A 72,089-nucleotide genomic window follows, 5' to 3' on the forward strand; every position below is an offset into this window, starting at 1 on the left:
TTAAAAATAAAGCTGATTTTCAATAGGTTTCGAGGCACAAATATACAAAGGTTAAAAGGTCAATAATTGCATTTGAAATCGTTATATACTTTAAAATTTTGAAAATTACCATCTTGTCTCAATTATTTTCTAATACATCACAAAACATACATTTGCATTTCCATGAGTCTTGAAATCTATGCTTTGATCTCCCTCTTTAAATAATCTGTTCAATATTTTTAAACATTTAAATGTTCAAATTGGTGTGCCAAGCTTAGGAACAGTTATTCTCAAAAAATTACTTTTCTTGCAAGAAATATACTGAAAAATATTTTCCTTTATTAACTCTGTGATAGAAAAAATCCTTCCAAATATTTAAAAATATTTCGGATGATTTTTATTTTAAATTTGGGAACGTTCTTATAATTTGGAATGGTATACGAAATGAAAAAAAAGTTATCGCTTTATCAAATGGCTGTAAACTGAAGAAAGCAACAAACATGTTTTTGACTTTATGAAATAAAATTATGAAACTTTCTGAAAGAAAATACCACCAATGCATGAAATTTCATTAATCTTCTTAAAAAAAGATCAATTTTTTAGAACGTATTTTAAAATAAAAAATGTTTGTTAGGGATATACAAATAAAAGAAATTAAAAAAAAAAAGGAACTTACTACAAATTGAAAAACGTACTAAATTTTTCAGCAGCGTATTTTCATGAATAGAAGAATATTTGCTAAACTTTTTAAAGAATAAATAGATAGACAGCGAAATAATTCTTTCTATGAGAATGGTACGAATTATATACACTTATTATTTGCTTTTTTTTTCTTTTTGGGATACCATGACTCTAAGGAATAACGTTTAGTGCCCCGGTTTCACTTAGAACGATTTCCCTTTTCCATCCCTGGATTTTCATCATGTAAATTTTTTTATTCCACTGTTGCATCATCTCAAATAATGGAATAAAATGTTATTTCCGAGAAAGAAAAATAAAGATGAATCAATGAATGTCTGAAAAACCCCAGACATTTTATTTTTGAATGACTTTAAAAGTGGGAACGCTCATTCGTGTTTCAACAAAATTCAAGCGTTAAAATAGATCTTCAAATCAAAGGAAACTAGTCTGTTCCTTACATTTTTCTATAATGTGCAAATGGAAAACTGTAACTGTCTTCACGATAGAGTGTCATCAATCAAGACTGTTTAAAAAAAACCTCTATATTCGATTTATCGAATAATTTAAATGATATTCATATTATGTATCTGTATATTAATGCAATTATATTCATTCAAGGTGGACGAAGGTTTGAATTTGTGAAATGGACGTCTATTTAAATTAAAGAAATTACATCCATAAGTCTGTCATTCTTTGTCATAGCGCGATTTCGCTAAACGTATGCATTCCGTAAGAAAATAATTAAATTCCATTAGACATTTTACTTACCTACACTAAGATTCAAAAACTGTATCTAAAAGAATACATTTCTCTTTCTATTTGAGATCGGTAAGCCGTGAGAATATACTGCATTGCTTTCTTGACTGTTTGCTATAGTATTACATTGTAACTTTGACATTTTTCATTTGGCCAAAATGTACAGCGCAATGAATGCAAATACATTTTTAAAAGTCTGAAATTCTCAGGTGTGATGCTAATTTCACTTATTTAATCCACTGTACTCTGAAAGTCTACTTTCTTAGATTTTGTGGTTTTTTTTAATGTAAAGGATACAATAAGTTCAAAAATGAAGATTATTACATGGAATAATGGCTTTCCGTAATAAGAAAAAGTGAAGAACAAGTGAAAGCTGTTTGCTCCATGCTTTACAAACAACATTTAATTAAGTAAAATAATTTTCCAACCATTTCTGATTTCCCTCGTGCATAACAGAATGCAGGTTCTATAATTTTGCAAAGAATTATTAAATGAAATTTCATTGCCATTTGTTTTCCTAAGTATTTTTCGTAAGTACACAAAGTTTCCACAAACGAAAACAAATGAGGAAAGTGAAAAATGGCATTTAAGTGCAAGGGAAAGGAGAAAATATAAATATTCATAAATGTTATAAGCAAATGGAGAAAAAGCTTCAACCCGAGGGATTTAAAAATTCAGCACCGCATTTCATTGTCTGTAAAGAACGCGCCGCCGCGAACTTATGGATGCTCTTAATTTTACTTTATCCTTCACTTAAGGGGCTCTCTAAATTAGTTTTTCTTTGAAGCTGTTTTGTTTTCTTCTGCACTGAGTAATATCCCCAGTATTTTCCAAACTTAAACATCTGAAAGTGAAGAACTAAATAAATCGGTAGGTAAGAAGAAGGGGAGGGGGAAGCCAAAAAACGTTCTTTGCTACAAAAAGTAAATTGAAGCAGATACGGAAGAAATAGAATGAGTAAAAAGGGCAAAACAAACTTAAAACTAAGAATGTTTTCCTTTTTCTCCTTTGACCAACTGAGTGGATTCTTCGTAATTGTTTCGGATTCTGGCTCCCACCAGAGTAGTTTTTTAGCATACGCAATTCTACACAGCCCCGCTTGGCCCAGGGAAAGGAAATTGTTTACGTGCGTGTGTTGCCACATTAGCGAAAGTAAATAATGGTGGTATTTAGTAAAAAAATTCCACGAGCACCCAAACTTTGATGAAAAACAATTTTTTCAAGCTTTGTTGAATGCTTTTTATCATTTCTTATTGTTTGCGAGAGAGGTAGGGTGTTTCAAAAAAATTGCCCAATGTTTGTTTTTTTTATTTAATTTTTCCAAAAATGGATTTAATGATGGAATGATTTCATATATCCGAATCTTGTCAGAAAAATAGCCATTTGTTATGTTTAAACTGCTTGGCTTTTCATTCAGAAAAAAAGTTTGTTTTTGTTTCGCAATCTAAAACGCTTTAGCATGCATTTAAATTTCGAAAAAGTAGACATATTAAAACAATACAGATGGAAGCCATTTTTCTTACATATAAATTTTTCTCTTCAGACAAATACTGGGATGAGATAGTGATCTCTATTTTGCAAAAATAAATATCTGTAGTTTTATTTGGGAGAAACATTACCAAAAATCACGCATTAATTAGGAATAAAAATTGCAAAAATAATTCATAATGTAAATACTACGCAACGTATATGATTTGTATACCTTTTCTCCTTTTCTTTTCAGTTTTTTTTAGATGATTTGAGTTTGGATCAATATTTCAACCTAGACAAAATGATTGTTTATCCATGTAGAAGACTTAATTAGGAAGGCAGTGGACCTCTGACATCCGACAGATTATTTAATGAGTTCCAATGTGTTTCTCGTTCTTAATTTATTGTAGAGTCTAGATTCAGTCCTCTTAGCCGCTTATTTTAAAGCGTCATTTTCACTTTCAATTGATATTGAATAAGTTGATATTATTATGTACAAAAGTTCACTATCTAGAAAATTGAAGAAAAAACAAGAAATTAAAAAGCGTGGTATTGGTTAGACTGCAAGATTATTAAAATTAACATTTATTTTATTATTAAATTAACATTTTTATACTATAACATTTTAGTTTAATTATTTAAAAAGAACTAATTACCTTTTTCTATCGAACAATTTTTTATGAAGCGTTTGAAATGTGTGTGTGTGTGTGTGTGTGTGTGTGTGTGTGTGTGTGTGTGTGTGTGTGTGTGTGTGTGTGTGTGTGTGTGTGTGTGTGTGTGTGTGTGTGTGTGTGTGTGTGTGTGTGTGTGTGTGTGTGTGTGTGTTTCAAAGTTCTATTTTTTCCTTTATGACGTTTAAGGGAAGGATCAAAGAAATATTGTCCTTCATCTAAGATATTTTGAATTGATTCTCGAGTGTCATAAATGTTAATTTTCCCAACAATTCATTCTCCCGTTTAATGATGTGCTTTATATATTCAGGGAGTTTTGCGAAAAGCATTGCAATGGCTTGCAATATTGATTTCGACAATGAAGGAACCAATTAAATTGGGTCTCCAAGCAAACACGAAAAAAATGAATTAAGTCCATCTCTTTAAACATTTGAGGATTTTTAATGCCAATTTAGGAAATTTAGATGCGAATAATGTGTCTCTTTTTGATTCAAATATTATATAAAATTGCAAAAATATTCCTTTTTAAAAAGAAAATTTGAAATTTATGATATAGTTTTAAACCTCACTCCGAATGCTCATCAAAAGATGTCATAAGACAAGTTCTATTTAAGCATCAAGCTCAAAAGACAACTGAAATTTGTTGAATTACTTTGCTATTAGCAGCACAAAATACAGTTTGTTAATTTAATGTGGGACCAATAGCAAATACTTGAAAATAAACTTAACAACGTTTTTCTATTCATATTCAGTTGATGAAACGCATGAAAATAAGTAAGTGATGTGTGTAACTCCAGAGGTGAGTGAACGTAAATGTTATTCGTTATACTGCAACTGTGAGGATATACCAGCATAAAATGCGTTGCAGCTGCTACTTTATCTTCGTCTCTATCACTTATTAATCCTCTGTATATCTTTTCTTTGCCGCCGACTTAAATCTTTCCTTTCATTTGATACACTGAAGAACATCACAGCACTAACCACCATCGCTAGGACAGGTATCATCGTGTCCGTTATTTTTAAACTCTAAATCTTATTCTTCTTAGAATATCATCTTTTATTAATTTTAAAAGAATTTTCATTACTCGGTTTATTTTTATCAACGCTGTTGCCAACTGAAATTGTTAATAACACTGGTGATAATATTTTCATCTTTAATAGTTTTATTAAGAGGTTTTATTTTGTATTATAAGCTATATTGGACACATGTTGCCGAATAAATATCTATTTGTTCTATTCAAGAAATGTTTGTTTTTGAATGCAAATTTTTATTATTTTATTGAGGGACCAAGTTCAATTTGAAATGCTTCAACTACTAATATTTATCAGCAACCCTCTGTCACCATTGTATTTAAACACAGTAGAAATAATCAACACATGAATCGCTTTATCATAAACAATCACTATCATCATTTTTAAAAAAAAGCTGCCTGCTCTTTCTTTGGAAGATTAAATAGCTTTTTTTTAAATTCTCTATTATCACTTCGGAATAACTATGCAAAATTAAGCCAAACATTGTCATTCGCACATTTCCAAGAGCTTGAAGAGCTAGTTTCAAAGAGCTCGAAATACCGCGGTCCTTCCGCGTAATTATGGGAGAATTCAAAGAATGATCAAATATCTTCAGATTTGCTTTCGAATTACTTTAAAAAATATCTGTGACATAAATAATTTATCATAGAAAGAAATAAAATTTAAAATTAATAAAAGATGATATTCTAAGAATAATAAGATTTAGAGTTTAAAAATATGCAAGACAAATAGAAACAATAATGGAATTTACAAAACTAACAACATGCGTCTAGAATTTCTTAACAAATATTTTTATGTTCAGCTTAAATAATTCATTTCAGTGAAATAATTTTAATAGTACTGAAATGGTTTTTTTTAATGTAAGCTATAGATTCTGAGAATCAGAAGAACAACTATAACTATTTACAATTTTAAAGAAAATAATAATTGACAGAATTTATTTAATGATGTAAAACGAAATCAGTTTCTTTCCTAGAATGCATTCAAATTCGATACTAAATATAAAATAAATATAATATGAAATCATTCCATTCTAAGCTTATTTTTCTTTTTATGGCTCACATCATCAGACAAAAGTCGCGTCAGATTTCCAAGTTGCATTCTGATGTATGGTATTTTTATATTTTACCGTCATCACTATGTTAGTTTTATATTTATTTATTTTCATCAAGAGATCTTGAAGCGTTTTATCCTGTGTATAGTGTCTGGCGTATTTAGGTAAGACTGAGAAGATATGAAATGTCTGCTCCTTATTTGTGGCAGATTCCGAAAAGATTATAATACTTCATTCACAAGTGAGTTCTTGGTCACCTAGATAAGGAAACAAGTGCACAGTTTCCTGCTCGAATGACATTTTGCAGAAGGTGAAATCCGTCTTCAGAATTAATTCAGCGTATAGTTATTACGCGGTTTTAAATAATTGAATATAGAAGTGCGAGATATCTTAATCCGTTACACAATGCACTGGGATAATTTCGAGTAATTACTTGCAGAAAAATGGTAGGGAATGAAAGGTCTCTTCCTCCTTTAATAATTTTGGAAAGCAGAAGTAACTATTAATGCTTTTGATTAACTTGAATGAAAGGGAGAGAAAGTATTTCTAGAAATGTTGTGACAAAACTTTAAAAGGTAGAAATAAAAAGAGTTGTTTTAAAAAGCCTAAAAATATAAATATTTTAAAGGTTTTGATCGTAATTATAAGAATACTTGATATGCAAATGTGGTCGAATCTAATACTTTACACGATTATATAATTTTGAAAAAAAATATTATTAAAGATAATTATAAATCTCATTTTATATGCATGAAAATGATTACAAATATTTTTTTTAATTGTAGGCAAAAGTAAATATGCTGTTTAATATACCGAGATTCTTTAAAGATGTCGCCCAAAAGATTAAAAAATGCTCTGTTTTTAATTTTTCGTTCTTGAAAACGCACTATGAATTTATTAAATCTTTGAATTTTTTTTTTTTGGGGGGGGGATTGTTAAATATTTTTAACCAATTTTTTAGAAAGAATAAATGCTACATAAGTAATATTTTTTTATATATATTTGAGGTGAGGTACAATATTATCAATACTTTTTTTTATTTTAATCTCCTCGCGTAGCTATTTTAACTCATTTTTGTGTAGATACGTGTTTTTTCCTTGTTCTAGTATATCACTGCATATGTTATCGGTTAATTTAAAGGAAAAAATGTGAAGAGAGAGAAATCATGTGGCTTGAAAGCAGGAAAATTTTCTACAGTACCTTTCTCAAAATATTGAGTCTACCTGGAAGATTTCTCTTACTCTTTTTCATATTTTTCATTCAATGAATAATATGAATTGAATTTCCTGAGATAAACCAATAATATGTTATGCCTGCTCAAATAGACTCATTTTCTTAGTTTCGAATGAAAAATTACAGACATTTTTATCCAAATGGATGACATTGAAGTTATAAAAATATAAGTCAAAAATGTATTAAATGTATTGATGAATTCCAAACGCGTTTCAGTCATTCATAATAAGAAAATAATGATAATTATTTTTATGCTTTGACATTGTTTCATTTGTTTCTTTTATGGGAATAAAAAAAATAGGGTTTGTGAAAAAGAAAAATTGCTTAACACTTTGGAATCACACAAAATTGCACCAAGTAAAACATAAGAAATATAATTATACAAATACTTTTTCTTATTTAAAATAAAAGTTTAATTAAAACCAAGGTTTTTGAAATCTTTCTCACTTTTTGCAGACTAGATAAAAAGAAACAAAATAAAAAACTGATACGCAATCGCTTGAAGATGAAATACAATATAATTACTGTGTAAACTTTCCATTTCATTGCAATTTCGTTTCATTTCAGAAATGATAAATTACCAGTATCGTTAAAAAGATTTTTAATTAAATTAATATTTTACATATCATTAAAAAATAACGTGAGTGCATTCATTAAAGGAAAAGTACGGAAGTAAATTTAAGACTTTCTCTCAGGATTAATGTAGCACGTCATCTTATAAAACTACTCAGGATGATTGCAACATGAGGCTATTAATAATAAAGAGAGGCGAATAGGAACTAAATCTTCAAAGATTTTTCTACATTACGTAACTAAATAAAAGTGCTACAAAGGTTCTTTATAAAGACGGATAGATAGAAAGTGAGAGAGACTAAACTAATCTAAAAAAATATCTGATTTGATATATTGGCAACACTATTAAATATTGTGAGCTATATGCAAAAGCCCCTTTTTTAATTTTTTATAAGAAAAAATAATTCAAAATTGCAACTTATTTAAAAATAGGTGCAATTCGAAAGCAAAGGAGCTGACATCCTTTATAGTACAATGTTATGATTTTCTTAATATTTTAATATACTTTCGTGTTCATCCAAAGGCATGTGAAATATGCTCCACTTCATCCAATTTTATGCTGTTCTTTATGGCAAAATATCTGCTCATTCTGAATTTTTGATACGAAAGATATAACGAGATAAGTATTGTAATTATTTCAGTGATTATGATTGAAATTGATACTTCTCCCAAGTTGTTAAAAAAATCGTCCCTCTTCTAATCTAAAAGTTTCTGAAATTGGATAAATTATCCAACCATTTTTATAAATACCTGCTATTTGAATGAAATTAAAACCATAGACATTCAGGTATAAATAAATATCTTGCCGATAAAGTTTAAAATCCGGCATTCAATAAAATGCCGAAAATGGACAGCAACATATTAAGCTATTCATATTTCACTCATCACATAAGCATTTTATAAAATACTTAGTACAGACATGCGAAATAAGAAATTTTTTCTCGTTTTTTTTTTTTTTTTTTTTTTTTTTTTTCTCATAATAAAGATGAACGTTTGTGTGTATGCGTCTGTATGCTAGTGCTTTAAATGCAAAGTCGTACGACTTGGAGGTAGAAACTTCGGCTCATACATATTTTGGAGTATTGGCATAAACAATTCTGAAAGCTTTTTTGTGAAATTTTAATTATATTTGTAATTAACTAAAATGAATCCAAATTTTGGCTCTTTTCGGCTATTATTTTCGAAAATACATATTATAGCTCAAAAAATTCATATTATTTTAAAAATAAATTATCTTATCAAAGATGCTTATTATTTTGCTATATCATATTCTAAAACATTGAATGAATTCTTGAAAGATATTTTAATATTTTCCAACACCATTTTTTGACACAGAATAAAAGTAACATTTAACATGGTTGCATGCATAAAGAGTTATTTAAGCATCATAACGCCATTCATTGGCCAAATTTCAAATTATTTTTTGAAGAACCCATCTCTGAAATATGGACTTTTCTTACATGCTTATAATATATTATATTGTAACATCAATAGTATAAAATTTCTAAGTACATTCATTTGTGAACGGTTTCACCAGTTTTTTTTTTTTTTTTCATTGATGATCCGTCCGTTTGTAAATGAATTACAAACTCAATGAAAACTTTAGAAGCTCCGGTTTTTATAACAATCAAATGCAAGTTAGAATGAAAACAAATATTGCTATCATACCTTCATGATGACTACATGAGCATTTTTTTAAACATTTCAATGAATGTATGATCAGACCATTTTTAAAATTTTCTATAAAAGTTAATAAATACGTTATTAATTTTTAATTCTGTATTTTTAATAGTCTTTCTTGATTTGAATATTATCCATCACAGCGAGAGCTTCCTTCAAACACTAATCTGAGAAATGAAAAATGATTAATAAACTCAATAAATTATCACACCAAATCTTACAAATAGAAGCTTGAAACTTTGTCTCTTCGCAGAATAGTGAAAGGATAGCATTTATCAAAGGGCACTTTTTGATATGGGACCGTGCAAAAATTAAATTTTTGTCACTTTTTATTATCTTATTCCTGTCCTCCTGTCCCATTATTTAATTATTCTCTTTCTTATTTTGCTTATTACGCGTTTTAATTTAAATAGTTAAAAGATTCATAAAGCATCGGGAAAAAAATGTTTCCTTAATCAATATGCAAATCAATCCTGAAGTCTTCTTCAATGGACCTAGGGCACATTTTTGAAATTGGAATATATATATATATATATATATATATATATATATATATAAGCGTCAAGAAAAGACGATGATAGTGGTTGCATGACTCCAATTTACAGCTGATCGTCTGAAAACGGAATCTTCTGAAATTATTAGTAAATCTATTCATTTACGAAACGATAAATTTTCTATGGCAAAAAAAAAAAAAAAAAAAAAAAGTGAGAATGACAATAAATCGAAGTCTATAATACTATACTTTATCGAAAGGTATCATGAGAATCAAACGTTTGAGGATAGAAATTAAACAAGAAGACCTTTAAAAATGAGTTATTTCCAGAAAAAAAAAATGATGCGCGATGTTCGAAGTCTCAGCTGACATAGAAATTCAGTACAACATTGAGATGATACCTCAAATGATGAGAATGATATTGATAAAGCTGACTGAAATAGACTCTAAGAAGTCTTTTGTAAAGTCTCTGTAATAGAAAATAGCGTCTTGAATTTGCAAAGAAGTACATTAGCAAGTCTCTATCACTCTGACAATCACTGCATTTCAGTGATAAATTAAAATGGAATTTACATGATGCCCAGTTTAATAACCAGGTGGTTCAGTTGTAACTCGGAGGAAACCAAAAATGGATAATAAATAAGAATGCGTGTGCAAATGTTAAACACTGTGCCGGAAGTCACGTGATGCGGATGTGTATGAGTGCTGCTGATTTCGGCACTATAGACACACAGAAAAACATATGTGCCTTGATAAAAGCAAAATGTGTGTGAAGAAATGGTCCTTTGGAGCATCATTTAATCAAACAGAGCAATGTTCAGTAATACACTTTCGACCTATGACAAAAACGGTGGCTCTGTTATTAAGGAGTAGTAAAAATAGCTCATCCCATTCTCCCGATTTACACTTGATTGAACATTTATGAGAAGAAGTAGGCGGCGAATAAAAGAAAAACACATTAAGAATAATGTTCAGACAAAAAGTGTGATTCAAAGTATCTCAAGTAAAGTTTCATCTGAAATAACAGAATATGCCATATGAAAAAAAAAAAAAAGCTGTTCCCACCAATAAATAAGATATTGATAATATAAAAACAATTATTTCAAAAATTGTATAAATAACATACATAAATTTGTTTTGCCATTTTCAGGGTATATTTTTTTGTTTTTAAAATGTATTATTTAACTATCTCTATCTTTACTTATAATTTTAAAAATATTATTTTATACAATCGCATTGAACCAATCGACTGATTTCAGTTTTTTCACAAATATTAAGGTGGCTGAACAAACTTTTGCTTACAATAATAGTTGTGCACAAAAACTCTTTTACTTAATGCATATATATATATAATAAAAATCAAGTTAATAGGAAAATCAAATGAAACAAAATTAAAAAAAAAGAATTTTAGAAGTAGCTGCATTTGCTCTCTCTAAATACTATGATGTTTTTCCTGTTCTTTTTTTGGTTTTAATTTCAATAAGAAATAATTTTTAGTTGCGATTCCGAAACTATTTAGTTTCGTTTTCAAAATATTTCTTACTTTAGATTGGTCACTTATATATATATACAGTACATTCCCAAGTATCCAACCTAATATATCGAAAGGATAGGTCATATAACAAAAAAGCCGGATAAGCCGGAATTCAATGAACTCATCAATACCAGAAGATAAAGTATATATGCCAAACTCGCTGTTATAATACGTATTAAACCCTGTTGAGTATTAAACCCTTTATTTATCTCAAGCCAAGCAGAATGATTAAGCGGCCTCGACCAGGTGAATCAAAGAAACAGTTGTCGGTAACGTGTCGAGTTAAAATAAAAGGTTCTATACTGGTTGTTTATATATGTTTATATACTGCACTGCAAGAATTTATTAGAGAAAAATAAGTTAAAGGATATAAATGGCTCACAATTTAACATGAATTTTTTACACTTCATTGTGGTATACTTAAAAACGCATTATATATATATATATATATATATATATATATATATATATATATATATATATATATATATATATATATATATAGTCTCTCTCTATGTATATATATTGTAACGTTCCCCTTTTTCCTCACATTCTAATTAACATTCCGGCTAGATGTAATGTCACCCATCTCCGCACATAGTTAAGTGCCAACGTTCCGCCAGATGGGGATCTTCTTCACCAGTCGAGTCATTGTGTTTGGTCAAATGTTGTGTCCAAATAAAGGACCCCAGGTGTGCGTTTAGTCATTTCAAAGATATCCATCATATCTTCAAGGGAAAGGAACGCCAAAACATCCAGTTGTTGAAAATCTTTTCCACTATGAAGGGATTCCTCATATTTTCGAGAAACGATCAAACACCAGCAACCATTATTATTAAATGTCGATGTCAAGTGGCCTTTACCCGGTGTTAGTTGTGATTTGATTATAATTAACATGTGTTCGGGAAGGGTCAGCTACAAAGATGGATCATTAAAAGACATTCCCACGATCGACTGGGGACCATTGTGGAAGCATTGCTGAGCAGCTATTGGGTAATAAGGAACTGAAGTTTACCAGTGAGAAAGTCTGAGATGGAGATATGATGGGGAAAAAATGCGGGTTTTTTGTTTGGTGAAAAAAAGAGAAGAAAGGAGAACAGTGAGAGGCGTGGAAGGAGAAGTTCAGAGAGACGTCGGAATTCGAAGGTGATCTTGATTTTGTGAGAAGCTCCGTGTGATTCGGGTATCTGTGTTAGGATTCACCCGATAAAGATCGGAGGATTTCCGGAGCGGCACCTGAAGTTGCCGTTTGGGCTAACAGGCTATTAGCGTTTTCTCTCCCTCTCTCTCTCTTTTTTTTGTGTGTGTTTGTGTGTGTGTGTGTCTATTTTACGATTTTATCGAGAATCTACTTCCTGATTAAACTTTAAAATGTTACGTGAATTTAGCAAATAATATTAACCTAAATGAGAACAAATTGCTTTTGTGTACATATATAAGGCTGTAAATAAAAGAATTGTTTTGTTACGTTACTCTCATATTTGATCGGTTAGAGTTAAGATATTATATATATATATATATATATATATATATATATATATATATATATATATGATAACGATATATATATATATATATATATATATATATATATCGTTTTTATGGAAGCATTCATGGAAGTGCTTCCCTCATTCACTATCAACATCTCCAACTCGCATGGAGAGGTTACAGTGAACAAATAATTAGAGAGGAAACAATTTGTTCAGTGAGAAAATAATTCCGCATATCATTTTTTTTTTTTTTTTTTTTTGTACACAAAGAAGTAAAAATTCGACTAGTGTGTTTCATTTATGTCTTATTAGGAAAGTGTACGAAAGTGGTTAGAAATTTCATCTACCCATCTTAAACCCACTTTGCCTCCGAACTAAATAGTAAAGATTGTTCCAAAAACAATTCTAATGAAAGGTTCTGCAGCAGATATCTCAGATTTCACACATTTCGACAGCAAAACCTTTTTAGTATGTTTTTAGATTCTAGAATATTTTTGTGGAAAATATGCATAATATGTGAAGTGTTTTCATCATTGTATAAAATTAACCTTCTACTTCTCCTAATGTTCCTTGTATTTGTTTTATAAGTAGAATTAAACCTTTTATTTTATTAATGGACGCCTCTACATGTGCAACGTATTAATCAGCGGTATGGAAAAATAGAGCCATTTAGTTCTAATCAAAGGAGATGCGTTGTTTACAGCAGTCATTCATGAAATGAATAACGAAATTTTATCCAATTAAAAAATAAGTCCCTTTCCTACATACTATACAATTTTCAAACCAATTTATGAAATGAAAACGTCTCTGGTCAGTAAAATAATTGATCTTATTTTGCTTTAGATTACCATCTTTTTATTTCTTTGCGCAGTTTCGGAAATGTTGTGCATTTTGGTTGCGAATAATTATTTTGCGTCTTTCGCATCAGGACAGACGCATTTTTATATTTATCCACAACTTCGTGTAGCATTACGTTGAAGAAGAACAGTAAAAAATCACGAAGAAAGAGTATTTTTCTCCCTCCCATTTCCCTCCTGTGGATAAAATTTCAGACTTTATTTCTGGACGGTAATGGAACAAAGAAAGTCACATCATCAGGCGATAAGCGAATCCATCCCAGTTCGGAGGAGGAGACGAGGGAAGTGGGTGGAATGTCCAGGATGTAATGGACCGGCATTAAAAGAGAATCAGCGCTCAGTGCGAAATTGTTTCCCCAAAGTGCGGTTCGCCAGCAATGCGCAACACTGTGGATCTCCCATTTGTGACTTGTAATTTGAATCTGCCCCGGGGGACAATCCAAGGTTATTTATGCTCAGGAACGTCGATGGAACGAATGAAAACATGTTTTATGAATGGAAACACCGAAATGTATTTCATATCGATATTGACTCATTTTAGACAGACAATTGTAATACCGATTTCAGAATTACATTAATCAATAAAATGTTTTTAAACTAAATTTATTATTCTACTAAAACCTCCCATAAAAGGATGGTATTAAATGCTTTTATTTTTGCAGAATTTGTGTAAATTCCAATACTGCTTATATTATTCCACAATAAATGAAATTCATACTTTAAAATTTTTTTTAAAAGATTCAATAAAGATACATGGGAAAATAAAAGATGTCAATGAAATGATAATTTTTTGAATATGAAGATAATATAAAAATCTCTTTTATATAGTAATATTTACGATAATTATTCCGTACAAACATTAAAATTTAGCTCAATTTATAATTAATTAAAATAATTGGAAAATTTTTGAAAATCATTCAGGAAAAACGCTAAGATTTCTCTTAATTTTTAATGAATTAAAATTGGATTTAAAATTATTAAAAAGTCGCTTTGAGATGCTCATTCCAAAATACATGTGTGTCGTTTGGTCTAGATCTAGCGGTCTAGCCTGTAGACCCTAACATACAGATGACACGCATACTCACGCATAGATAACACTTACATATAATGGTTATTAGAAGTAGCGATTAACCTGCTTTAGAGACTAGCTGGTTCACAGGGATTATAAGTCGCCAAAATTTTCAGTTAATTATTTGATCTTATGGGTAAATTCAACAAAGTAATTTTTAAGCTTCAAGTTTCGATAATCACATAACTTATACTATCATAGAGGCTTTATAACATTCTATTCAGTATCCTATGTATTTATCTAATTTTCGGTCATCTCCTCTAATATATGAAATTTCATTTGAAGCAATTAAATTTGAAGCAAGAATTTGAAGCAAAAAAGCAAAGACAAAAACTGTTTTTCTGAAATCCAATAAAATTATTAAAAAAGAAAAAAATAAGTACAGAAAATAGAATTGTTCAGTACTGAAGTCTTCTGTGCATACAGAAAATATTTTAAAATTCATGTAAAATTTTTTCAATAAAATTTATTTGAATTAAATTATTACAATAAACAAGGAATTATAAAGTGATGAGAACTATAATATATTTTTATATGTCGAACTATGGAGAAAGTGTTAACATATTTCTAGAATGAATTTTGGGTCATTTAATTAATGTTTAAATTGTAAAGACTATTTTTTTAAAATTTCGATCTGATAGCTTTTTCCGAGAACGTGATCTGCATTGCGATTTCATGGCAGGAAAGCTCTTCCTGGAATCTGCAGAAATAATGATTTACATGTTATTTTACTACTTTCCAGGTTCGATTGTTCATGGTGGGGTGAGCTTAAAAAGAGTTATTTTCAACAAAATAAATTTACGTAAGTAAAATGTCAGGTGTCTATAGAAATTTGTTACAAATATTTGCAATATATGAATAAGTCTTCATTGTCTTCATTTTTTTCCTTCAAAAAATGCTGTGGGTTTTGTATTATTTTTTAAGCATAACTTGTAGATTTTTCTTCAAGAAGTTTCACTCTTTGAAATTCATTGGGATAAAGAAATGGAATTTCTTCTACGTATACGGGGAATAAAAATTTCTTTCGATAGCGCGTTGAGATTTACACATTTTTCCCCACTCTATTCAATTTTAATTTCCCATTAAGGAGATTTTTTCGACAAACATAAAGACCTCTACTACTTCTTTGCATGGACGTAAATAGGTTTGTGTATTTCTTTCTTTTCGATAGTAAATAGATTTAGTTTTGAGGTTGTCATTTAAGTAAACTAATGCTTCATTAAAGGTCACAATGAATTTGAATTTGTATTTGCCCTTCGCCAAGTAATTTTCACACCGCCAAATAATTTTCACACAATAATTTCTACTTATTGTTCTGCGTTCAGCCATATACCTCAGTAAAAGCTGACGAATATTATGTTTCATGGCCAGTAAACGCCCCTTTGGATTCAACCGCATTTCCGGCCAATGCTTTTGCGTCTTGGGTAGGGTCGGAGTAACCAATTGTGGATATGAAATATATTGCTTGAAAACTTGCTTTAAGCATACTTTAAAAATTGAAAAAAAATTACGCTACAAAACAATATGTCAATAAATTTTTTAATTTTAAGATGGTGTAAAAATTATTATATGGTGAAAAATGTTTTAAAGTTATCGCCAAAAAACGTCAAAATGTTTAATTTTTAAATTAATTAAGTACTTAATTAAAATCAAATTAAAATTTTAAAACAGTCACTTCGAGTTATGCTTTCCCATACATCCACATTATATGCTGGTGTGTAAAACTTCAGCATCAACGTAAATTTTATGCAGATGGCCATGAAATTGGAGAAAAGGGGTTATTGCGATCGGCACAGTGAACACGCAATTCAGTAGAAAGATGATGCGTATGCAAATGTCAGGAACAAAACATCATAATCGACGTGTGTGTACGGAAAACGCGTACAGCTCAAGGCTGCGAGGAAAGGAAGAAAGGAGGCGCAATTAATTCATTCGTTGCAAGTGCAACTGAGCTCTTTCGTGTAATTTGGCTATAAGAAATCACCTGAACGACTTCACACGTGGAAGAATGATCGAAAAACTGGAGGAGGTGCGCAGTTTGACCAGTGTATCTGAAGAGTTCGGAATCAACAAAAGTGTCGTTTCGCGCAATTGGAAAGTCTTTCACGCCATAGGCACAGTTGGTAGAAAGCCTGGTGTGACCGCCCTAGGAAAACAACTGCAGTGGATGACCGATATTTCGCCCTGCAGGCAAAAAGAGCCCTATATCAGTGAGCAAGCACCAATGTTCAGTAACTGTGTACAGCAACAGGGCGATAAGTGTCGCGGTTTACTGTGGTCAGACGTCTTCATAATTTGGCCAATGCGCCCACCGTCCTAAACGATGCATCCCTATGAAAGTTGGTCATCGGTGGCACCATTTAGAGTGGTGTAAGTAGCACATAAACTGGACATCTCTTCAATGGAGTCTGTCCTCTTTACGGATGAGAGTCGTTTCAGTGTCACAAGTGATTCTCAACGCTAGTTGATTTAGAGAGAGGTCGGGACACGGTTTCATCCCAGTAGCATCACGGAAAGAGACCGCTATTGTGGTCCTGGAGTTGTCGTCGGGGAGGCATTATGCTGAACGGATGGACTAAGCTCCACGTTTTCGACAAAGGTTCTGTAACTGGATATCGTTACTGTAAGAAGGTACTCCATTCCCATGCGCGTCTCTTCCGAGGTGCTAATGGGCCATACTTCGTTTTTATGACCGCACCGGAGTGCTGATGTTCAGCAGCTACTGAAAAGTGAAGATATCACTCGAATGGATTGGCCAGCATTCTTTCCTGATTTAAATTCCATAGAACATTTGTGGGATGCATTGGGTAGACGCCTTGCGGGACGATTACATCCTCCGGGGAAAATATACAACTGAAACAGATGCTGATTGAGGAATGGGCACTTATATCTCCAGGACTGTTAGACAATCTGGTGCTGAATATGGAGAGACGGTGCGAAGCAACTATTGCAGTAAGGGGAAGGCATATTCCATGCTAAGGAACATCTGTTTGTTGTTCTTCCTCTTCGAAAGATAATCACGTGTTGCGATATTAAGAGTTCAATAAAGCCTTTTTTTTTTTTGTTCGATTCCATACTGTATGCATTGTATTAATTATTGCGCAACAACGCTTTCGTCATCGTTTAAGTACAAAATGCTGTCCCTCATTTCTGAATTTCATGCCTCTCAGATGATTTCTCGTGGAGTTATGCGAAAAATGCACCTGCTGCTTAAGATTTGCACACCCGTGTATATGTCCCAAGTTTGAAAATTCTATGTTAAATTGCCAATTCTGTAGAACACCAATAGGCAAACGCGTGTACTTATAAAGTATTCATTGTTATTATAAGAAGAGAGAAAATAAAATTTAATCAGTATATGTTCTCTGCGCATTCAAGGGGGAAAAAAGCTATTATAAACACGTTGCAATGAAGTTAAGAGAAGCTCACATTAAAATTTTAAGTTAACTCTCACTGCAAACTAAAAATAGAAAACTATAATATTCAGCAAATATTTATATTAAGTTAAATAAATATGAGCTATGATATGAGATACGAGTACAAAAATTGTATATTTTTTGTAGCTTGAGACAATAGATATTCTGATGAATAACAAATCTTTCATTTTTATGAAGATCCTCGCACCCATAAGTCACATTCGATAAGATTTCCAACTCTTTCATTTAGATAACAGGAAATAAAAAATACTTTTGATGATTCAAAAGACATTCTCCTCTGTTTTTATCTCATAAAAATTTTGAAATTTAAGAAAAATGTAATTATATTTGTTTGAAAAATTCTCGTCTAATTTATTCTCTTTGAAAATATTTAAAGCTAAACGCAGTTTTTAAATGTTTTCAGGAAATGTTATTTTAGAAAAATACTTTATAGCTGATAAAATATTCACATCACTTAAATCAAATTCAAGATAATAATAATAATAAAAAAATCCCATCCCACAGAAGGAGATAAAAGTCGAAGCGTGGAGGCTCCGTTTCGACAGAACGCTAAAGCAATTAGAAAGCCGTCCTTGTCAGCAGCAGGTGTCACTGGAGTGCCTTTAAGATGGGAGAGCCTTTTCAGATCAGTCTTGCTATTATCCCCGCAGATTACCTTAAGATTCCGGACTTTTATTGAATTGCTTGCAATTGTTCTGCTGAGTCGCGCATTTAGCTTGCGGTTCTGCTGCAGGTGGAGAAACGAACTCCACTCATCATTTCATTTGTGAGAGGCGACGTTTTAAGGACATATTTTACGAGCTAATAGAAGAAAATGAAAATTTTTATCCAAGGCGATATAAAATTTTAATACTTTTTTTTTTCCTAAAGCTAAAATTTGTTAACAAGATTTGAAAAATTGCTAAATGTGTGCCGGGATTTTTGGTATTTCTTTGTAATATTTCAAGAGAAATAAAGAATAACCTTCGAAATTTTCTGTTTCGTTTCTTTCTATACTTCTTTAAAATTACTTACTTCTCTGGTTTAGAAACATTTATTTTATCTCAGATATTTAAACGCATTCCGCTTACAGAAGGATTTTGCTCAAACTTTATTTCTCATATTTTTACTTATAATAAGTATAGGCTCTGAGTGCTAAACGTTTAGACCTAACACTATCAAAATTATCCCGTATATATAGAGATGAACAGTGAAAATGCGTCATTTAAGCTTGTTATGAAATTTCAATAATAATTTGAATGAATTAAAAATTAAGAAAGTGTTGACGATTTTTTGCAATAGCGTCCGAAAATATTACAGCACAAAATTTTATTTTATATTATCTTAAAATTCAAATATTTGTATATATCTTTCCAAACATTTTTTGTTACATAATACATCTATTTGTGAACAGTTCTTAAAACATTTCAATCGTATTTACAATAACATATTTCATTTTTTTAATGAAACTCAAATCTTTTTTCATTGTTGCTAGATATAATTCATCCAGGCTTTTTCCCATTGCTGATGTACAAAATACGATAATTCTACTTATTTCTGGAGTTAGTTTTAAAGTAATATATACTTTTAATAAAATTATTGAAATTCATTGTTTTAAATTTAAATTCAAAATCAGGCAATTTTAACTAATTTTTAAAATGCACATATTTGTAAATATTTTTACCCATTCCTGTTCTATAAGTGAATAAATAAATATACTTTTTACAAACTTTCTGTCTGTATAACACATTAAACAAAACAGTCTGAATCTTCTAAAATATTCTAAATACTATAACCTATGAAGCGATTTAAAATTATTTTACTTATGAGGCCATTATTATACCGTTACACAAAATATAGGGTTAGTGTACAAGATTCATTCATTTTCAAACTCTATATTCAAAAGTGTTACAGTTACAAATATGAGAGGAACGTAAAAGTAACCGTTAACTCCTCAAGTCTTCTGGAGCCAAGGGCACAAAGTGAGGTCGTCGTAACAGACTAACTCAATCCAAACATTCAGAAATTCATTGCTCCTGTGTTGCAGAATAGGAATAGCTTAATGATCCGGTTGGAATTCCAGAATGCCTGAAATCATCCGGCAGTTATGGGAACAACCACAATGCATCCAGGTAATTGATTCAGCCATAATCTATTCACTGAAAAAGGAACCAGCCTGTATATTAACCAGCCTTAAATTGCACAAACTTCACAGTTGGTGAATTTCTTTCAACAGTCAGTTATACGCGAGTGTTCATTGCCACATATTCGAGCATTTCGTCGATTCGCGTTCCAGGATAAGTGGAATGCTACTTCATCGCTGAGTACAAAGGAGGTTTCCAGACCTTCTGTCATTCCGAAATCGTCCAGATTTTTCTGCATTTTACGATCAAAGGACATGATCCTTCGACGAAGTGTGGCTGGCGTTGCTGCTAACGGTACGTTCTCAAATGAGTGCAATTACAGCCTGGACGTAACTTGCGTGATCCAGGCGGAGCACATAAAACATTTGCTGAGTGTGTAGAAAATTTCATGAATCTGTGGTTATTTTTATGTGTCACTTATATTTGTACATGTAATGCTTTTGTCTATATAGTGTTCTGAAAATGAATGATAGCTTTGTATATTTATTTCATATTTTTAGTAGCCAGCAATTCCGGCGAACCAATTAAGGCGGCTTGTGCAGAAGAAATACAGCAAGGGAATTGTATACAAGTTTATGAGCATTGTTTTGTATAAGAAATATGAGAAAACAGTAAATGTCTATGGTAATAATTTAAAAAGAAAGATTAAGAAAAGTAAGAGAAAAAATTTAAAACATCTCACTTATAAAAAATTGTTAAAATTTTGAGATAATGTTTAATCAAGGTATTTGCCATTCATATTTCTTAAAAGATGAATAATTTATAATATTATATTTCGTTTTCATTCGGGTAAAATTCTGATTTTAATAAATGATAATGTGCTGAGAGTTGATTGTTTAAGTAAAGTGTTTTTTTTTAATATTCAAAGCAACTTTACATATTATTACTAAATCACAGATGCCTTAGAATAAGTTATTCGTCATATAATATTACAGCTTTAATAATCTGAATAACATAATAAATTAAGCTGTTGTTCATGATTCCTAATTTATTGAAACTCGAATGAGGTAATTAATTTCTATGTAAGCAAAGACAAATAGCGTATTTCTAAAATTCCATATACCTAATCGCAAAAAGTTAAAAAGATATCCATTTGTGGAAAATTCCTTGTCATTCACTTCTTTTAGAAAATGAATGAAAATCCGTTTGTTGCAATGATCATAACCATCTGAATCGTAACAATGCTCATCGATATTTCTATTTAAATATTTTAATTTAACTTCGGAATGCTGAAAGCAGAATTTTTATGAAGTTTCACACAGAGTTCGCTTGATGAGTTAAAATTTATTTGCTGCACATAATCATATTACCTCGAAAATTAGAATTATTTATTTTATTCTTCAATATATTAATTCTATACTTGTCTACTACCATGTAATCCATAGGTTTCTTAAAATTCGTTTGAAATTTCAGAAAATTATCATAAAAAAAATTTGAGATTTTATGTAAAAAAAACCCTTTATGTATTAATGAATATACGTACTATTTTTAAGAAAAAGCACGCATATTTTGCGCACGGCAAATAAAACTATTGATAAAATTTGCATCAGCTTTCTATGAAATGGGATGAGTCCAAATCATTGCTTCATCAAATTTTGGATATCCTAAAGGCTTTAATGACTGAATTTTTATTGAAATATATGAGTCCAAGCATCTTCTTTACACGTCTTTAGAAGAAATTTTAGAAAAAAATGTCTCAAAAGTATCGAGTCTTTTTCATCATATATGTATAGTCGGCCCATGATTTGAATTTTTCCCAAGTATCGGGGAGGGAGATTGGAATAAACCGTCCTATTCAAGAGTGGAAACTTTCGATTTTCATTTCTTTGAAATTTAACCGAGTATCTGACCAAATTTTAAAACGTTTTCAAACTTTTTATGCTGTTGTATTGAACTAAACAGATTTACTAAGCTTAATCTGTAACGTTATTCCGCAGAAGAATGAGATGAGGTCATCCTATATATATGAAAATGAGAACATGAAATAGATGTATAAATTAAAAAAAAGAGAGAGAAAATTTGAACGCAAAAATATTGAGTCACGAATATGAATATTTTAAATAAAATTGTTCTTATTAATTTTGCTTTTCAATATTATAAAGGTTTATTTTTGATAATAAAAATTGTTTTCTGTTGTTATAGTAACTGAAAAATTCTTTAAAAAAAATTCTTAATTTTTTAGTCGTAAGTAGATTACATAATTCGTTTCTGTTAGTAATATGGGACCTCATTCATTTTTATCAAAATTTGTACGAAAAGATTCTCCTTTATAAATAAAAATTTAATTAAGTTAAATCTATTGACTGATAATTAATTTTTGGAAACATTTAAATGTTGTAACGTCATCAGAGGAACACAGAGAACTATAGCATCAACACATTTAGAAGTGAATACAAGATCAGTTAAAAATATGTCATCTTTGAAACAAAGAATATATAAAAACGTATAAAGAAAAGAATTATAATAAAAGAAAAAAATATAACACAAAAATGCTTACAAGGGAAGAATGCAAATGCCTTTTGGTGCTTGGATTTTCTTCAGCTCTCTGTGTAGAAGAGAATTTTATACGCAAGAAGTATTCTGTATATTCAAATAACTTAGTAGATTGAAATAAATTAATGAAATAGTTTCAATAAAATTTCCGAAATCAGCATTTACAGCGAATTTGCACTGTGCCTGCAAATCACTGCTCTTATAAGAAGGAAAGAAATCTGAAGCTGTAGGCGGAATGTCGAGCGTGTGGCGAAATCACATCTGTAAGCATCTGAATGTCTAAAACTAGATATTAACCAGTGGCAAACCTGCCAGGTTGAGAAGCCGTATTCTTTTAAAAATCAAACTTCTGGTGCATCTCTCACTCTCTCTTTTGAGCTGATATATTTCTCTATAGGAATAAGATTTGATTTATTCCAATAGAAGTTAAAGTACTTTTCTAATTATCGATTGGCGTGAATAAGGGAATAGAAAATAATTTTTTTTAAAAAAAAGCTGTTTACGAAAGTTTATAATTTCTTTTCTGATCAGACCGAACTTTCTAACACCAAATAAACAAAACAAAACAAACAAACAAAATGTTGCTTTATTAAAACAAAGATCTTATGACAAGCATATTTATCTGGTCGCAAAATATCAAATAAATGAGAAAAAAAAACTTTTAGATTCCAAATTGCGGTACGTCATAAGAATTCAATATAAGGCAAAACCGTTCAATCTGGCATGCATTCACCTTTCAGTTAGTGGGGAGAGCACTTTTTCCCCTGTGGAAATAAAGAAATTTAAACCGAAATACAACGAAAAGAAGTTCCTTTTTTTCCAACGTTTTTCATTCGTTTTTCTTTTCTTTTGTGGTGAATTGTCTTGTTAAACAATCGAGCGTGAAGTGGTGGTGAGTGCGGATAGAAAAAAAAATGAAAGAGTGGGACTTATAGAACTAGCTTAAAAAATTCACTAAAAACAATGTTCCGACCCTACTTTTTAGTGCAATTTTGGAAAAACGTATGTTATAAGCGCGTCTTATTTTTAATACTTTTACGAACTGAATAGGCTTGATTTTTTCTTCATTGTTTTCTTTTCCGTTTACCACCCATTTTTTGACAAGATAGACATTACTCCACAAGAATTGTTTTGATTACTCAGTTAACAATATATATATATATATATATATATATATATATATATATAACCATTATGAAATAAAAACCTATTTCTGAAACAATCTAAAATTAAATTCATTTCAGAAACGAAACTAAAAAATATTTCGGAATCGACTCCAAACATTATTTTGGTATCAAACTAAAAATACTAAAAACTAAAACAAAGTTTAAAAAAAGTTGGAAAAGCACCATTGTATTTAGAGAGCGCAAATGCAGCTACTACTAAGACACAAATGAATCTAGACTAATCTATACTTATAATAAAGCTCAATGTGTGTGTGTGTTGGCGCTTTACAGGCCAGGTCATTTGACATACATCTATCAAATTTGGTACATGTATACCTTAGAGGTCGGGAATGTGCACCTGGGGTCCCTTTTTTGAAATTTTAATTAGAATTTTAATTATTAATTAAAAACTAACTTTCCCGCCAAAAAAATCTTCCATTTTCCCCACCGCCAACTTTTCCGCCAAAAAAAAAAAAAAAAAAAAATCTTCCATTTTCCCCACCGCCAAATGAGTGAGGCTTCAGTTTCTTTTTTCTCATAACAGTAATGAGGCTAGGGTTAATATTTTTCGGCGGATTATTTTAAACGATTCTGTTTATTTTCTTAATGTTTTATGCATTTAAAATTAAACATTGTTAATTAATCCATGTTTCAGATTCATTCTAAAGTACTTTTGAATTAAAATAACACAGAATGAAGGAAATTAAAAATGTATAATCTGCATAGTGTTACCCCAACTGGCGTAGAAAAATTCACGCATTTGCGTTACCTAACTGGCGAAGAAAATTCACGCATGCGCATTGTTCTGATTGTTGTCATGACAACCACTTTCAACTGATGATTTAAATTATTTTCAGGTTAGTTGCATGCTTTTGTAAGTAAATTGTATTTATGTTAGTTATACAGGGTGTTTATAAAGTCCCGGACCCATTTTGATGTTTAATAACTCATAAAATAATAAAGATATAAACAAACTTATGGCATTTATTGATGGAATAACTCATATATTTTCCTTTTCAGGTTTGAATATTTTTACTTTTGTAAATATCGTCTGCGCGTGCGGTTAATTTCAGATAATTTCATTTTCCAGTCTAAATATCTGTACTTTTCTAAATATTGTCTGCTTATTAATTGCATTTTTCTCTCTTTTGTTTTTGGCAACTATTGCAATGTTATGTTTACTTTTGATGTGTCTGTTCTATGTAGTACTTTTGTATGTGATGTTTTATTCGAGCGGATATTAAGGAGAATGCATACACCACAAGAGAAAGCACAGATTTTATGGTGGTTCATAGAAATGAAATTGATAGTGCAAGCACAAAGAAATTTCAGAAGAATTTACCAAAAAGATCCTCCATCCAAAAACAGCATCTTGCGGTGGAAAAAGAATTTTCTAGAAATTGGAAGTATCGAAGATCAGAAACGTCCCAGACGTCCTTGCACAAGTGATTTTGATGCTCAGCGTGTCAGACAGACATTTTTACACAATTCTAGAATATCTGTGAGATCAGCGGCAACAGAATTGGATATGCCAATTTCGACGGTGTACAAGGCTATTAAGAAAAAATTAAGACTGCATGCATACAAAGTTCAAATTGTTCAAGTTTTGGAACCGAACGATAGGCCTAGGAGGATGGCCTTTGCAACAGATATGCTAAGAAGGATAGAAGATGCTGCTGATTTTCTGAAGAGCATAATGTTCTCCGATGAAGCATCCTTTCATGTTTCTGGCATTTTTAATCGCCATAAAGTGCGCAAATGGCTCTGTGGATGCCGACATGCTTGTCGCTACCTGGCGTGAAATTGACTATCGACTTGATATTCTCCGTGCGACGAAGTGGGCATACGTGGAAGTTCATTGACAAGGGTCATGAAACTTTTTGAGTCTATTTAACCATTTATGTTATTAATTTAAATCTATCTTTATTATTTTATGAGTTATTAAACATCAAAATGGGTCCAGGACTTTATAAACACACTGTATATTTTTTGTATACGCTTATAGTTTTAAGTACATCGTTTTTTAAGTAGTTTTTTTAAACCTGTTTTAGACCGATTATTTTAAACGATTCATTTTATTTTCTTAGTGTTTAATGCATTTAAAATGAAACATTGTTCATTAATCGATCTGTTCATGATGAATTTGAGAAAATTTTGTTGACAAATTCTTGAGATATTACATAAATTAAGAAAGATATTCTTTAGTGCCCATAAAGTTTAAACGCTCAGTGACTCTATTATCAGTAATCATATTATTAAAAAAATGCTTTGTTTCAGTAAAAAATATTATTATATTAATTGCAGATTAATCATTTACACTTTAATTTAAAGCATAAATTCTACGACGGGTAACAGAAAATGAGAGAGATACATATCACGTTATGACTGAAGGCCTTTATAATATTATGAGTGAATTATATGACTATCAAAATTTGAAGTTTTAAAATATTTTGCTGAAGAATCTATTAAAGTTGGAATTGCATAAAATATTTAATTATTAAAATTTTAACGAACATTAAGATTGGCGAACCGGCTGGTCGCCAAAGGCGGCTAGTAATAAATAAATAACAATAAAGATGATAAATAAGATAAAACGCTTGGTTTTATTAAAAAATATCTTTAAATTAATTGCAATTTCATTATTTCCACTTTAAATTAAAGTTGAAGTTTTATCGGAAATGACAACAAATAGCAAAATATATATAGTAAATTGAACGAAACGATCTAAACAACAGTATAAGTTTGGTATGACTATCAACATTTGAAGATTAAAAATGTTTTGTTTGAGAATCTGTTAAGAGACCAGTTACTTAAAATATTTAATTGAAAATTGTAGCGAGCGGTAATACTGGCGAACCTGCTGGTAGCCAAAGGCGGCTAGTTATTAATAAAATCCGAGTTAAAAGGAAAAAAATATAATCAAAATTAAACTAAATAAAATAAGAATCCGACCTGAAGCTTTCTGAAGGGTCACCCTCAGGCAGGGATTCAAAATAAGGATTTTTTTCTATGAGGAATCGGACTTTAGTCCAACAGTATTGACTCCTCACGACCCGAAATTCCCCTGAAATTAATGCCTTAGAGATACACCATTTTATACAGAAATGGAAAAAAATATATAAAACAATACGACCACTTAAGCAAAAAATACAATAACATAAAATAAACTATATAAGAACTCTCATAACAAATTATTAAAACAAAAATGAAAGAACATTCCAGCAGCAGATAAAAAAAAATTTCAAAAAGTGTCCCATCTTGTTCATTTTTGTACTCCGCTTCTTATTTTCTTTCTGTTTACGCTATTCAAGGTAATAAATCATTGCAGGGGCTTAGCGCCATCTATTGAGTTAGTTAATATGCAACGGAAAGTCTATTTTTATTTTAGGCAAAGGATTAATACCAAATCATCTCTTTTTTTATTAAAATATCAATATTTGCAGTAGTTTCTGGGAAATTCATTATTAATTAAATTTTTAATTAGATTATTTGTTGCTTCAATATAGGAAATTTTGTTATTACAAACTCTTTTTATCCTGTTGAATTGTGAGAAAATTATTTTTGAAAATTTTAGAGCTTAGAATGGTAATTACAAATTTTCGTTATTTTAAAAATGAATTTATCCCTTTTATCGTAGATACCACCTATTGTTTTATCATTAGCCATTTCGATTTTTAAATCCAGAAAGGTAGCATCAAGTTAATTTTTATTTTTTCTGTTAGAATTGAATATTTTGGATAGCAATTAGTTACAATATTGGTATCATCTTAGTTTATCAAAAGTAAGTCATCATTATACCTCCAACCAATAATAATAATTTGTTATGATAGTTCTTTGTATAGTTTATTTTATGTTATTTCATTTTTTGCTTAATTAGTGGGCGTATTATTTTACAATTTGTTGTTTTGTTTTATTTCGGTATAAAATGGTGTATATTTTAGGCCTTCATTTCAGGGGATTTTCGGGTCACGAGAGATCAATACTGTTGGACTAAAGTCCGATTCCTCACAGAAAAAATCCCTTATTTTGAATCCCTGCCTGAGGGTGACCCTTGAGAAAGTCTTCATTCCGGATTCTTATTTTATTTTGTTTAATTTAGAATCTATTTTTTTCGTTTTAATTTGGTTTTTATTACTAATTAGACTCTCTCTCTCTCTCCCTATATATATATTCATTAGATTTTTTCGAATAACGATGATTGTATATACGGAAAGATTTGAAAACATGTTAAGCTAAGAGAAACCTTGAATAGTTACATCCAATATACTCGTTGCTCATACACTTAATTTTTAAGAGGAATTGAAGCACCAATATTTCTAATATTTAGTCAAGAAGCAATGCCATCGAAGAAAAGAATAGATTGGACACGTAGAAAGATAAGTGGGTGGTTCAGTGATTACATATGGCGTTCGAAAGTTTTGTTTACGATACCAGGAGACAAATTCAATAAAAACACAAAGCAGGAAATGGCTGAAAAAGGTAAACCACATCTGTTCATGACAAAAGAATAAAACTGCTATGTCTCCATGATCGAAGAATGTCATCAGTGGCCACCAGAAGTGAATTGAATGATGCTGCCATTTACGTCAGTTCAAGAACAATCAGAAGAAAATTATTAGATGTTAGACTAAAAGGTAGAATTTAACGAACAAATTTACAGCAGTGAATAAACAGATTACAGTGGGCAAAAGAACACATTAATTGGCCAGATGATCAGTGGTTAAAAGTTATACGGAGTGATGAAACAAAGATATTGTTATTTGGTAGCGTTGGCGAAAATAGGTAAGACATAGAATAGGCGAAGAGCTACATCCTGACTGCATTCAGGCAGCTATGAAGAACTCAGTTAGTGTAATTGTTTGTTCATGTATGTCAGCAGACGGTATTGGTCTTCTTCGTGTTTTCGATGGGACATTAAATGCAAGAAAATACATTGACACTATTCTAAAGCCAAAACTTACACCTTCCAACAGTGATCTCTTTCCCAACAATGCATCATTTTTTTTCAGCAGGATTCAGCTCCTGGCCATACAGCAAAAATATCGAAAGTGTGATTTAGTGCAAAGAGCGTTGAATTGTTATCATGGCCAGGAAACAGTCCTAAATTGAAAATTATTCAGAACTTATGGGACAGTTTGAAACTCTTATATATATGAAGCTTTCATCAGATAAAAGAGGATTCATTGAATATAATTTTTTCCTGGAATCAAGCAATAATGAAGGAAGAGTTTATAACTTGAGAAAAAAGCTCAATGAAACATCAGTGTGAAGCTGTAATAAAAAACAAAGGCTACCCTACTAAGTACTGATAACTCACTGCAGTCAACAGCATTTAATGCATCTCGATAATTATTGCTTCTCAACTTTTTTTGTATTGCAAACATTTGAATTTTGCTTTTGGTATTGAAATCATCATTAAATTCCCTTTAAAATGATGTGTAAGTGTTTCCATTTTGTGAAACGTTACATTTTCTATAAGCATACAAAGTTAGAAAACATTAAAATTTTAAAAAGTGTCCACAATTTTGGCCACCACTGTAAATATGTGTTTTTGATTTCAAAACATTGAATAAGCTTTCGTCTAATGAGAACAATAAACGAGTATAAACAAAAATCGAAAATACCGAACATAGCTGGAATAAATTTCGAGCTATTACGTATGAGGGTGAAATGTAGGGGTTGCGTGAAGAAATTCGTCGCTGTATTAGGTTCCACATGTAAGATAATCATTACTTATATCTAGGGATTGCAATACCGGACCAAAATTTCAATACCGGTATTCGGTATTTTTTAAATCTTAATACCGGGATACCGGTTTTAATACCGGTATTAGAAATTTTAGAAAAAGAAAGAAAACACAGGTGTTTCTTTGTTTTATTTGCCAGTTTTGTTAGAGAGTGTAAATATCACAAAAAATAATTTGTAACTTATAAATTATAACAGTATATAATCACAAAAAAGTAAAGGAACATCTTATTTATTTAAATCACAAAAAAATTGTAAATATCACTATTCAGTCTGTGGTACTATTACAAATTTTTGAAATGTGATCTTAAAAAAACATAATGCATCGATTGTACTGTCATTAAGCCTGAAAAGTAATTTTATGTAAAAATGACCAGCTGTCGAAAACGCTCTTTCGGCATCTACGCTATCTGGTGGTACTGTTAGCAATGCGCGATATTTTTTTTCAAGTATTTACCTCTAAATCCCTCATCTTCAAATAAATCGATTTCTCGTCGGATGGTTTTGGATATAGCTGATTTCGGTATTGTATTTTGGTTCGTTGAAATTTATTTTTTATTTATCGCTAATTCTAATTTTTGTCCAAGAGACCATTCCTTTTCACTATCGACAGTAGTGACATCATAATCTTCGATAATTAAACCGAATTCTTCTGAATGTGGATAGGTTTGTGGGTAAAAAGTTTTAAGAAAATTTACTCTAAACTTAATCAAATTTGAAATGGTTCTTTTCTTTTCTTCTTTTTCATTTTCGGTTTTAAAATCATTATAATTATGTAAATACCATAAGACATTTTCTATTCCGGTATGCCTTTCTTCTGTGCGATTTTTCAATGTAATTTATAATTCTTTAGATAGTGATGTGTGCTGTTCTTTTAGTGACTGCAACATGAAATTTATTGTTGCATTAGCTGTTATTAAATTAGAATCCCTCCGACATAATGCCTCAATAGTCAGTTTTATTGGAAGAAGAGCTGATATAGTTCTGGATATTAAGTGGAATTCACTATCTGAAAAAATAATTTACAGGTTTAAGCCGGTTATTGCTTTTTTGATTGGATTTCTCAGTTTCAAAAATCGTTCCATTATTAGGAGTAAACTGTTCCAACGTTCCTAATATTAACATATATTCTTTTTTTATTTTCAGTTAGTATATATTTTAGTAATAGGGCACTTTTTTATAGGGGAACGTTTAAATATCTTAATTTTTCGAACTTTATAAATTATAGGAAGCAATTATTGATAGATTAATATTTCATCGTCATTAGCAATATCTTCTTCAACAATTACATTGTCATTATCTTCATTGTCAATATCACTCTCACTCTCACTCTCTTCAAAGTTGGAATCCGAAGTTTCTATATCCACAGTATTGAATTCTTTTGTTCTTTATTTTTTTTTACATAATACATCTATTACTCCTAATTGAATTCCATGCGCATAGCACGATTGCTGATTTGCACCAATCAACTTTCCAACTTTTTTCATAACTGTTGCTCCATCAGCCGTTATGGATACAATATCTTCTTTCAGGGATAATACATATTTCGCTAATTTAGATTTAAGCAATTAATTAAGCCATTCATTAGCTAATTAATTTCGCCCGTTAGGGAGACATCAAAACAAAAAAGTATACTATTTTGCTATGTTCGCGATCCCTGAACATATAGTGGAGACCATTTTAAAAATTTCTAATAAATACCGAAAAACCGGTATTTAAACTTGTGAATACCGGTATTACAAAATTGCACAAATGGCTCAAAATACCGTTATTCGGTATCCCGGTATTGCAATCCCTACTTATATCCGTCTCATTTGTTTAGTTGAAATATTATAATCTACATGTATAACAACTAACCATCGTATTCCATTCCTATGTTTGGCTGCAATGTTAAGTTGTATTTGCAGCGAACGGATGAGTACTTTTCTTTGTTACAATATTTAATACACGTTTTTTTGCAACCAGCAGGTGCAGATTTTCCAGAAAGAAAATGCAGACAATTATGAGGAATTTTCATAAAATCATGCATTTATATATATTTACATAATTCTGTGAAATTTCCTATCAAGTGGTGATCACTCAATGACAGTTATAAAATATAAAAACTGACTTTTGCCATATATATATATATGTATGTATGTGTGTGTGTGTGTGTGTGTGTGTGTGTGTGTAACATATTTTAGTTGAAGTAGAATGCAGGTTCGAAGCAGTGAAGAGACTTGGTATTTTTAATTTCGTTTTATTCTATCCCGAGTGGCAGGCATGATTATATACAAGAAAACGTGACACAAAGCAGAAGTAAGAGCGGAAAAAGGGATGAAGAGATAATCACTAGCCATATATAACACAGGATTTTCGGCCACTCGCCAAGGGAATGATCTTTGGCACCTTTTGAAGGGTACCGAAGTATCCCTGTCGTTTGAAACGTAGTTCTGATGGCGCATTATTTTTACAAAGGGATTAATTAAATCGAAAGTGGAATTGGATTACGAAATAAGAGAATATTTTAGAATGTCGGAAGGGCTAAATTAAGATAAAGTTTTGGAAATTAATTTGGATAAAATTAAGAGTTTAAAATATCATTACATATATATATATATATATATATATATATATATATATATATATATATATATCTTTAAAGTTTTATATTTTCTTCCGAAATTTATATATATATATATATATATATATATATATATATATATATATATATATATATATATATAATCTTAAGAAAATATAAAACTTTTAAGAAACATTCGTTACTGTGCATTAGAATATTTCAACATTCAAAAAGGATTTTTGGATATAAATAAACACTTATTGTACGGTAAATATTTAAAACACAATTTTTCAATATGGATTTATGAAATTAATGCATTAAGTTGAAAGGTTTGACAAAAATTAGAAAAACAGGCTTCACGAAATACACTCATGTCCATAAATTAATGATAATGCAACTTTAGGAAAAGAAAGTGTCAGAAGCAAAACAAATGTGACTTATTTGTAAAGCCTCTTTATTAAACAAAAGGTAAAGAGCAAAAACGATGTTATATGTTTGATATCATTAATAAAACTTGCGATTTTTTTGCTCCCTTTGGCAAATTACAAAAACCAATATTGCATGGTTGGTGTGATGGTTAATACATAGTATGTCTCCCAGACGATGCAATACAGTGCGTACAATGCTTAAGCATGCTGAATATCAAATGATCGATCTGATCTTAGGGCATATTACACCACTCTTCAAGCAATGCTCTCCGAAGTTCCGGTAGACATGTAGGAGGTGGTTGACGGGCTGCAACTCGTTGGCCAAGCATGTCTCATACATGCTGTTGTGGATTCAAGTCAGGTGATAATACTGGCCAGTCCATACGTTCGTACCAGGCATTCATTTACGATGTTTGCACGGTGTGGACGGGCTTTGTCATCCATAAACACGCATTCTTCGCCCATGGAGCCTCAAAACAAACGTACATGTTATTCGAGAATGACATCCCGATAGATTTGTCCTGTCATTGTTACGATTTGAACATGCAGGTAAGTTCTGGAACCCAGAATAATTCCTCCCCAAACGAGCAATCTTGCACCACCGTAACGGTGTCGTTCAATGATGTTCCCTTGGTGAGAACGGATACCTGGCTCTCTCCATATGAAAGTCCGCCGAGAATCAGACTGCAAGCTAAACCTGGACTCGTTGGAAAACATCACACAAGCCCACTGTTGCGGTGTCCACAATGCATGCTTTCGACTCCAGGCTAACAGCAGGCGAAAGTGAGTTGCAGTAAGTGGAACACATCTGACAGGTCTACAAGCATATAGACCAATCTGCCCTAAGCGTCTGTACACGGTCTGCCTTGAAACTTTCGTATCAGTGGCTGAAGAGAGCTGATGAGACAGGTCTGATGCTGTGCTCCGTCTGTTTCTTTTGGCAGTAACTGCCAAATATCGGCCCTCATTCGGCGTTATAACTCGGGAGCGACCTGAGCTGTAACGTCTACTGACATTACCATCATATTGGAATCGTTGCCAAAGCCTGGAGATGACACTTTGGGCGATTCCAAGTTCCTCGGATACTTCCAGGTGGGTACGCCCACATTCCAGACGGCCGATCATTCTACCACGAAAAAAATCATCCAAATGCGCACTTTGTGTCATAACAATGCGATTATTGCACTGAAAGGCTTATAAAGCGCTTGTGAACAATTTTACGTCCTTGCCTGTATTCCTTATACATCACTCTCTTACACTCTCGTCATTGTGACATACTATTTGTGTCATCTGGTGGCTTCCTGCAGTTTGCATATGATTTTTGAAGATTTTGTGTAGTCATTTTTACGGGTGATATATGTATTTTAGAGTTCGATTTCCACGTGACTCTGAATTATCCTTAATTTATGGACATGAGTGTACAATGTCCATTTGAAAAACATCTAAAAGATGTCTATTCCTAATTTAGTAAATACTTCTTGGAAAATTATAGTTCTAATCAAATTATTTAAATTGACAATTTTCAAATATATCATTAGCTTGAAAATATTAAATAGCTTTCTTAACAAGTTTTGCTGACATTACGTATTTTCTACCCGAAGAACAGTATGTTATGCATGAATGTTAAGCTATTGCATTATTTTTAAATTTTACATATTTCGTAGTTTTTAGAGCGCGTTTCATAGTTTAAGAATTTTACATATTTTATAGTTATTGTATTTAAAATAGCATTTGCATTAAAACAAGTATCTTAACTCATAAGGAAATTACTTTCGTAATTTATTTTGCATGCAATAGTAAAACTGAACTGTATTCATCATTTATAAATAATATAAGGGAAAGATATTTATATTTACACTAGTTTATCTCAGAAAAATGGAATTTCGTATAAGTTGTCATCAGAAAAATAATTTTTTTAATGCAGCATTCAATACTAGCTTTAAATATTTTTGTTTTTGTTTTCCCGAGAAACATTATATAAATTTGTAAAATTTCATTTAAATACTTTTTAATTTAAAAAATTATTTAAAATTTAACTGTCATTAAATGTTGCGAACTAGTCATTTGCATCTCGGAATTTACAAAATGATGAAAGGTTTTATTTTGAGAAGGGAAAAAAAAACTTTAAATAAATTACTTCTACGATTAATGTAATATCCATTCTACTTATAATCGATATTTAATTTAATATCAGTTCCATTAAAATAGAATAATCCATTTTTCAAACAATAAAATGGGACGTCTATTTAAATAACAACTGATTCAATTCTTACCTTAACAATGCATCTTCAAAAGTTTTCATTTATTTTGCGGAAATCTCAAAGAGATTAAATAAACTCATCTATTCGGATACAGTTTTGACTAAAGTTTGAAACATAAGTAAATGACAGAAACTTATCTTAATTTCAAAGAGTGAATCACAAATGAATGCAAAAGTTTTTGGGAAAACCATATTTATTAGAATAGTGTAAAAAACATATTTTTCATTCCTGTGGTTTCAGCTCTGTATTAAATTCTTTGGAAACATTTTTTTGACAGCTTCTTTGTTTACTTCTGATTACAAATGATATTCGACATACTTAGAATTTCCAACTTCAACAAGAATCTCTCAATTTTTTTTTTTGTGCTTTTTAAGCTGCTTATCCCAAATAAAAATTTTCCTAGCTAATCTATAGTTATCCATATGGAATTATTAATTCTTTCAGTTATAAAACATTAAGAGATTTTCTGTCTATTACGTATATTTTTTAAAGAAATATAAAACTGAATATTAAAAAATATATAAATCGAGTTTTATTAAAATTAATGATACATTGTGAAAAAAAAACTAAATTGCTTTTATGCAAGAAAGATCAAATATCAGATAACACCGTAGTGTTTTCTATCTATTTTTAGTAGATTCATATTCTTATTGGACAAAACGATAAGTAAATGTTAATCATATTAGTACAAAAGATATGAAAAGCTATCTTGCTTCTTAAGAAAGTAACATACCTCTACTAATAATAAAAACAAATATTTTTAGTCAATTGGAGGTCTACAGGAAAGATATTTAACCAAGATTTAACAGAATATTTTTTTTTAAATATTATTTGGAGGGTGAGAATAGACTTCAGAGTGATTTTTTTTAGAAATTTCAATTTAAGTTTTGTTAAAAATAAATTTAACTACAAATTCCAATAAAAATTATCAAAACTTGGTCGTTTCCTTTAGCGAGAATTTTCAAATATTTTATATCTATTTGTCATATTTTATATCTATTTTTCAGTACATATCCATTTGTGCATTACTCAACAGTGAAAAAAAATTATTTATTTTTCAATGATGCCAATTTAATTGCTAATTTTTTTCCTACATTTCAACAAGTTTTTATAAATTGATGTGCATAATTTTCCATCCTACTTTCATTGATGTAATACAATTCAAGCGATTTTCATTGTTAAAGGGCTCTTTCGACATTGTTAAATATAATTGGATGATTCTATTCCTTTGTTTAAACTTAAAGAATAAAGATTTTTCTTCGCTTTAGATGAGTTTTACTTTCTTTTCCATTCCATCTTTTCTTGTGTGAGGTTCGAATTTGCAGATAACACCCTCTAAGAATGTTAGGAAATATATTTGGTAAACTGAGGGTTTACAGGTAAAATATTTAATTCTCTTATCATCCCACATTAATTCAGCTAATAGGACATTTTAATGCGGGAAGCAATTTTATAGTTTGCATAAGGAATAAAAAAAGGAAGTTGACACTCACTGCTCCGCGCCTTTCAATATTAGGTTACGCGGACAGTTACATCATGTGCACAGTGAGCAGAATAAGCTGCAAGTGCTATAACATCACGTCTTAAACGTCTAACCTAATTGGAAGTTTAAAAGTATATTGTCGAACGAATCATGAATACCAAATCATAGATGAAGCATTCAAATAAAATGAAACTTCGTCATTCATTTTAGTGAGCAATCAAATTGACAAAGGCAGCTAGTATATTTTATGAAAATTTTCTCTCTCTCTTTTTTTTATTAATATTCTGTATTTACACATTTTATAATCACGTACATTTAGATCACCCTCTGTTGGTTTCGCTTCTATTAAAACAGCGTTTCTCAACCTTTCAGTATTCCTGGACAGCTTTCATTCATAATTTTCTTCTCGCCTCCCCCCTCCCCGCTTACAATAAAATGTAAACAACAATAATGTATATTCATTATTTTGTATTCTGTTTTTAAATTATTTTTAACTAACTGCCAAAAAAAAAAAAAAAAAAGAGTAAAAGCGAGTAACATTGGCGAGACCACATCTGGAATTTTGCGAAGCGGGCAGTGAACACGTGAAGCGATTGAAAGCAAGGAAAATTTAAATATTATATTTGAAATGAAAGTCAAACTGGGAGATAACGTTAAAAGAATATGAATGTAGGAAAATTCGTTAATGAAAGTTAACCTAGACGGGGTGAGCTAAATTTAGAAACGGGGAATACATTTTTTCGAATAATAAAAGAAATAAAACAGAAGCATGAATAAACAAAATAGAAAAAAAATAAGTAATGTTTGTGGAAGAGAATCCACACGACAGATGCCGTCTCGAGCATGCGCAGATGTTTTCTCATAGGAAGAAGGAAACTATTCGATAACGCAAGTTTCAATTCCAGTCAGTCTCATTCGAGTTGATCCTTCTATCGCTATCGAATATATCGTGAATGCGTATGTTTTCGTGTTGCAATTCGTGTCCCATTGATATTCACCATATAAAATATTCACGGCAGCAGATTTATGCAGACTCATGGATAAATTTTTAAGCGAAAGTAAGCGAGCATTAGATGACAGTCAAGCATCAACAAGTGCACAGACGAGCATGGTTCCGAAAATAAAATCAAGAAAATATTCTCAAGAATACTTAAATTTTGGGTTTGCCAGTACTGAAGTAAATGAAGAAGAAAGGCCCCTGTAAATCAGTTGCTCCAAAATATTGGCCGCAGGTAGCATGAAACCTAATAAATTTAAACGACATTTTTAAACGCTTCATAATGAGACCGTCAACAAACCCAGAGAATTTTTCGAATTAAAATCATATGAAAAGCAAAAATCATTTTTTAAAGAAAATTTGTGTGAGAATAAAAAAGCTTTAATTGCATCTTACAAAGTTTCATATAAAATAACAAGATGTAGAAACCCTCACACCATTGGTGAAGAGCTTATTTTGCCAGCAACAATTGAGATTGTAGAAACTATGTTTGGAGATAATTTTTCAAAACAATTGCAGTCCGTACCTGTTTCAAATCATACTATTGCTTGTCGAATTGGTGATATATCTGAAGACATACAGTGTCAGCTTTTCTCGAAGTTGCGTGACAAATTGTTTTCAATATAGCTTGATGATACAACGGATAGTAATAAAGATGCTCATTTAATTGCCTATGTTCGATTTTGCAATAATATGTCAGTAGTAGAACTACTTTTCTGCAAACCAATAGAACTCAAAACAACGGCCCTCGCATTATTTGCTATTTTAAATCATTTTATGAGCGAGGCAAACATAAAATGGAAAAATTGCGCCGGAATATGCACCGAGAGTGCTCGTTCAATGTCCGTAAGATTCCAAGGTATACATGCACTTGTAGAGCAAAAATCGGCTCAGTGCGTCTGGACACATTGCATGATCCACAAAGAACCTTTGGCTTCGAAAGAAATGAGTCTTGGTCTAAATATTGTGTTAACTACGGTTGTAATCGTAGTAAATTATCAAAAATGTGACCCCTGAAATCGAGAATCTTTTCCGCACTTTGTAAAGACATGGGTTCAGTTCATTCAGCGTTACTATTTTATTGCGAGGCAAGATGGTTATCACAAAGGAAATTTTTGCAACGTGTTTATGAATTAAGAGAAGAAATCGCCATTTTCCTAGAAGAATAAAACAGACAAGAGGCCGAAAATTTTCGCAATGGTTTATTTGTGATGAAATTGAGGTACTTGGTCGACATATTCGAGAAATTAAATAACTTAAATCTTCAACACCAAGGAGCAAATACACGTATGTTGAATACGAGTGATGAAGTAAATGCTTTTTGTAGAAAATTGGAATTGTGGAGCAGAAATTTTAAGAAAAGCAATCTAACAATGTTTGCAAGTGTGGATGATTGTACCTAAACTTACAAGGCTGAAGAAGGACATGTAAAAGTTGTTTGTGTAACAACTGAAAATCATTTAACCATGCTGTCAAAGAATTTTAAAAAGTATTGTCTTGCTGACGACAAACTGATAGCAAGTTACTAGTGAGTTAGGGATCCATTTCATGAGACTCCTGAAGGACTCTCAATTGATGAGGAAGAAAAATTCATAGACTTCACAACAAGTGTCGAAACTGAAAGATAATTTAGTAATAAATCACTATTTGAATTTTGAGCAGGAGTAGAGGACGATTTTTCTGCACTAAAAACCAGGGCATTTCGCATTCTATTACCATTTTCAACATCCTACCTTTGTGAAACTGGATTTTCTGCTGTGGCTTCTTTGAAGACAAAATATAGATCTTGGCAGAACTGAGAGTGGCTATTTCTAATATTTAGCCTTCCTTCGAAAAACTTTGCTCTGCAAGGCAGGATCCAGGAAGTCACTAATAATTATTAAATTTGTTTTAATTTAGTATGTTTTGATTAAGTAAGTTTTGATTTAGTGAGATGTTTTACTTTAATAAGTTGTTAAATGTGTCGAAATGTATTTTGTTTTCTATGTGTATATGTGCTTTCCTTTCAGTCAGTTAATATTTTTTTAAATGCTATTTTCTATTGGATATTCTCGCACCCCCCTTTAGAATGCTCGCGCCCCCCTAGGGGGCGCGCCCCACAGGTTGAGAATCGCTGTAGTAAAGTAATTCCGTGTGTTTATATATTTGATACATGGACTATAACTTTCTGCAAAAGAAAAAAAAAACCCTATCTGTTGACTAACCTAATTTTCAATGCGAAACGTATGTTTCTTCAAAGAAACATTCTGGAAAATCATATTACGTATAAAAAAATATTATTTTCTTAATTAGCAAGATTAAGGGATTTTAAAACTTTATTATCCAAAATCTCTTTTAATTCAAAGTTAAGAAAATCAAATTTTAATTATTATTCACAAACTTTGACGCCGCTTTATTGACTTTTCCAATTTTGATTCAGTAATCTTCTGGATGCTTCTTAGATTTTTTTCTAGAATAAAGCGACATCTGTTTTAACACTTTGAATTCAAAGTTTTAAAAAAATTCTTTTAAAATATTGTTTTTGGTTCACACCTAAGATTTGTTTAGTGCAATCGAAATTATCGATTTTTGTCAATTTTAAGAGATAATTAAAAAAAATTCTGTTCGGCGCGTTGGAAAATCATTTTCTATTTTAAGAAGTCATCTTTATTAATGGAGAGATCAAAATAATAACTGTGAAGATACTATTCTATCTTCACCACTTTATTTATTTTAATGTGTGAGAGTTGGAGGTGAATTTTCCATAAACTTTTCTCTTTAAATTATCAAACTTTCAGAATCCGATGATTACAAAATTATGCATTTTCAATATCAAATTTCATATTATTTTGATAATCCCTTTTCAGACTTCTAAGAGAATCTTCAAGCAATATTTATTAACAAAATATCGATGATTAGATTTTTTACTTTTGCCTTTAGAGTCATATAATTTCCAAAAGTATATCGGTTATTTAGATTAACGATTTAAAAATTACGGTTTAAGAAAACTGCAAAGTTTGTTTACTTGTCGGAATGGATGGAATATGCCATTTTTCTGAATCTGCATTTCAAAATAACATATCATTCAAAAAGGAAAAGGGAGAATTCTTTTGTTGATTAGGTATTCATTCGAAATAAAAGCAAATAATTCGCGACCTCATCTATTGAAGAGGATTTTAATCTTATTATTTACTAACAAAGTAAAGCATTATTGCTATTGAATATACTTTAGTGGCCTACAGTGTAAGTAGTAACGAAGGATTTCATGTGGTCGGCTTTGACGAATCAATGTAAGAGTAAATACGGTAAGCTTCATCGCAATCCATATCTTTTCTTTCATAGTGGATGTATTACGCGAACAGATAAAAAATTTCCGTTCTTGCTGTAGTAACCAACTGTGAGGGATTACTTGACAACGTATATTTAAAGGAGTGGAAACAAGAAAATCTGTAATAATATAGCCAAAGAAGCAGGCTGTGTTTGGTTCGCAACGCATCTTACCATATTAGAAATTGGAAACAGGAACATTGGAAATAGCAGTGAGGAAAAAAAATATCAATGAATGTGGTAGTGGAAGTGAATTAAAAAAAAAACTGCAAGAAGAAAGTGAAAGAAATGAAGTAAAAGGATTAGACGATGACACTTAAGTGGAGGTTATCTTAATATAGAAGACAGTTTTAGGAAACTAAATGGACAAAATAATGTCTGCAGACACAATTATTTAATGAACCGCAAACAATCAAACAAGATCATTTCAATGAAAGCAAAGTGCTTTAGAAAAATTAGAAAAGCTAATTTAGAATGATGACGACTTAGAATCAAGTAATATTGAAGACTTCGATAGTGGTTTAAATATCACAGATACACTCCTATAGGCGAATATGACACAAATAATGATAAATGAAGTGTCCTCATACTGTTCTAATTCCAAGATGTCTACTAAAAAATATCTACGATAAACTGAGGCTTGGCATAACAGGAAAAACTGCAAAGAGCGACTTATTAAAAGAAGAATAAATTACGAAAAAAATCACTTTTAGGAACATTAGGATGAGATATCCTAGGCTAATTCATCTCCTACGCAACATCAATTACTATTACTGCAATCCTATTGTAGTGAACTCAATTTTATGTTAAACTAGAGAAATGTTTGTTGAAGAATAATCTGAGATATTGCATTCCTTATAAAACAATATTCCGTAAAACCCATAAGATTTAATTTTTGAACGATTCTATTTTTTGTAATATTCTTATAAAACCTTTAGTGAAGTAAAAAAAAAAGGTTTTTATTAGTTGAAATGTAATCCTTTCCGTTTCAAATTGAAGTTTGAGTTTTAGGAGTGCTAACAGAAAATTATAAAAATGCATAGTATACGAAAGGAGCAACTGCAAGGTTTCTGTTATTATATGAATCATATTACTATCAACATTTGACGATTAAAAATGATTCGCTGAGAAAGCCATGAAGGCTCGGTTAAATAAAATATGTCATTGAAAATGTTAGCAACCACTCATCCAAGCGAAGCAGCTGGTCACTAAAATGGCCAAGTCACTAATATTTAATGAAGCAAAAGGAAAGTTTGAAATTCCCTCTAAATATGAAAAATTTTGTTGAATACTGCAAAAAATATTTTTAAAATTATCAAGACTAAAAAAAAAAATTATAGCTACAAATTGATATCATTAAAAATATCATTTTTTCAAATTTAAAATGAATTAAAAATCAGTTTTGCTCAATAATGTTTTCGGATTTTTCGAATTATTTTTATGGTTTAAAATATATCTCTACCAAATGTGGTACCTATGATTTAAATGTTTTAGAATGTAGAGCGCCAATATACATAAACATATTCTTTTATTGCTTGTAGTGATGAATAGATATAATGATTTTTTAAAACACACAATGTTTTGAATTTGCATGTTTTGGCATCACTTGATAGGCTATTTAAAGATTATGGGCCCTTATATTATCTTTCTCAGTGAATTTGGTTTTGTGTTCAATTAAATCTATTTTAATTATTTACTTCTCAAAAAATGGAACTTTGTAACAGAAAACCATTTATATTTTACTTGTCTTGGATGATAAAGAATGAAAAATTTCTCTTTTGCTATTGTAATCAAATACCGAATCCTTCTTTAGCGAAACTGCAACATGCTAATACATCGAGCTCTTTCGACTCTACGGTTGCGGTGATACAAAATGATACGTGACGATTAATAAAGAAGAGTTTGAAGAAATCGATTTTACCATTTTTAATACAGCTACATAGTAAGAATCGAGTTGAAGCGCGTGCGAATGTTGGTGCTCTACAGGCCAGACCATTTGACTGAACTTCACGCTTACATATTTTGAAGGGAATGTCCTCTTAGGAGCGATTTTCTTGAAATTTAAATGAATTAAATATTAAGGTACATTTTGTCATTTTTCTGCGATTACTTCCGAAAATATAATTGCACAAAAATGTATTTTGCACCATTTAAAAGCTTAAGAAATTGTACCTTCCATAATACAAATTTAGCAGTCGCGCATTTGGTTTTTTTAATTTGGCAATTTTAAAAATTATTTCTTGCCTAATTTTAAACAACAGATTTCATTTTCGCCCTCATATTCAAATAATTTTCCTTATTTCATCAAATATTTAATAGCGTGATTTTTTTCCATTATTGAAAAAAAAGTAGGAGGATTCTGTATTATATTTTATAAGACAAATCTGTATAGGTATACAGATTTGTCTTATAAACTTGAAGACAGATTAGAAGAAGAATTTTTTAAAAATGGGTGTTACCATACCGCTACATTTAGAAGATATTTAAACCAGATTTAATAGCGCTATGATGTCATGGGAATGATTACTATTTAAAAGATCCATGCAGAAGAGAATGTATGTAAGCCAATTAAAATGACACAGCTTTACCATCTGATAATTTAGACAAGAAAATATATCTAACTGGGATTGAATACAATCAATATCCTCGGCGGAGCAGCTATTCGCCATTGACGACTAGTGGATCATTATAATCACAAGTTTATTTAAATCACCTGCGGGGTTACCTATTTTTTTTATCACAAATTTAAAATATTTTATTATAAAGCGTTTTTTACTATAAATATTTTCGTATCATCATTATTCCTGCCATCTCGAAGAGAAAACTTTACGGCTTACACATCAACACCTGCACATAAATAAGAATAGGTTTGCAGGTTTGTAGCAACATTTCGGTCCATGTTTTAAATCAGTTGCGTAAGTAGAAGCAAATATTTCATATTCATGTTAGAAACGCAGATCATAATTTAAGCGTTAAGGTTAAAAATTATGACTGTGCTATCGTCTTTTCATATGGCTGTTATTTTACTAAGGCGACTCGCATTACTTTTCCTCCAAACCACTCTCCTTGCTCAATCACTCTCGCCCTTCTCGCGATTTCCTTTTTGCAGATGTTTAAGATGGGATGATCCATGATTGAACATTTATCTTCGCTAACGGCTTCTTAGAGAGTATGGGGAACTACAAAAGTAATTTCTGTTCCTGCTACACTGGTGATGACATCTCTTTGTTTTTATCTTGATAGTTGATGCAATGTAACAATAAATTTAGTCAATGAGAAATAAAAATAACTTCTTTTTATGTAAAGATGTTTTTTGATGTATTAAAGAAAATAGCTTACTAGGTAACTAGATAAAAAATCTAGTTTGCAATGTTTCTTCCAAAGCAAGACATACAAGTTAAATTAACTAAATGCAAGAAATTTCTTATTGATGAAGAAATATAAAATGATACCTTAAAAATGTAATATTTGTTATTAAAATTTTTAAAAAATGCGAGAGGTTTTCAAAGATAATACAAAAGTTTTGATAATGTCTACTTAAATGGAAGAATTGAAAAGACTAGAAAGCAGTAGGATATTCAAAAAACGTGTTTTGACGTTTATGTTTCAGTATCCGTAATATTAGCACACTCTTTTAGAACTGCTTTTTCCCCCTTTCTTTACGTTGGCTGAACTGAAACCTATCACACATCTTACAAGTGAAACTTTTGTTTTATCTCGTTTGTGATAATGGAAGAGGCTAGATAGGTGTTAAATGATTGATTGCAACGCTTTTCATTCAAAGTCTGCATAGTTACATGACAAAATTACAGCAAAATTCTAGACAAATCGTTTTTCTTTAAGTCATAAGAGATCCTGTAATTATAAGATTAATTAGGTTTTGTGTAAGTGACATGAACCAGGTGAATTTAAAATAAAAACTATAAAGCCTCCACAAACAATTTATTAATTATTTTTTGTAGTAGTGCCATCGGCGATTTCAACGCCAAACACTCATCTTGGAGCACTCGCTATACCAACAGCAATGGCACCATTATTCATAACTTCATCGCATCTAATAATCTCGATCTCATTGTTCCTCAAGAATCCACCCACTTTCCAATAAATGCTCCTTGAATTGCCCCCTGAATTCGTGGGTGAACTCAAACTCGAAAATAGACTTCAAAAAGTTTGGCAAACAACTTTCCTTCTCCCGTACAAGAGATTATTCACGAGACTCCAAAATGAAATCAGGCATAGCATTCGTGTGTACGACGGCAGGGCACGGAAGGAGCTCCTGGAAGGCCTCAACTCGTTGTTTGAATTTAACAGAAAACTCACTAAGACATATTTTCCTTTCCCTCCCATTCTTACACCGATGGGCTAAAGTACGCTCCATTAGGAAAAGTCAATTCATTCCCCTACTCACTCGAAAACTCCATCGAGGTCAACCCCGAACCATACCGCAATAACCAAATCAAGAGTGTCAATTGCATTGTTAGTGATTTCTTTTTACACCTTCTTCCGCAAATGGATCCGAAACTCACCTCTCCTCAAGAATTCATTGTTCTCATCAAGAAAATAAATGTCAAAAAAAAGTCACTGGCTCTGACGGTATTCCGAACAAAGCGATCAAGATGCTAACCCTCAACGCAATAACCCATCTTACTAAAATAATCAATAGATGTTGGCAACTGAACTACGGAAAAAGGACGGATTGGAAAAAAGCCCAAAAGTTCTGATGTTCCCTAGACCAAAACATAACCCGAAGCTTCCGGGTTATATCGCCCAATTTAGCAAAATCGGCAAGATTTTTGAAAAAAATCATTCTCAACAGATTGACAGATTATTGAAACGAAAAGGCCATCATCCCGGACGAGCAATATGGGTTCAGGAAAAACCACAGCTGCCCGCCCCAAATTCTTAGAGTGACTAGCATTATTACAGAAGGCTTCAACGCAAAACTCATCACTGGCGGCGTCTTCCTCGATGTGAAGAAATCTTTCGACCGAATGTGGCACCAAGGTCTTACACTTAAATTGATAAATTTCACGTTCCCTTTTTCTCTCACAGCAATGATTACCAACTTCTTCTCTAATCGTAAATTCTAAACGAAAGTCCAACAAACTCTCTCTGTAGTTGGTGAGCGTGGTGGGATTCCGAAGTTAAGGACCTGAGCCTCATTCGTGACGCTAAACTAACATTCAGGAACTTTGTAAAATACCATTCGGACAAATTCGGGGCTAAGGTCCACGAAATCATTCCATTGATTGGTCGCCATAACCGCTTTTCCTCAGCAAGAAAGTCCGACTCTATAAATAATTTATCCGGTCCATCTTAACATATGCAGCTCAAATCTGGGGGCTTGCAGCAAAAACGCACAGAAACCGAGTACAAATACTCAAAATAATTACAAATGCACCTTGGTGTGTTCGAAACGACGTCATTCACAAGGATCTCAAAATTAAAGACATCGAAGCCTTCATTTCCAAACTTTCCAGGAACTTCTTTCTAAAAATTAAAGATCACTTCAATCCTACATTAGCTCAATAAACTTACACGCGCACTACAATAGCAAATACAAATTCCCCTGTGCCACCACCAAATGGTCTCTTCCACTCAAATTACCCTAACGCCTTTTTCACTAGGTTTCTACTCATTTTCCTGCTAATTCATTTCACTCGATAACAACTACTTTCGTCTTCACCTACGTGCCATTGTTTCCTCACTCGGTCCCATGACCAAATCTGAATCGCTGTTTTTTGCCCCTTTTTCCCAGGTCTTTCTAATCAGGTTCCACAATTTTTGAAGAAGTGCACTTGCACTGGCACTCAACAAAACGATCTAAATGCAGGCAGACACTTTTTGTATTTATAGTTTATGTCCTGTAAAAGTGGCAACACATTCATAGTATTTTGGATACAGTCAAAATATACTTAAATACAACATAATGTCGTAAATTGCAATAATTTGATAAAAAATCGAGAAAAGAAATTGCATGTGTATATCAATATCATAAAGAAGTAACAAAAGTTACACATTACAACTGGATTTGTTGAAGTGTATTCTTTTAACATAGCTGGTTAAGCATGATAAAAAGGAAACCATTTGAATATTTTTTTTTGGAATAAGGGCGGATTCTTTGCAAATAGACTATCACGAATTTTGCTCACTTAGGAAAAAAGTAAGAACTATTAGTTATTATATTGACATCGGAAATTATGATTAAATTAAAATTATTATCTTACGCTTATTAAAAATTATTTAATATGAATCCAAAGGAAGAAATATACCGAGTATGCATCTGATGTGCATGGTAGCCAAACAACGGAACCAATGCTTGAGTCAAATATCGTAAACAAATTAATAAATGAGTACATATTCACTAACCAAAAGGGGAAATTCTTCCCAAGCAGCAAAAGATCGTTGGCCAACCATTGGCCAAGCATCGCCCCACGGAACGAGCGAGATTGGGGCGAGATCGTAGGCGATCTCGCCCCGACATTGGTCATGTCCCCCGGCGGTTCGCCGCGCGATGGTCGCCCCGACTTGTTTTCGACGAATTTGCCGATCCTTTGGCGACTTGTTATTATTACGGGCGACGTTATACCACGCATTTCGCGACCTGTTTTATCAATGGGCGACCCAATACCAATCATTTCCCGATGTGTTTTAACAATCGGCGACCCAATACCAATCATTTCCCGATGTGTTTTAACAATCGGTGACCCAATACCAATCATTTCCCGATGTGTTTTAACAATCGGCGACCCACTACCAATCATTTCCCGATGTGTTTTAACTATCGGCGACCCAATACCAATCATTTCCCCATGTGTTTTAGCAATGGGCGACGCAATACCAATCATTTCGCGACCTGTTTTATCAATGGGCGACCCAATACCAATCATTTCCCGATGTGTTTTAACAATCGGCGACCCAATACCAATCATTTCCCCATGTGTTTTAACAATCGGCGACCCAATACCAATAATTTCCCCATGTGTTTTAGCAATGGGCGACCCAATACCAATCATTTCCCCATGTATTTTAGCAATGGGCAACCAAATGCCAATCAATAGGCAATTTATTTCTGAACACTTGCTGGTGTCAAATTGAAATATTAGTTTAATGATTATTCAAATTTCTCAAACTCTAGAAACTAGTGTCATAATATTTAAAACTATCATACTTTCAAAATTTTGTCAAAAGCCTGAAAATACGAGATATTTTGAATAGTTTACTTTTCTTTTTTACCTATTAATAATAGTGTTTGTTATTTATTTTGATAAATTTAAAATTCCATAAAATACTTGTTTTCGATAAAAATTCATGGAAAATGTCATTCTAACAATTCTTCCAACTTTTTTAAAACTATTATTATAGCATAGATTTTACCACAATTTTACCCTATAAAATGTTTAAATGACATTTTTTACTGCTCTTTAAAAAAATAAACAAATGTTAAAATTATCTGAAATAATTTTAAATTTGATCCCCTGAATATATCCCCTACATATAAGATTTATTTCCTTCATTGATATTTCCTATTTATTTTCATTGTTTAATGCATGGGAAGAAATGTTAACATAATCATAGTTTCAATTATATAATTAATCAGTATGATTTTAACTGATATTAGAAATTTAAAAGTAGATGTATTATATATATTGCCTATATCATTTGTTTTTAAAAGCTATTTTATAAAAATTCGAAACAGAAAAATATATAATTCCTATTAAATATATATATATATATATATATATATATATATATATATATATATATATATATTTTACTATACACACTTTTATATTGCTTAATGTGAGCAATAAACAAATAATTCCTAAAGAATAATGAATAAAACACAAATTCCTATTTTAACACCCTAAAATTTAATGCATTGGTTAAAAATAGTTTCAAACTCTAAGTTATATAATTCCTATTATATGTTTCTTCAATAGAAAATATTTTACAAGCACAAATTAATAAGTTACTTCAAATTTCTAATATTTTCATAATTTATGTTTAGTGAGGTTTAGATTCGTAGCAAAATAACAAAATTTGATCAATGTTAAACCCTGAATATTTCACAAATATGTTTCATAAAAATTCCATATACAAAAATGTAACGCTTCTTTCAATTTTACTGATTCTATTTACTATTGATTTTACAAAATTACTTCATGAAGAAATTTTATACCTCATTATAAATTTTAGTGTTAGCTAATGTCCAATAGATAACATTTTACAAGCACAAAATAATAATTTACTTCAAATTTCTAATATTTTTTTTTATTATCTATGATTAGTTTGGTTTTATGGCACAAGAATTAAATTTGATCTTTGATTAACACTGAATATTTCTCAAAAATTCCATACACAAAAATGCAGCACTTCTTTCAATTCTACAAAATTCCTTATATTTACTATTAACATGTAAAGTTTCTTCAAGTTGTAGAAATTTTACACCTCATTATAAATGTTAGTGTTAGCTAATATTCAATAAACAACAATTTACAAGCACAAACTTACTTCTTATTTAATAACTTACTTCAAATTTCTAATATTTTCATAATTTATGTTTAGTGAGGTTTAGATATGTGGCAAAATAACCAAATTTGATCTATGATTAACTCTGAATATTTGAAAAATATGTTTCACAAAAATTCCATGCACAAAAATACAACACTTCTTTCACTTATACGAAATCTTATTATTAACTTACAAAGTTACTTTATGGTGTAGAAATTTTATACCCTATTACAAATGTTAGTGTTAGCTAATGTCCAATTGATAACATTTTACAAGCACAAATTAACAATTTACTTCAAATTTCTAATTTTTTTTAAAATCTATGATTAGTTTGGTTTTGTTTCATGGCACAAGAACCAAATTTGATCTATGATTAACTCTGAATATTTTACAAAAACTCCATACCTAAAAATGTAAACACTACTTTCAATTATACAAAATTTCTTTAGACAAATATTTTTTTAATTATTATTTTCCCCTCTTTATTTTTAGGAGAAAAGAAAAACAACTATGCAAAACAATTTATTTACAAAGACCTTCATTAAATAATATTTTAGAAATACAAAGTAAAATAATAATTTACTTGAAATTTTTTACTGAATTTTCTGTAATGACTTATTCACCCAAGCAAAATCCTGAAACTATGACTTATAATTTAGAAGAATAAATAATATTGACACAAAGTAATTTATAAAAAATTTATTTAAACTTTATTTATTATGTATTACTTGAAGAGTTTGAAATTTCTAAAAATCCACACACATTTATATAAATATTCTATATATGTATAACTGAATCTTCAGCTACATATAAAAAATTATACATTTATTTATACATTTCATTTTTCCTTTTTGCTGAACCTAGAAAATAATTATAATAGTAATTGAGATTTCGTTTCATTTAAAAGTACAAATAAAACATTTGTTGACAAGTGGAGATGAGTAATTAACAAGCAAAAGTCTTATAGAACTTCATAAGCATAATATTTTTGTTCTGATACTGGACTGTGCAAGCAAACTTTATAATAATGTTTAGGATAATAAAGAAAAAAAAAACTCAAACTAATGGGAGTAAAATTTATGTTACTGTTATATGAAATGCAAAATACTTTGAAACTATTCATATAAGAGAACTCAAAAGTGCCTGCATAATCTCAAGTTTTAAAGATTTTTTTTTTTTTTGAAGTTTAAAATAAATACATTCTGCTAAACTTTTTTTTAGCCTCATGTCAAAATAAAAATAATTACACAAATGTTATTTCAATACCAAAATATAAAAATGTTATTTAATACTTTATTAAAATTCTTTCATAGAAAAATTGTAAATGAAAAGGAAAATTAACTAAGCTAAATAGGATTAAAATCACTTGAATTGTCAGTCTGAAAAAATAATGAGGTTGCCATTAAAAAAATTTATTCAAATTATATAGAAAAATAAAATTTGTACAAAACAAAATTTATGCTTTTCTAATAATGGCAAATAAGTTTTCAGATAAAAAAATCAGAAATTAAAATTTACCTACTTGTCATTCAAGCCTATCACATTGCAACATTTTGAAGTTTTACTACATTTTTCACGAAAAGACATTACATATTTTGGCACTTAAACACATACATCTGATAAATCCTTGATTGCTTCCACTGCTCTGAGTAATTGCAACTGACCAGAGAGAAATTTTGTGATTTGGAATATCTTCAATTCTAAACAAGTTCTTAGGATATAAAGTGAATTGGGACATATAATTGTTTTAAATTTCCTTCTGATGTTCCAAGTAGGTAGAAACCATACTCCATCACATTAATTATAACTTCCAATATTTTGCTCTTTCTTGAAGTCAGGAATAGAAACTTGCACAGTAGTTTCCAAAAAAATAGTGAGAAATTTTTTTTTTGTTTATATTTATAGATCAATTTTAAAATTTATTTTATCTTTAATTGCATTTTCAGTTTTGAAACAAAGGTTGCACAAAATTTTTATTTCATTGAATGAGAGATGTATTTCATACTTTGCCAGGTTGTCATTTGGCATTCTATAGAATGCTTAGAAAATGTATGAAATACAAATTGTTTCATACATTACTGGCTTGTTTTAGGCATTATATACAATGCTTGGCCATTCTATAGAATACTGGATTTCATATTTTGCTGGTAATACATATAAAGAATTATACATATACTTTTCTTCAAGTTCACTCTTCTTTTTCCAGATTTGATGAACCTAAAAAACATATTCCTTAATTTGAATAATGATTGAGCTTTCACTTCTTTTAAAAGTACAAATAAAATATTTGTTGACAATTGGAGATATGTAATTAAGGAGTAAAATAGATATATAGAACTTCATAAGCTTGATAATGTTTCCAATCTGATAATGAACTATATAGGTAAATATTATAATAATGTTTAGGACAATAGAGAAAAATAGTATAAACTAATGGGTGTAAAATTTATGTTACTATTTTATGAAAGGTGAAATAATTATAAACTATTCACATAACAGTATTCAAATATAACTACATAATTGCAAGTTTTAAAGATTTTTTTTTTTTTTGAAATTTACAATAAATATATTCTGCTAATCTATTTTTTTTAGCTTTATGTCGAAATAAAAATAATAACACAAATGTTATTGCAAAACCAAAACATAAGAACGTAATTTAATATTTTTTTAAAAACTTTTTTCATTAGAAATTGTTGTTAACAAAAGGAAAGGCATTGTAAATGAAATGGAAAAATATCGGCAATAATTTAAGAACAGACACACACAAAAAAAAGATAGGAAATAAAATCACTTGAAAAGAATACAAACAAGAAAAGAAATGATAATCGTAGCTTACGCCTAACGCTAATAATATCACGTGCAACTCCATGTTAAGCAACGAGTTCGAACGGCTTCAACAAAAATAATCTTTTTTATTCACTATTTAGAATAAATAATATATTATTTACAAATATATAATAATAAAAACTTTACACTTACCAAGTTTCTTGAAATGACAGTATGCGTTGCTGGTTGAATTTCAAAATCCAAAACACGCCAGGTGATTCATGGGAAATTTCTAAAATATGTTCGCATAGCGCCACCTAGGAAAAGCAATTTTCCCGACATCGAGGCGACTATGGGCCGATTGCTTTGAGCCGGTCTTTTTCACTAAGTCGCCGTAGGAGTTCGCCCCGAAGAAAAAGCGATCTTCAGAGGCGACAGAAAAAAATATGGTCAAAATCTGATGTCGCGCCAATGCAAAGGTCACATTGGCAAAATACGGGCGGCGTATATCAGATGGCTGCGATGCTTGGCCAATCGTTTAGCGACATCTCTTGCTGCTTGGGTTACGTCTGTTCTGAAAATTCTCGATTTTAAATAATGAAATGCGATTTTAATCATCATGGTTCATGTCATTCTCTATTTATTTTCTCAACCTTTGGCCCATTAAGTTTGTGGATGCCTTTACTGAACACTTTGCATTGTATTAATGCATATAAGAAAAACCTTTTGAAGCAAGACATCATTCGGTACGGTTGATATTCTGGCAACTGCATTATGTTCCGGTCATTGCATCGTTAATCCAAATTTGTAGTTTAATTAAATCAAATGAATAAAATATTGCGAAAAATGGACTGAAAGTAAAAATTTGACCATTAGAAAATTGTATAGAAATTGCTTGATTTTTAATATACATTTCATGATGAAATTTAACATTAAAAAGGATTAAAAATAAAATTTCTATGAGATCTAAAATTTATTGTTATATTCATTCGGTGCAATAAATTCAATCCTGATTCCATCACCGAAATCTTATCATGAAACACGAGCACAAATTCATTAGATATTCATGATATTCTAATCTATTTAAGTTGAAATATTTCTTATTTAGCGCACATGAATCGACTGCAAATAGCAGTTCAAAAATAATGAATGCTATCTCAAATAAAAGGTTGCACGCAAGCAATGAAATTGAATTAAGATTTCAAAGAAATATATAACAAAATAATGAAATTTTCATTTCTGCATTCCGCAGAAACAGATGGATAAAATATTTAAATATGATAAGGAGTATATTCAAAAACTTCTATGCTATGCGAATGAATAAAAGATAACTCAGGCATATCAGCACGATTGATTATGAATGTGTCCTTGCCTCCAATTATTTCAATTGATATTCATAAAATGTAATATTAATAAATGAATGTTCCCAAATATAATTAACGTTAAATATTTTTAAATTTTTATGAACAAATTTATTTAGTCTGAGCTCACAGTTAAAATTATCTAGTTTAAATTTAGAAGATATATTTAGTAAATGATTTAATAAATAAATATGAATACGACTGCATAAAATTGTTCAACGACATTTATATTAATTGAGACACATTTGAAAGAACTGGGTTGTTTTTTTCATTCATATTTTTGAATGTTGCATTGTATTCATGTTGCAAAATTGCTTTAAAACTGCTTGAACCATTTTGGAAAATCCTATTCTAAATTCAATTATGCTACGATCTTACGAAATTATGAGACAAAAACTTCAAGTAAAATTTGTGCTGAAGATTACTTTTTCTGGATTAAGTGTACTTAAATTCTCATTTGGTTTTATTGCTTATCTTTCTTTTTTTTTTTTAAATTCTAAAAGCATAAAATAATTTGTTCGAAATCGAAAGAAAAAAAATCGAAAATCGTATCTTATTTTTTTTTAATTTCACAACATTATTTTTAATTTTATTTTTCCATCATACTATTTATGAGGACATGATAATAATAAAAAAAAAACATTAATCAATGTTTATGATGGCAAAATATTTTTTTATACCTCCTTTCATCATTCAAAAATTATTATAAAATGAGCGTTATTATGAATCAATTCTCTGTGTTTGGGAAATATTTTAATCTATTTTAACTTTATTTATTTATTACTATCATCTATTCGTTAAATTATTGAGCGGGGAAGAAATATTTAATTTATCTTCTAAAAATACCAACTTATTTTGAAGAAATATACAGTTTTTCAATCTTATTTCAAGAATGAAACATCAATGAATGAATGTAGTTTCGGCGGATGGCATGATTTAAAATTCACTTCTAAAGACACGAATATTCTCACACGATGACAAGCAGTATGCTACGGACTGTTCTGATAAATTTCTTCACACAATACATTCTGTAAGCTAATGAATCAGAAAATAATTGTATGTGGACTAATATAGTTAAATGTATATGCAAATAAACAAAAGGTGAAAAAACTCAGTCTATTATAATTTAAAATTTATTTAAATTACATAAATTATTAAAATTACATAATTATTTCTCGCACATTTTTTTTCAATAAAAATATATTACACACATTTCCATTGTTTAAATTATCTAAGCATTCTAGAACAGAATGTTTCTTAATACAAGCAGTTAAATAAAATGTAAAGAAAGTTTTCAAAATAAAAATTATAAATATTATTTAATAAATTTTTGCAATTCAAAATAAATATACTAAAGCTGCAAAATGGAAAAATTCTGTATTATCACAAGTACTGAGTCTCATTTATATTTCCAAAGCTTGTTTTAAGCACAGTTTAATATTATGGGATTTTTTGAAGAAAAGGCACATAAAAATAATTCAAAAGAAAGCTGTGGTGAAAGCTTATAAGCCAGTTAACAGCAACGCTACACTGGCAATTGTATTTGTATTGTGGTCATCTTCCTCGGCTGCGAACCACAAGGTCCCAGGTTCATACGTACCAATTCGCCACAAAGCAATTATTTATGTATTTTATAAATAATTTCTTTATTAAATGAACTTAAAATACAAAAAAGTTTTATTTAGGTTTCAATTGAAGAATGTGCACTTATTTCAGTCCTGTTAGTACTTGAACTAAAATCTATTCTATTAACGTAAGCTCGGAAGTTAAAACGTTTTTTGAGTTAATCCAATTCTAAGGGGCACTGGATTTCCTTCAAAACTTACATAGTCCTCTCGTAAAATTCATGTCACGTCTTCGTTTAATCCTATCATATATTTTTTAACCTTAGCAAAATTTTGCTTTTGGATAATATATCTTTGAAAGTTTTTGGAGTTTCTTTATTAAGTTAATCTCTTAAAGCAAGTTTTATTTACAAGTTATTTTAATTCTATGATTTATATTATAAATATATATATATTGATTCAAAACAAGAAAAACTTTATATAAAAGAAATAATTTTCAGATTTCTTTGTAATTCCTCAAATTCTAAGAATGTATGCATATTTATAAATAATTATTTGCATGTTAAACACGCAAAAAATTTTAAAATATAACTTCAACTTCTTTCATTTTAGTAGAAACTGGATTTAATTACACACACACACACACACACACACACACACACACACACACACACACACACACACACACACACACACACACACACACACACACACACACACACACACACACACAATATAAAAATGATTTTTTGTTTGTTCGCACCTTATACGCTGCGGTACCATTCAACCGACTACGATGAAACTTCGTCAACTTTTTGTTTGCACCTGCGGAAAGGTTATATTTTAAAATTGACAAAAGACAAACAGTAAATGGCAAATCTCACACACTCGGCTTAAACCAAAAATATGTTACACACACACACACACACACACACATATATATATATATATATATATATATATATTATTACGGAACTTTTACCTGTAAGTTCGTAAATTTAACGGGTTCGTTTAGTGGTTGTATGGAGACGCACAGTCGGCAGGCCTTTGTGACAAACGACGACTTTGTTTTACCCGAAGTCACTGATGCGCAGACAAATTCCCTGCGACAGACGCACACAAGCAGCACGCAGTAGCACAACGCAGCGCAATGACAATAAGCTGGTCGAAGCACTCAGGGTGGAGCTCATTTAACTATTAACCAGAGTTGAACTCAGAACACTGCCTTCAGCTTGAATGGTGGTGGTTAAAGGAGAGCCCGCTTCCAGAGAAGCTATCTCCTGTAGTGGCGAGAAGTTGAGGTAAAGTGACTTGGCTTTACATGAATGCCATGGACTTTCTATGTTTTTTGGTGTGAGGTGGTTGAAGTGGAACAAAAATACTGCACACTGCCTTCAGCTAGAAGCGTCTAGGGGCTGCTCCAAAAATTCTGCTCCGAGGAAAAAAGAAGGGGAAAATTTGAGCGGGGAAAATTTCAGACTATTAGCTTATTGTGCCTATCCTCAATGGTCGATATGGTTGTGTCCGTTATTTATCGGCAGTTGAAAGATTGTTTTGAACGTATTTAAAATACTTTTATTTATTAATAAATGAAATTATAGTGTGCATATGAAAAAGTATTATCTTTCAATCATTTACGAATGTAATTATTTTGTGGGAAAATTTGCGCGGGGAAAATCTTAAAAATATTAGCTATGCCTATGGTTGTGTCCGTTGCAAGCTGTACACGATAGAAATATTTTGAATCATTAAATGCAATTATTGTGTGCATATGAAAAAGTATTATCTTTCAGTTATTTATGAATGTAATAACTGAATGTTTTGTGAAATAATGTTTAATATGGATGTAAGAATTACAAGCTGTACACGATACAAATATTTTGAATCATGTACAACTCATCACACATTTCTGTTTCTTTACCTGTTCATGTCAATTAAGAAGTTATAGGATTAGATGTTAGTTCTAGATATTTATCTTTGTTAAGAAAATAACTTTTTATGAAATCCTCTAAGTCATTTTTTTTTTCAGATTACTAAGCATGTAAATTACATTTAGAAAGTCATACTTTATTTAAATGAAACATTTTGTCCATATATTTTTAAAAAGTTTACATATGTTGATAATAAATTTGATAAACAACTATTTTTATAATTTAAAAAAAAAAGCATTTCATCGGCAATTGATGTAAAAAGATGGACAAAAGATTATCCTCAGTTGTGTAAATAAATTGCACATCAAACTGGGAATTGAATGAATATCTTGTATTTGATTTCTTAAGATTTTAAAATTATATTTACTTATATAATATTATGAAAGTTATTCAAGAGATTTTGTTATTGTTGAAGCCTAATACGAAGGCTTTTTATTACAGGCTTTTTCCATGTAAAATTTTTAAAGAAAATGCTTACTCTTTATTTAAAAGCAAAAATGTTTATAAAAAATCCTTTATATTCAATGGGATTGTTTGTTTGAAATTACGGATCTATTTATTCTGTAACAGCTATGACTTCGTAATATGCTGAAAAGAAAAGCACTGCCAATGTTTTTATTTATTCGGAAAGAAAATATTTATATGATAAAATACCTTGTATATTTCATTATATCTGAAAATTTTTTAAGATAAATCTTACTTTATTTTTTTTAAAAATTATATTTAATGATTGCTAAAAGATTTTTATCATATCATGTTATGAAAACTTTTTGTATGTACCTGTAATGAGTCATATTCTACTATTAAAATTTGACCATATGTTTTTTGCGTTTGATTGATTTCATTCAAATACTAGCTACTCTTGTGCAATGAAAATAAAAAAAAGGTCAGTTAAATATCCCTAATATAGAATCTAAGTGAAATGAATAATGACAAATTCTTCTGTTTGTCAACTTTTGTAGTGTTATATTGAATATTAGAACAGCTTTAGATTTTTTTAATTGTATTAGACTAACTGTATTTTAGATTTTTTTTGTTTTTGTTGTTTTTTTACCATCTCAATTCAATAATTTTTTTAGTGGTTTACTATCATGCATTTTAGTTTAGAAAAATATGTATATACAAGTAAGATAATGAAAAAATGTAAACCTTTTGGGTAATATCAATTTGAATGAAATAATCAAACTTCTAATGTGAGTAAATTAGCCAAAAATGCAGTAATTTTTTTAAATAAACATCTTTGTATCGCATAAATATTCTAAATTATTCAAAATTATTTTAGATTTTTAAAGTGATTTAATTTTAGTATTTAGAAATGGAGTGGCTATAACCCTTTCTTGTAATCTATCTACTGAATAAATTATTTTATATATGAATTTACAAATAAATTGCAAGTTAGTTTGGGTTTAGATAGAGAGGTATGCACTTACAATGATGCTTCATTCAACCATCATCAAATTGTGAAGAATTATTTAAAATTCAAAAAGTAAATGATAATTGCAACTGTTCTGTTCGATGTAAAGACTGCGATTGTTGCATCCATAATTATATCTGCAGATGCATTGATTCTTCAATCAGAAGGAATATGTGCAAGCATATTCATTTTGTATGCATGTACAATAAGAAAACAAATAATGTTTCCAATGATGAAAATTGATAATTGGTGAAGCTGCAGAAACCTACAATCTTAATGAAAATATAGCATCAATTTCATCTCCCAGACCAACCAATGAAACAAATAATTTAACTTTTAATGAATCGGATTCACTTATAAAGTATGTAAATAACAATGAATCTGTGATGCTTTTATTGCCACAACGAGAAAAACCGAGGGAATATTGTAATAAAGTTATTGATTCCGTTGTTACGGCAGAAGAATTAAATGTTGCTCGAACAAAAATTTCTTTCATTATGCCCATTTTGAATGCTTTAAGATGTAATTTAAAACCACATGCTGTTACTTTTCAAACCCAAAGTAATGCTCCTACCAACAAACATCTTGAGCAGCAGAGATGCTTTTTTTTACAAGAAGAAAAAATTTCAAGTCATGAAAAAATATTTCTGTCCTTTCTGCCAGTGAATCTAAAGCAATAGCTTTAAATCTTTTAAGTCAGAATATTAATTCAGCAAGTTAGTAACAAAAGTAGTGTAATTATCCAGCATAATTTTATATTAATATTTTGTTAATGCATTAAACCCAGCATCAAAAGCAATAATAATTTTTAATATTTTATCAGTTATTTATAAATAAAATTAGTGTGTTATTGAAAAACTATTATCTGTTTTCAGTCATTTACACATGTAATTATTGTGTGAATTGGAAAAATTATGAACCTGTTTTCAATTATTTATAACCATTATTGTAGTACATACTCAAAATAATCTGAACTTATTTTTTAATTAATTTTAGATGTGATTGTAATATGTATTTCAAATTTACTTTGGATTGTTTCTAAATATGATAGCAGTGTGAATATATATATATATATATATATCTGATTAATATAAAATGTTTTTAACCTTAATTGTTTTAATAATCTTTTCAAATCTTAATTTTAGTTGCATTCCAGAATTAAATAAATATATATGTATGTTACAATTAAACTTCCAATTGAGTTCAACTTGTTACTCAATTCTATTTTTGAAATTGCTCATGTCTAGTAAACAGGTATAAGATTAACTGCTAATTATAATTAATATTTATCTTTATTTACAAAACTTTAAATGAATTCCCCCATGTCACTAATTTTTTCAGATTATTAAGCATACAAATCGCTTTCAAATTCACTTTATTTACTTGAAATATTTTATCCACATATCTTCAGAAGTTTATATATGTTGATAATACATCTAATGTATAGTAATTTTTATAATATAGATGAATATTTCATTGACAATTGATACAATAATAAATTATTTGTAGTTTTTTAAGCAGTTGGTAAGCATGACATTGAATATGAGCAAAAGATTATCTTCAAATGTAAATTTAAATCCTACATCAAACTGGGAATTAAATGCATGTCTTGCATTTAGTTATGTAAAAACATTTATTAAAATACAAAATCTTGTTTTTTTAAATTCTTAAATTGTATTTTGTAATGAGATATGAAAATAATTCAATATTTTTATTATTACTGAAGACTAAAACAAGATTTTTTGTATATAAAAATGTTTATTTTCAATCAAAAGTAAAAATCTTTATAAAAAATATGTTATGGTGAATGAGAATACATATTTAAAATTATATTTCTTTGTATTCTGAAAAAGAAATGATTTCATTGTATGCTGAAAAGAACACTGAAAACATTATTTTTATATTATAACATCTCAGCAAAAAAGAAAAAATATATATGATAAAATATCCTTTTAATTTGCATTATATCTAAGAATTTTTTTAAAAGATAAGTCTTACTTCTTTTTAACTTAAAATTTCATATTTAATGTCTTTTAATATACTATCATCATTTCATGCCGTGATGACTTATTTGTATATATGCATAGTTAGTCATTTTCCAATAATAAAATTCCATTTCCTTTTTTTATGTTTGATTGATTTGATTTTTAATTCAAATACCAGCTATTCTTGTACAATGAAATTATTAAAAAGACCAGTTAAATATTCCTAATGTAATGCGCATGCACATAAAATGTTTAAATACAATTCTGTAGCTTAACCCTTTCAGAATCAACTCTGCCATAAATAATAGTACTACCTTCAAGAATCAGAGGGTTGAATTTATTAAACTATTTACTTTCTTTACATTATATAATATATATATATATATATATATATAGTGATATTTTGTGCAATCAGTTTCACTTACACTCTTCTTTAAATATCCCTTAGGAATCACTCAAAAATATTAAAATTAGTTAATAACAAATTAAAACCATAAAATAATTTTAGGTATCATCAAACCAACAATTATTTACTTAAAAGGATACTTGACAAATGGATTTAACAATTTGTTTAAAATAATTTCAAAAATGAAATCTTGCTCTTATTACATTTCAAAATAATTAATTTTTTTCATAAACTCCTCCCTTTTTATAGTAAAGATGTCCAACTCAAATGCTAGCTTTAACAAAATAAATAGGTTTTGAGTTTATGTGGGAGAAAAAAAAATATTTTTAACAGAAATATTAATCTATTTCAAAAATGCCATTAAAAAAAACTAAAGACAAAAGTAATATTAATGCTGCCTTTCTTGCATGTTTATCTCAAGGAATATGTTTTGCCTACAGTGATCAATTTCAAAATGATACAAGGTGAATATCAGTAATTCTGAATCTGACATAAAACATATTTCATCTCATAAGCAAAAAATAATTGCTCATACTTCAAAATGTGGAAATAATTTAAGCCTGTCTGAGAGATACTTCTAAAATTTTAGCCTTTCAGCTTAACTGAACTTTACATAAAAAATGAACAGAATCACATTGCTATATTACATATGATTAAATTCCAATATCGTAATAATGGAGAAAATTGAGATCAATCAATAAAGCTGTACATACAAGGACTTTAAATCCTGAAACTTGTTTCATATGCAATTTCTCAGCCTTAAAAAAATGTTTATATATTTTTGATGCTATGCAGTTTTTCTTAAAATTAATCTGTTGAAGACTGTAAATAGGTATTTTTAAAATTATAGTACAAAAATTTCAATATATATTAAGGTTACTAGGCCATTGTCATATTTATATCAATTCATGCTCTTATTTTGAGGGATAAAATATGCGATAGAGATGTAAGATTATTAAAAGTACCATAACTTTAACATCTATAATAATCAGATATTAAAAAATATTTTGTCATGGATATTAAGCATTATGTTATTATGTATTTTTTTTATTGGCTATATTTCTATACTAAACTTTAATGAACAAAATCACAGGTTTGGGCCTTTATATTTTATTTTCTACTAACACTGGTTATTAAGATGTGCTTGATTTTACAATGATAAAATTCTAATAATATCTTAATATTTTAAGAGTTTTAAAACATCATCATAAGATCCTGTGATTTACAAATGTTGTCAGCAAATAAAAATATTAAAAATTAAAAACTAACATTTTGAATCATAAAATCTCAGTTATATTATATATATATATATTATTAAATATTAATAAGTAAAAAAAAAGCAAACCTCAAAAGGCATGGAGCTGACAATAACAAAAGTCTAGTAAAATATTATTGAAGAAAAAACGAGAATTTTTTGATCATGAATAATAAATGTTATCATTTCAAATTGTTAGTTTTTCACAATTTTTTTAAATATAGGTACATTTAAGATTTTCAATAATCTATTACATATATAACATTTCCAATGTTTAAATCATGCAAATTTAGATTACAATGTAATTATTAACTTTTGTTCTCATTGAGACATGAGTAAGGCTCTCAATTTAATTTATTAAAAAACAAAATTTAAAACGGAAAGGTAAAAAGGACCAGCAAATTATGTTTGAACTAAAATACATTCTCATAGCAGAATAAGCAATTAACTCCTTCATAATCATCAGTTTAATAAAATCTGATTTAACACTAATTTAATAATTTGGTAGTCAAATGAAACATCAAATATTTCAATGACACGGATATTAAGGCTAAGTATGCATGTACTCAAAACTATAATATTAATGTACTGCAAAATAATAATATAAATAACTTTTAAAAATTTAAATGTCATTTCAATATAGTTTAATAAAATTCACTTTAATTATGAAACTGAAATGTATGCACTTTAATATATAAATTTATTTTTCATTTATGGGATCAAAATATTAGACTCTTATACATCCATATTTCTTCATAATTACATTTTCTGATCTATGTATTTAATACATATAACTATATGTGTTTGAAAATATTCCTTAAAAATGCATATTGGCGCTGAAATATATATATAACAGTAAATTGATCAAATCATAATTTTCTCAAATAAATACAAAAGCTTTCAATAGTTACTAATTGATAATATAAAACAAAAAAAAATACTTGTCTGTTGTCACAATAACTCCACCTAAACAAATAATATGGCATTGCGTTTGGTATTCCGAAATACGTTTATAAGTAAACTGAGCTACTTTCAAATTAATTAAAGTATTTAAAAAGTACAGGAATAAAAAATAAATCAATGATTTGGGTGACATATATGAGAAATCTATAATGTATTCTTTATTTGAACAATAATTTTTTGAAGCATCTTACTTTTCATATAATGTCATAACTTCTATATAAAAAAAGCGTCGTTATATTTAGTTCAATAACACTATTCTAAAATCAAAAGCCTGAATTCCGAAGACAAATTTCGAAACATTTTTGAACATACAGAATTATACAGTACAAGAATCTGACGGAAAAATCACGTGGGCTGTAAAACTCCGTTTTCCCTAAACATCAGAAAATCCCTATGTTTTTCCCTAAGAGCAAAATTTTGGTGCTGTCCCTAGAGTCTAGTCCTTCAGCTTGAGACTGCCAGCCTTTTATAGTTTCCGGGGGGCGGGCCGAGAACCTTCTGGGCCAATCAGGCATATCTCAGTTCCTAATGGATGAATCGTTAAATTTCTTGAAGTTTCCAGCATTATCAATTTTGCCCCCAAATTCATCGCCAAGTCGCCAAGTTTGTCCCCAAGTTCTGAGATTACTGCATTCCAATACATATAATTGTAAATCGGTCTTTCTTCAGGTGATAGAACTTACCGTGTTGGGAAGCAGTATTACAGGTTTGTAACAATATATATATATATATATATATATATATATATATATATATATATATATATATATATATATATATATATATATATATATATATATATATATATATATATATATATATATATATATATAATATATATATATATATATATATATATATATATATATATAATTATATATATATATATATAATTATATATATATATATATATATATAACCAATCTAAAGTAAGAAAAAGTTTGAAAACGAAACTAAAATGAAAACGAAACAAAACAGTTTCGAAATCGCAACTAAAATTTATTACCTATTTAAACTAAAACCAAAAAGGAACTTCATAGTATTTAGTATGTCCTCACAGAAAAAATCCCTTTATTTGAATCCCTGCCTGAGGGTGACCCTTGAAAAAGTCTTCAGGCCGGATTCTTTTTTTAATATTTTTTTTGTTTAATTTTTATTTGATTTTTGTTTTTCCTATTAACTTGATTCTAATACTTTTGTGTATATATATATATATATATATATATATATATATATATATATATATATATATATATATATATATATATATATATATATATATATATATATATATATACATATAGTCCTTCTGTAATCTATGGATCATAATAAATAAACAATTTATTTTACTACAGCATTAGTGAACATTGTCAGCTTTTGAAAACATATTTGATTGAGAAAAAGAATCGTGCATTCAATAACAGCTAAACTTTTCATTACAGGTTATAGTACAGCACATATTTTTTCCCTTTAATCTATACATATAATAAAGCTGCTCAGTTTGTGTCTGTTGGCGGTCTACAGACCAGACCGTTCAACCTACAGCTACCAAATCCGGCACGTGTGTACTTTGGAGGTCGGAAATGTGCGCATCGGAGAAATTTTTTCGAATTTTCAATTATAATTTTAATTAATTAAAAAAGTAATCTAAATTTAGGTGTTTTTCCATTATAACTTCCGAAAGTATTATCGCACAAAAATTATTTTTACATCATATTAAAGTTCAAAAAATAATCTTTTCAACGATATTAATACAGGGTGTTTATAAAGTCCCGGACCCATTTTGATGTTTAATAACACATAAAATAATAAAGATAGATTTAAATTAATAACATAAATGGTTAAATAGACTCAAAAAATTTCATGACCCTTGTCAATGAACTTCCACGTGTGCCCCCTTCGTCGCACTGAGAATATCAATCGATAGTCAATTTCACGCCAGGTAGCGACAAGCTTGTCGGCATCCACAGAGCCATTTGCGCACATTATGGTGATTAACAATGCCAGAAACATGAAATGATGCTTCATCGGAGAACATTATGCTCTTCAGAAAATCAGCAGCATCTTCTATCCTCCTTAGCATATCTGTTGCAAAGGCCATCCTCCTAGGCCTATCGTTCGGTTCCAAAACTTTCTTAATAACCTTATACACCGTCGAAATTGGGATATCCAATTCTGTTGCCGCTGATCTCACAGATATTCTAGGATTGTGTAAAAATGTCTCTCTGACACGCTCAACATCAAAATCACTTGTGCAAGGACGTCTGGAACGTTTCTTATCTTCGATACTTCTCTTTGAACCACCATAAAATCTGTGCTTTCTCTTGTGGTGTATGCATTCTCCTTAATATCCGCTAGAATAAAACATCACATACAAAAGTACTACATAGAACAAACACATCAAAAGTAAACATAACATTGCAATAGTTGCCAAAAACATAAAAGAGAAAAATGCAATTAATAATCAGACAATATGTAGAAAAGTACAGATATTTAGACCGGAAAATGAAATTATCTGAAATTAACCACATGTGCAGACAATATTTACAAAAGTAAAAATATTCAAACCTGAAAAGGAAAATATATGAGTTATTCCATCAATAAATGCCATAAGTTTGTTTATATCTTTATTATTTTACGAGTTATTAAACATCAAAATGGGTCCGGGACTTTATAAACACCCTGTATTTTAACCTATAAATTAAATTTCTGTTTTTAATGAATGTTTTAAAAAATAATTTAATTACATTTTTCAACAATATATTTCACATACACAATGAAAAAAAGGAAGCGGCATGAGCACGTTAAGCACGCATGGGGAAAAGTTAGCTTTTATCAATGAGTTGCCATCCTATTGATGAAAGTTCAAATTAAAAAAATAATAATAATATTTCATACCGAGATAAATGTAATTTTTCCGCACGTGTCTCTATGAAATAAAATAAATAAGAAATATAATAATTTCTAATAAATAAATGCATGACAAAGTTTTATATGATCTTTTACAGTGTCTACTTTATTAATTCACTAAACCGACTTCATTTAAGGCAAACGTGATTTAATATATATCCTGTCAAATTCGGGTGTAATGGCTAATTTGTAAATGTTTAATAATAGAAATAAATGTGTTAAAATGGTCTAAATAAAGTAAATAATTATATTTTTTGTAACCTGCAATGCTGTAAAAAATTACGAATGTTTAGCTTTAATCTAAATCATTTGCTCTGCGAATCATATTTAACAGAATATTCTCGAGACAAAAACAAAAAGAGTTGCACTCCAATCAACTAAACCAATCACTAAAACTGACTGTCTTAAGAAAATCTGAATATAACTATTCAATAAAAACTTGAGATTTTAGACCGCTTCATCGACCCTCTCAAAGATGATATCCATATCAGCGCCCAATATTTCTCAAGACTGATTGGCCTAAAATTATGAAAATGTTGTTTGTTCTAAATTATACTATAAAAAACTGCATAAATCGATCAGGTTTATAGCAGAAAATAGAAACATTCATTTATTTATTTGGAAGTTGAAGTGTCAGAAATATTTCGCAAAATATGATTCCTTAGGATCAAAGGGCAGTGTAAAATTATAAGACAGCGTAGACATCATAATTTCTTGAAGTACATTCAAAAATTTAAATAAAATAAAATATTGCTATTCAAGTCATTTAAATTCTATTGAAAGTAAACTAAAATTGAATTTTATAATGAATCTGAGAAATTTCTGCTGAATAGTTCTCGGGACAATACATAAATTTCGAAAGATTTTCTGTACTGCACATAGGACTTAAACGTTGAACGATTCTGTTTTCAGTAATCTTATTTTTTTTTAAAAATGCCTGGTTTCTGTAAAAATAAATAAATAAATATCAGTTTAATCATTTCTACTTTAATTTTCAGTAGACATTTTACAGGAGCTGACAGAGAATTAGAGAGAAATAAATAGCGCATGATGGCTGAAGGCCTTGTAGTAGTATGAACGAATAATATAGCTATCAAAGTTTGAAACTTAAATATTTTGAAGGAGAAGCTATTAAGAAATCAAGTAACTTAAAAAATTTTATTGAAAATTTTAGCGAACATTAATACTGGCGAACAGGATGGTCGACAAAGGAGGCTAGTCACTGATCAATCTAACTGCCCTTTCGATTATTTTAATTCCTTGTTTTATCGTATCACTGCATTGCTAATAATTAAAGATTAGTATACAGTAATAATAACGATAGAGAAGTTCAAAAGTGACCTAAGCCCGAAAAGGGGGTTGTTTCTCCTTTCTCTTTCTTCATTGAGCCTCTGAAGTCCAGCCAGTTACATTCCCATCCTTCCCTCCCTCTTTTCGACAGGCCGATGGAAGGCAGGGACATCAGGGGTAAATGGCTACTCGGCTCATAGTACAATTAACAACCGCTAGATGGCAGTAGAAGTCGCAACCGACATTTTTAGTCCCATTCTCGCAAGAAGTATACGAATTTCCTTAATAGTATGTTGTTTAGTTGAAACGAGAAAATGTCTGACACATGGAGGGAAAAATTTACCCCCTCTAATCAAGGTATCCCGATGAAAATAGTATCATTTTACAGAATATTGCCTGCAAATATGGATTGATTTTGTGTGTAGATCTATCAGAAACTTTTTAATTTACAGTTTTTTCCCAATTATTAGCACAATCATCTTGCCACAACTTGCAAACGGTAATAGACAGAATCGGGTTGTTATAATGTTTGATGATTCACTAGGGCCCTTCTATCACTCTCTGTGGCAGATTTGTATATATATATTACAGTGAAAACCCGAAATCAGTCAAAATGCGAATTAACAAGGGAAAACGCGTTTTAGCTGACAGCGCTAGGGAGAATGCGAATTCACTAGGGAAAACGCGTTCTAACTGGCAGGGCTAGAGAAAACCCGAATTACAGCGCCAGGGAGAAGAGCACTAATGAGAACGGGTTTTCTCTATTTATTTTTGTTTTGTCCAGTTAAAACCGTGCGAATCTAGATTTGTTGTTCGTGAAATATCCAAAAGAAAGAGCAGTTGTTCAATTTTATACTTGTTGGAATGTGTTTGTGCTGGTTGATTCATTTACAATGAATGAAGAAAATTTAATGATTTTTGAGCTAAAAAATGGAAAAATAGATTTCTTGAACAATTACAATTGTTACAAAAAAACACACACACATATACACAGAATAATTTAAATGTGATGACACGTGATGAATACAACACTCTTTGATCTGAGGTTGAAAAAGCAAACTCTGCCGTTAGCAAGACTTCTGTTCAGTACCGAAGATTAAAAAGGTTTGAAATTCTTTAAATCAGTGAATTAAAAAAGTTGATTTCTTCAAATGAGTCCATCAACTATTGTTTACTAGTTGAAGAAATATTTGATGTTATCGAAAGTGCAGATGCGCCCATAGGACATGGTGGTAGAGACAGATTTAAAATTGAAACTTCAAGAAAATATGTTAACATAACTAGTGAGGTGATATAAATTTTATATCAATGTGTGAAGCATATCAAAAGAAAAAAAAAGGAAGGAAAAGGAAAGGTTTGGTTTCTAAACCTATCATTCCTTCAGAAATGAATAGTCGCTGCCAAGTGGATTTGATTGACATGCAATCTCAGGCAGATGTTGAATTTAAGTTTATTATGGTTTACTGGGACCATTTAACGAAATTTTTGTTACTACGACCACTTCAAAACAAAAGAACGGAACAGGTTGCGTTGCAAGTATTTGATATCTTTTTGCTATTTGAGGCTCCTTGTATACTGCAATCTGATAATGTAAGAGAGTTTGCAAATTCAGTTATAGAACAATTACGTACGTATTGGCCAGAATTGAAGGTTGTTCATGGGAAGCCTCCTCGCAACCAGTCTCAGGGTTCGGTTAAGAGGACCAATCAAGACGTAGAAAATATGTTGGCTTCATGGATGAAGGATAATAAAACTACAAAGTGGTCCTCTGGTCTTCGCTTTGTCCAATTCATGAAAAACAGAGCTCTACATTCAGGAATTAAACTATCACTATACAAAGCTATGTTTGGGATGGAACCAAGAGTTGGAATGACGACCACAACCTTGTCATCAGATATTATAAAAATATCGGAGGCGGGGATAAACTTCAGCACAATCAGGGAAGCATATGCTTGTTAATAAGTCAACCAACATAATTAAATCTAACAGAATTACAATTTACAGAATCTAATTAGAGAGGAAGCCAAAAGAAATTTAATAAAGCAAGCTAAACGAATGAAAAAGATCTCCGATACAACACATCCTGAAGTTGATATTGGAGGTAATGCCGTTGTTTCCATTCCATATGTTGATAGAGCAAAAACTGATTTGCGAAATCTCATCGGTGTAATGATTGAAAAAAATAAAGATGGCCTGTACAAAATTGGTACGAAAGATGGAGTTCTAAATAAACTGTATTCGAGGTAAGAAATGATATTTGAACTTAATTAGTTCAGTATTTATTCAATAAACATAATTTATTCAATTTTTATTAACTTTAAATTTTATAAGTATTTATGCAGTATATTATATCTATTCAGGCTGCAAGTTTGATACAAAAGTTTAACATATTCCATGATTTTTAGATCTGAATTCGATGTATCGCAGCAAATGATCTTGACTAAGGAACAAGTACCGAATCAGGAAATTTCTCTGATAACAATAGCAAGAAACAGAGCTACAGGAAATGGGCAAGGATTCGTCCACTGTTCTTGTAAAAAACACTGTTCTTCAAATCGATTTTTTTGTATGAAAAATGGCTCTCTTTGCAATTCTAAGTGTCATAGTAGTTTACCTTGTCGAAATAAATAACTGTAATAACGGCACTGCTTTAAACAATATCCAAACAAAGGATTTTTTTTTTTCTTCAATGATGGGATTTTCCCTCAAATATTGTTTCACTAAATATAGTATAATATAATAGTTTTGGATGGATGCAAATAATTTTGTCGAACAAATTAGTCAAAATACGAAATAAAATGGTTATCCCTAGAGCTGTTAGTGAGAACGCATTTTTCTTTGTTAATTCGGGTTTTCCCTCGAGCTGCCAGTTAGAAATCCCAAGTTAGTTTTCCCAAGTTAATTCGCGTTTTGACTGATTTCGAGTTTTCACTGTAACATTATATATTATATATATATATACAAATAAATAGATACTTACCGCCTTTGGTAATCAGATTGTCTGTCCAAATTATTGACTTCTTAAGCTTTAAATGATTAATTTGGGAAAAAATATTGAAAATTTCATCTTATGATATGACAAAACACATTAATTGAATTATTTTTCAATAAATTCTTGATTCAATTAATTACATGCACTTAATTTCCATTATTAATTCATCACGATTAAATTAATAATCTGAAAACTGTTCAACCCATTTTTGGGCTTGATTAAATTCATCATTTGAATCCCTTATTTCTTTATTTAGATTGTATTTTCATTGACTCTGACTAAATGGAGGTTTTGCGGACATGGTGAATCTGCTCCTGAACATTTCTATTCACTTAAAACATTCACTTGCGAAGCATTGAATTAAGAACAGCTGTGAAAGCACTAATTGATTGAAGCAATTTATAACTTTGACGTACAGATTTCTATATATTTGACAGTTGTCATTCAGTGAAAAGTCACGTACAATAGCATATATATATATATATATATATATATATATATATATATATATATATATATATATGAGAGAGAGAGAGAGAGAGATTGTCTATTGAAAGGGAATAATGTATAAGAATAGCTCCTACACTTTTCTTATATTAAAGTTCTAATAATGCATCGAAATATTATTTTACACTCTTAGCCCGATTTTTTACAATATCCAGTCTAAAAACATAAATTTGTCTAAACATAACTGTGCAAACACATTCCAATATAAATTCCTTGCATTAAAGGCTCTAACGAAGCACAGATTTTTTCCTCTTATAAAAAAATACATTGTTGTTATTTTCCTGTCTGTAATTTATCCTCAGATGACTGACACTCAAATTAATAAAAGATCAATGATTACTTTAGAATTTCAGAAAAAGCATAAGTAAGCATATTTGAACAGACAAAAAAAAAAAATTGTCTTTCATAAAACAAAATTTGCCTGCCTACCTGATATTTCCTACTTTTTTTTATGTTTACGAACACTGTATGCTTACAAAGTAACTTTAACAAATTTCACATGTAGGAACACTTATTACTTATTATCCGTAAAGAGGGTGCTTTGTTTTGCACTTCAACGGAAGACCAATTTTCAGCTAATCTTTATCTTTCAATTGCCGTGACACTTTTAAGGTGCGCATAAGTAAGCAAATTGTTTGTTTGTTTATATTAACGTCCCGTTTGAAGCAACACTAGGGCTATTTTGGGACGGACCTCGTAATTTTGAACCGCGGTCAGATGACGAGGACGACATCTGAGCTGGCACCCCCTCTCCGCACCACACCAGCTGGAGAAAGTTTGGTCATGACGAATTTAACGTGCAACAGACCCCCTTACACGACGGTTCTTCGGGGGAATCGGGTTACGAACCTGAAACCCTCCGGTTCCGAAGCCGAGATCTTACCACCGGGCCACCGCGGCCCCATAAGTAAGTAAAAGCTCCACTGGAATAAACAATCTATCGGCTTCAGAGATAGGAATTTTCCCTTTCGGAATGATCTATTTTGAATTGATATTTCTTATAAATCTTCTTTTATATTGATAGATTTCCATAAAATTACTACTTCTTCAAAAAGTCTTTTCATACGTTAAAATAATACTATGAAATTTTACATTCAGATCATTAATAACTTCTCATATAATAATAATACGTATTATAACTTTTCAGAAATTTTAAATTTTTTCACAAAAGTATTTTAATGCTTTAGTTTGATAATAAAACTACAGGATTTGTTAAATTGTCTGGGAATTCTGAAAAAAAAATCCATTTAATAATATATTAAACAATTTAATTTTTTTAAATATTATAATAATAAATGTTCATAATATTAAATATAATTAAATACGAAAAAGTACTTAGATACTTTTGAATTGTGATCATTACATTTTTGAATGTCATTGCATGTATTTAATATTCAAAAAGATTTGCTAAATTGTCGCATCTCTCAAAGATGAATAAATGTTGAGTGCATGTCAGACTTTAACTGCATCATTTCAAGCAGTTTCTTTCGGTCTTAAACTGATACTAAGCCATTCATTTGTTTCGCTTGACAATGAACATTTTATCTGAAAACAAAAGCACCACTTAGTTGTCTGGTATAAAACCGTGCTTAGAATCAACAACTACTGTTTTGTCTCGAAAATGCAGCTTCTTAACTGAATATTTTAAAGTCAAAT

The sequence above is a fragment of the Argiope bruennichi genome, chromosome 5 (assembly GCF_947563725.1).
Source record: "Argiope bruennichi chromosome 5, qqArgBrue1.1, whole genome shotgun sequence".
In the NCBI taxonomy this organism is placed as follows: Eukaryota; Metazoa; Arthropoda; class Arachnida; order Araneae; family Araneidae; genus Argiope; species Argiope bruennichi.